Here is a 65,852-nt window from a genome sequence, read left to right as displayed (position 1 = left end):
GCAGAGTATGCCAAACATTTCCTTTGCAATGATTCAGGGGTAACCTTCGACCCCTAGACCCCAAGGATTCAATGTATCTAGGCCATTAACACCGGGATTCTCGATGCCGATGTGGGATCTTCCATATGGCATGCCAACATCTTTTATGGCATATTTACACAATATTACATCTACATATACGAATCCTTTGGCAACAATGTTATCTCCATTACAAGGGTCGGGTTCTCGTATTAACCAGTCGAATCAAAACTTTCGACCACCTGTGTTCGCTAATCACTTGCCTTCGTTCACCACAAATACATCAGCAGTTTTAAAGCAACATATGAACGAGAGTAACCACGAAATGGTGTGAGTGCTTGCCCAACAAATGAATGCAATATTCAACCCATTGATCTAAAATGCAACTTAGACAAACTTATAGAATTTCTAGTTGAATCAACAAATGGCTGCACAAATTGGACAAATAGCAGATTTCTTTGGAGCCCCTATAGAAACCATTCAATCACCCAATCAAGATTGGGTAAGAGATAATATGGGTAGAACATTCGAAGAAGATCAAACAATAAGTCAGACCCAACCAATCCCACAAAACATTGGTGAAAACAATCAAGGAGTAAGGGTTAAACCACTATGAAATCAACAGGCTATACCTCGAGAAGAAGGACCTAGGAGAGTAGTAGTAGTTGATCGAAACCAAAATGCTAACGAAATAGCCCAGCATTTTTTATAGAACGAAATGTTAGGAGAGAGCAACCTGGCCACCATGATCGAAAGAATCATGGTGCGAAATGGGGTAAATGTTGGTTTTCAAAGACCAAACTACACTTCCCCCATGTCATACCCTAATTTTTGACCCCCCTGAGATGTCATATCTTCAGGCTTTTCATCAGATCAAAACAAATACCCAAGAGCAGTCACTTCTTCATTTGGCATTTAATCGAGGATGGTCAGAAGTAAAAGAACTCAGGCAAAGGATCAATCAATAGAAGAATTAGTCTCTAACACAATCATAGGACTCAAAAGCTTCATTCTATCCACCTATGATTGATTAGATACCCATCACCTGGACTAAGGATTGTTTACCTCACCAGTCTAGGGTTTTGAGCCCATCAGGGACTAAAATCAGGGGTCACATTTGGGGAACCCTAGAAAGCTCAAAGGTATCTATCAAAGACTTCAATCATCTTCAAATGATCCATATAACAAGATCCATTGGGCATTACACTCCAATTCAAGATCCACAGTCATCAATTTCATCTGGTCGACAATTAGGGTTTTTGACCTAATTCACCTGGACGGTTGGCTTTTAATCAGGGCATGGATCCAAAACTCAATACATGGTTCAAGTACTTCTACTACCTCAATATAATCCATTTACATCACTCATTTGAGGAGAAGATCTTGATTCCACACAAAAGTCCAAAATCTCACTTTATATGGAAAAAGTCAACTATATAAGATCACCTTTGACTTTTAAGATTTTTGGTCAAACCATGACTTTTAAAGATCAATATCATCAATATATGGTTATTAAAGTCATTTGACCAAAGAAATTCAAGGAAATTCATCAAGGAGCAAAAATTCGGGAATTAGGGTTTTTGAGGGCATTGTGGGAACTCAAAATTTCACCTACACAACTCAAAAAACTTCCAACATGAAAGTTGTAGATCTTGCAAAATAAAACAACATCTTACAATGCAATTTTTTTCAAGAAATCAATCATTTAAGAGATTTGGAATTTTCAAGCTTTAGGTTATAAAAACTTAGAAATTTTTCTAAGTGTTTTTAACCTAGTTTTCATCCAACTTTGGGCTCATTTTTCACAATTTTCCCAAATGATTCTGAAGGCACCCTAAACTAATGATTTGAAGTAGATGTTTAGGGCTTTCCAAATTGTGCTCAACCTTTTCCAAATTCATTTTGAGCTAGGAGTTATACTTGTTCAAAGTTGGCCTCATGAAGTGAAATTATAGGTCATGTACAATTTGAAACTTTGCAATTTTGTGCAAATAGCTTCACTAAGTGATGCTATACGACCTCTAATACATCTGCAAGCATGTCATACATCAATTTCCATCATTGCATAAGGATTGGAGAATATTCCCAAAAACAAAGACATGTGATTATGTAATGATTACATTTGAGAATTTATGGCAAATTGATGAATCACCAAAGGAATCTCTTCCCAACCAATTGGAGCTCACTTCTGCATCATAATTGTCCCCTAAGATCAAGCAAAACCGATGGCTAGGGAGTGGTATCAAAGAGCTCATCATTGCACTTGGAATATTCTTTGAATTCCTTCATGCTTAAGAAACCAAACTTCCTTCACTAAGCAAGCTCACGATGTACAATTGCTCTGCATTCATTTGCCTATAAATACACATGCATTCCTCAGTATTAGACACACCAAAGCAACATAATTCTTGCTTTCTCTCTTATTTCTTCATACTTAAGTTTTTCAAAGGTTCTTTGGCAAGAAGACTCGGATTCTTCGAACCAAAGCTCTTGCTTTTGAATTAAGTATTCAAACACCTTAGGGGAGTCATTTAGAGGTGATCCAAACCTATGAAACACTTTTATACGTGGAGAATCATCATCTTCACCTCTCACTTGGATCTGTTGCAGTTGGGGTCGAGCAAGAGGTTCTGGGCACTTTCAATCCAAGTTAAGCATCTCAACACCTTCCAGGAGGATCACTGAAGCTATCTGGATCGTTGCAAAAACTCTGCAACACACTTTGATCAGGGCCAGATCTTCATTTTTCAGGTAAGTTTCAAAAGCTTCAAACTCTATGATTCACGCATGATAAATCTAAAATGAAGTTACCAGTTGGTTTCTGCACCTTCATAGATCATTAACCCTCAATCATTTGCATCAAATCATGCATATATAGTATTTCATGTTTAATTTCAGTTTTAGGGTTCTTAGTGTTCATGCTTGCGAATTTTATGTTACGCTTAGAATTAATGAAATTAAAGGACACCATCATGATCCTCGTCCAAAAACGAGCAAAATCCATTTTTACATCTTTGAATTTAGTTGAGAATTGAGGGAGATAGGATTTCCAGAAATTGAAATCGCGAGATTGAAGATGAAGTTGCTTTGCGCGCGTTTTTTTGAATTTTCAGAAGCAAGTTTAAAATATAATCAATTGGAAGTGTGTTTTGAACGACTAAAACATTCAGCTCACTTGGTTACAAGCGCCTCTCACATTCTCATGCCTTAGGTCTGGGGTTCGATCCCCCCTCAGACCTTTTGTTTTCTTTTTTATTTTAAACGCGCGTGTTTCACATATAATCAACTAGGATCCCTCTTTAGTCACACTGAGCGTGTAGCTCAGTTGGCTTTGTTTTGTGTGGTGACCATGGGAGCGTGCGTTCAAGCCTTGGTGGAGACAAATCCTTAATTTTTATCACATTTCTCATTTATTTTCTTCACAACTTTACATGATTATTTCACCTATCAAATTAAATTATTTTCACTTCATTTTTTACACACTTATCATTTAATATATCTAATTTATGAATAATAAAAAAAATCACAAAAAATATTATTTATTTCATGAATTTTTATTAGGTTTAAAATGATGTTTTTTTAAGTATTTCTAAAATACTTTTAAATACATTTTCATTTGTTTTTTTAACCTAATCATTTTGTGAATGATTTTATGTAAAAACCCTAATCATTTAGGTCTTAATTAGGTATAGATTTTGTCTTTGCCTTAATTAGGTTGACTTTTGTCAAATCTCAAACATATTTCAATCTTTTTTAAACAACTTTTTTTATAAACGGTAAATAAATCTTTGGGCCTCTATTAGAGTGTAAGACCCAACACCTTTTTCTTTTCATAGTTTGTTTTCAAAAACTGTATTTACAAAATCTTCTTTCTATTTTCAAAACATTCTTCTGGTATTTGAAGGGCATTATTCCCGGTGAAACTCTTCAGATACCTATGGACCTTTGTCCATCTTCACTTCTTCTGTTTTCAAAACCTTTTACTGTTTTTAATAAATATTCAACTGTTATCAATAAAACAACAAAGATTACTGGTAAGGCTTTGTACATACTTCTTCAAAGGCCTCCACTCCATCCAGGTTAGGCTTTACAAGCTTTTAATTTACAGTCTTTATTTAAATTACTGTCAAATATAGAACTATTTATATATTGTTTAGAACTACGTTTGAGTGTAAACCCTAGGACAGTTAAACTATATATATATTATAGGAATATGGCCTAGGATTGAGAATGTCTTCTCGGTGAAGGCTCTTTCCTAATTAGAGATCTGTAGTTCAAAGCCCCAAGATGAATTATTCCCGGTGAAACATCTTGGCAAAAGCCTTAGAACCCAAAATAGGACACATCCACCCAAAGAGGAATTATTCTCGGTGAAACCTCTTACCCATTTTCTTAAAGCCAAAATAAGTTCAAAACCACATAGCTTTCTCTTGTGCTATAACAAGGACCCTCGATGACCCTCGATTAGCCTCCTATTGGGCTTTGTACAAGAACCCACAGGCTTCTTAAAAGCATTTCCACCTTCCTCTTGAGCTTGTATACAAGGACCTATCAGGTTTTTTATAAACATAGGAACAAGTCTTTAGTTACCTTTTAGCCTATCCTGGTGAGTTTCTCCCATTCTTTAAACCAGACTTTAAACAAGCTAAGATTGTCTCAATCTCATATTGAGTACACTTTTTGGAATGAGAGACATGGACAGTCTCTGTCACCCTTATCTTCTGCAATCTTCCTTAGCAGAGTCTAGGATCTATGTTTGTTTATTCTCAGTCAGAGTCGGCCTTAATCTTGGGCTTTAAAACAAGAAGTCTCCACTAGATAATCTTTCTGCCATTCATTTTAACAAAAATCCCTGGAAAGGGTTAGCCTCCACACATTCCTTCATTTTAACAAAAATCCCTGGAAAGGGCCAGCCTCCAAATCATTCTATCCTTTTAACAAAGATTCATTCCTTTAAAAGATAAATTCACCAAAAGAGTCAAAACCCCTGGAAAGGGTTAGCCTCCAAAAATCCAGTCTTTTAATAGACAATTTCTCCAGCTGAGTCAAAATCCCTGGAAAGGGTTAGCTTCCAAAAAACAACCTAAAAAATAAATTAGTTTGTTAAAACCTCTAGCAGAATAAAACTCCCCCAGTGAGTCCTTCATTTTTAGTAGCCACAACCTTGGGCTTTGTACAAGGCAGATAAACCATATTTCCCTGTGTCAAAGATTCCTAATCTCAAGGATCTTTTCCCCATAGAGTCTTCCATAATCAGTTTCTTTAAGATTCTGCCACAACCTTGGGCTTTGTACAAGGCAGAAAATAATCTTTCCCCTAGCTAGAGTAGCCACAACCTTGGGCTTCATACAAGGCACAAATTAAATAACTTCCACAGTTAAGAGTCAGCCACAACCTTGGGCTTTATACAAGGCACACAAAATAGAGTCATCCATAGTCTTAAAAAACTCAGTTATCCTCAGCAGTCATCCACAACCTTGGGCTTTGAACAAGGCACACAAATAAAGTCTCCCTAAGTAGAGTCAGCCACAATTCTGGGCTTTGTACAGAACACCAAATAAAATCCATCAAATAAACACTCTCCAACTAAAGTCAACCTCAATTCCGGGATTTGTACAGAACACAAATTCCCTGTAAGTTAACCCCCAGTAGAGTTATCTCCCAGAGTCAATAAAAACAATCAAAAAGCCTCAAGCTTGGGCCTCATGCAAGCCAGCTAAAGTCAAATCTTTTATACAGTAGATAGACATAGCTTATCTCTATAGAGAGATATTTTTACTACTCTACCACATTCATACAAACAAACATTACATTTGATTTTAATTTTAATCAAGTCTCCCATTTAGGATTTTGAAAGGCATGAGCTGGCAATAAAACCCAGACATGTGATTAACTTTCCCTAATTTGGATGAGCATCTTTCTTTCATTCAAGACACAATTGACCGGTATACTTGCACATACACAAGTAAGGTCCCCCTCTTGAATGAAATGAATTCAGTTATTCTGTCACTCTTTTAATGTTTGTGGTGGAATACTTCTCTATAAAGATGACTTCATGTCTCTTTACTGTAAACAAAGATTTAATTCAAAGCTTCAACCTTGAGCTTCAAGCAAGGCACCAAAAATAATTAATTTCCCTAGTTAGTTCCCCAAACTACATTAAGCTCTGACTTCCACTAGGGATATGTAGGCATGAGGTTCACAAGGAATCTCAGCGAGCTAATAAAATACCAAAAACAGTCAGTTTGTCTGTCTGTCTGTATTTTTTTAAATCAATTCAATTCTCTCTCCTAACACAAAGGAGAAACTTTCCCAATCATTAGCAATAAACACAATCACAATGACACAGAGAAGGTTCCGGTAGAGTACTACGGATATGTAGGGTGCTTATACTCTTCCCTATGTATAACTGACCCCCCGAACTCCAGAATTTCTAGTCTAGGTGAAATCCCCACACTTAGCAAACTCCTAGGGTTAATTTGAGATCTTTTTCCCCTCTCCTACTCGTTAGGACAATTAAAAAGTTCGTGTGATATCGTAGGAAGAACTGAAACAAAATTCATCCCACCCCGGGCGCATTCTCCTTCCAAATTTCGCGTGAAGGGTCTAGCGCGCCGTCCTCCCAAGTGAAACGGGGAGGTAAAAAAAAACGACACCACAGAAAAATGGCGACTCTGCTGGGGATATAAGTGTTAAAAACCTTGGTTTTTCATCCAAACCAATGGTTGACCTGTTGCTGGTCCAGCCCCAATGAGGAATTAGAGATGCCAAATTCCCCCTCAAACAAGAGAGGTCCTGCCTAACCTTTGTGTCATTTCATGTGATTGTTGCATATTATATTTGTTTATCTTATTTATTCTGTATCGGGAAAGGGCTTGATTCCCCCTTGTGGTGAGAAATCCTATACCTAGATTTGAGTGCAACATAAGATAGGATGGAGGATGTCTTCCCGGTGAAGACCCTCTAATCTTGGTTTCCAAATCTACTCTTGGGATTTTCCTGGCTGGTTATGATTAACTGCGCCAATGCATTTCGAGACTGATTTGTACCAAGAGGACCTAGAAACACATTAACCCCACTTAAAGCCTTTCTTAGGACGTAGAGCGGTGATTACGGAAGTAATTGTCACACAGATACTACACTCAGAAAAAACTCTCTTATAGATACCAATCAACGTATCTTTAAGGTTGAGGAAAAACTCTGAGACCCCTAGAACCCGTTCTACAGGTACAAAAATCCTTATCCTTAGTTTACCATTGGGGCGAGGTTTGCGTTGTGACTTCATGACCACTATACCCTTCTACGCCATGTTTGTTTAAAAACTCTTGTGTGTGCATTCATGCATTCATGCATTCATGCATTCATGCATCATTCATCATAATAATTAAAACCAAAAAAAGAGAGTCTTTTTCGAGTCGTTTTTTCAAGGAAACTAAATAACGAACGTTTTGAACTTCATAGAAAGAGAGAAACGGAGAAAGGACTTAAGGATCTACGCCATGGATTACGGAAGAAAGAGAGCTAGGAAGTACACCTTCAAAATTACTAAGGTAGAGGAATTGGAAAAGCTCGGAAAACTGGTGGTCAACCCCCAGGCTTTCAAGGAGAAGTATGGAAAACTTCTGCCTCTTCTCAGCACTAACATTGTGGATGGGATCCTTCCCACATTGGTGCAGTTTTACGATCCAACGTATCACTGCTTTACCTTTCCAGATTATCAACTCATGCCTATGTTGGAGGAGTACTCTCGTCGTATTGGAATACCCGTGTACGCGCAAGATCCGTACTCCGGTTTGGAAAAGAATCCTGACGACATTAGCATTGCTGCAACTACTCCTTTGAACATAGTCGACACCAGAACTTATATGCTGAGTAGGGGAGGAATTCAAGGATTACCTTCCAAGTTCTTGTTAGATCAAGCTCGGTATTTTGTCAGCATCTAAGATATAAGCGCATTTGAGGAAATCTTGGCTTTGCTTATCTACGGGTTGTTTTTGTTTCCTAACATTAACGATTTCGTCGACATCAACGCAATTAAGATCTTCTTAATTGGAAATCCAGTTCCAACCTTGCTTGCGGATGCTTATCACTCTGTGCATTCAATAAACCTGCAGCGAGGAGGATTAATCACATGCTGCACACCGTTGCTATACGAATGATTCATATCGCACCTGCCAAAGTCTAGCACTTTCTGGAACATGAGGGATGGCCTTTACTGGTCACAAAAAATCATGTCTCTCACTCATACAGACATTGATTGGTGTAGTCCTGAAAACGACGAAACCAATATCATCTTCAGTTGTGGAAGTTATCCCAACGTACCCCTTATTGGAAATGCGTATGCTCACACCGCTCAGTCTGCTGAAGTAGAAGAAGACCGTCTGAGTGTTGCAAAGACAGTGGTTGGTAAATCAAGACCTACCACAGGCCAGCTTAAGCCTAAGGTGCCAGATTACTTAGTGCACAATGGGGTTCGCCACTATTGGACAGCTGTTGAAGTTTCAACTGTTGTTCGCACTCCTAAGTAGGAACTTTCACCGTTATTTTGTCCTCTCACCATAGCCCAGGGTGAAGAGATGTTTCATAGGGCTTTGCATTTTACTATTTCTTAGGAAAATGTCCCTCTTTGCTTCGCCCAAAGCAATAGAATTTTGTTTTATAGGGTCTTTGTTTCAAGAAATGACTGTCAATAAATAAAAATGTCATTTTGTTCCTTCGTTAGTTTTTCCTTTTCTTTTTTCGGAAATTGGTAATCCTAAAAAACACCCTTAAAAACATCAAAAATTCCATACACCGAGTCTTCCCTCGTTGTCTAAATAAAACTTATCACACATATGCAGATTAATCATAAAATACCCCATTGAAACGTACGACCGTATGACTTCTCCAAGCTTTGGGTTTCCTGTGTTCGAGGCAGAGGAAGAAGAAGAAGAAGAAGAAGGAATATCAAAGGAAATTTCACGGTTACTTCAACAAAAGGAAGATGCCATTCAGCCATACAATGAGCCTCTAGAGATCATTAACCTTGGTTCCGATGGAAACAGAAAAGAGGTTAAGATTGGAGCTTCGCTCAGTTCAGAGATCAGAGAAAGTTTGATACAGCTGCTCAAAGAATTTTCAGATGTCTTCTCTTGGTCTTATCAGGATATGCCAGGGTTGGATACCAGTATAGTGGAGCATCACTTACCATTAAAAGCAGAATGCCCTCCAGTCAAGCAAAAATTGAGAAGAACTCATCTGGAGATGGCTATGAAAATCAAAGAGGAAGTTCAAAAGCAGATCAACGCTGGTTTCCTCGTCACTTCAGAATACCCTCAGTGGTTAGCTAACACTGTTCCCGTTCCTAAGAAAGACGGAAAAGTCCGCATGTGCGTCGATTACAGAGATTTGAACAAAGCTAGCCCTAAGGATGATTTTCTGTTACCATATATTGACATGTTGGTTGACAATACAGCAAAATCCAAAGTTTTCTCATTCATGGATGGATTTTCGGGATACAACCAAATCAAGATGGCACCCGAAGACATGGAGAAAACAGCTTTCATCACCCCCTGGGGCACGTTCTGCTATCGCATTATGCCTTTTGGACTAAAGAACGCAAGGGCGACTTATCAAAGAGCCACGGCTACACTTTTCCACGACATGATGCATAAGGAAGTGGAAGTCTATGTGGACGACATGATTGCCAAGTCAGAGAATGAGGAAGATCACATACAAAATATGACAAAGTTATTTCAGTGCTTACGGAAGTTTCAGCTTCGCCTGAATCCCAACAATTGTACCTTTGGTGTCTACTCAGGAAAACTCCTTGGATTCATCGTCAGCTAACGAGGAATTGAAGTGGATCCAATCAAAGTCAAGGAAATTCAAGAAATGCCTTCACCCAGAACCGAGAAACAAGTTAGAGGATTTCTTGGACGTCTGAACTACATCTCGAGATTCATATATCTCATGACTTCAACTTGTGATCCAATTTTCAAACTTCTACGGAAAAATCAAAGTTGCGTCTGGACAGACGATTGTCAGAAAGCGTTCGACAGCATTAAGGAATATCTGCTCGAACCACCCATCCTGTCTCCTCCAGTGGAAGGAAGACCTTTGATAATGTACTTAACCGTCTTAGAAGATTCCATGGGCTGTGTCCTTGGACAGCAAGACGAGAAGAAAAGAAAAGAGCATGCCATCTACTACCTGAGCAAGAAATTCACTGACTGTGAATCCCGCTACTCCATGCTCGAAAAGACGTGTTGTGTTTTGGCCTGGGCTGCCAAGCGTCTCCGCCAGTACATGATTCGACATACTACTTGTTTGATCTCTCATATGGATTTGATCAAGTACATCTTTGAGAAGCCTGCCTTAACCGGGAGAATTGCCCGTTGGCAGATGTTGTTATCAGAATATGACATTGAGTATCACGCACAGAAAGCCGTGAAAGGAAGCATCCTAGCCGAGCACCTGGCTCACCATCCACTCAATGGTCATGAATCAACCAGTTTTGACTTTCCAAACGAGGACGTCATGTACCTCAAGATGAAATACCACGACGAGCCACTACCAGACGAAGGACCTGAGATAGGATCCCAGTGGGGCTTGATCTTTGACGGAGCTGTCAATGCTTATGGACGAGGAATTGGGGCAATCATTGTTACACCTCAGGGCACCCATATTCCATTTACCGCCAGATTAACTTTCAAATGCACAAACAATGAGGCCGAGTATGAAGCTTGCATCATGGGTCTCGAAGAAGCCGTGGATCTAAGAATCAAACACTTGGATGTATACGGAGACTCTGCTTTGGTCATCAATCAAATCAAAGGAGAATGGGAAACACGCCAACCAGGGCTAATCCCTTACAAAGACTACGCGAGAAGATTATTACCATTCTTCGACAGGGTAGATTTTCATCACATTCCTCGTGAAGAAAATAACTTGGCTGATGCATTAGCCACACTCTCTTCCATGATTAGGATAAATCATTGGAATGACATTCCTCAGATCGATGTTATGCGCCTGGATAGGCCCGCTCATGTTTTCACAGTAGAAGCAACCATCGACGACAAACCGTGGTATCATGACATCAAGAACTTTCTTCAAAGGCAAGAGTACCCTCTTGGGGCATCAAAGAAAGATAGAAAGACTTTGAGAATGTTAGCTGGAAGATTCTTCCTGAATGAAGATGTTCTGTACAAGAGAAATTTCGACATGGTTCTGCTAAGATGCATTGACAAGAAAGAAGCAGAAATACTCATGAGAGAAATACATGAAGGTTCCTTTGGTACTCACACCAATGGACATACCATGACAAGGAAAATACTGAGAGCAGGGTATTATTGGCTGACGATGGAGTCAGATTGCTACTAGTATGCAAAGAGTTGTCACAAATGTTAGATCTACGCCGATAGAATTCATGTGCCACCATCTCTTCTCAACATACTCTCTTCCCCTTGGCCTTTCTCCATGTGGGGAATCGACATGATTGGAATGATCGAGCCGAAAGCGTCCAACGGACATCGCTTCATTTTGGTAGCCATAGACTATTTCACCAAGTGGGTCAAATCAGCTTCGTATGCAAACGTCACAAGACAAGTTGTTGTTAGGTTTATCAAGAATCACATCATATGTCGCTACGACATTCCTAGTAGGATAATCACTGACAATGGGTCAAATTTGAATAACAAAATGATGAAGGAGCTTTGTGAATAATTCAAGATTGAACATCACAACTCATCTCCTTACGGACCGAAGATGAATGGAGCTGTAGAAGCAGCTAACAAAAATATCAAGAAAATCATTCAGAAGATGGTCATCGCTTACAAAGGTTGGCATGAAATGCTCCCGTTTGCTCTTCATGGTTACCATACATCTGTACGTACTTCGACTGGAGCAACTCGTTTCTCCCTTGTATATGGCATGGAGGCAGTCCTACCTATAGAGGTTGAGATTCCATCAATGAGAGTCTTGATGGAAGCAAAATCAACAGAAGCTGAGTGGTGTCAAAGCAGATTCGATGAATTGAACTTAATCGAAGAAAAGCGCATGACAACTTTATGCCATGGACAGCTATATCTACAAAGAATGAAGAAAGCTTTCGACAAAAAGGTTCGACCTTGCACAATCAAAGAAGGCGACCTTGTACTCAAAAAGATTCAATCTTTTCTCACAGATTCGAGAGGGAAATGGACTCCCAATTATGACAGCCCATACGTGGTCAAGAGAGCTTTCTCAGGAGGAGCCTTAATACTCACGACTATGGAAGGAGAAGAATTCACCCGTCTTGTGAACGTCGACGTAGTCAAGAAATACTTCGCCTAAATAAAAAAGAAAAGAACAACTCGCTAAGTTGAAAACTCGCAAAGAGCGGCTTAGGCAAAACAGCGTCTCGGTGAATCGAAAACCCGAAAGGGTGATTCAGGCAAAAGTTAGATACATAAAAAAATATATATAATAATCAATCCCGGTAGACTTAAAACCCGAAAGGGGTAGTTTACGCAAAAGTTAGGGATATATGGCAAGTAACTGTGTTCAGGACAAACTTGATCATTCGAAATCCATAGCGGAGTATTCACCATCAGTAGGTCATCTTCTACGAAGCACGCATGCAGCACAATTCAGAGTGGAAGGGAAAGATAACGATCGTCACATTTCATCGTAGCCCTCTTCCCGAAAATTACCAATTTCCAACTTTGTAAACACTCCATGGAATCAAGCATTTGGCTGGTTACCATTCCATAAATAATAATTTGAGCCTTGTGCCTTTGTTTGCAATCGAGTCTTTTTCAGTTTCTTAAAATGCATTTTTAATTTAAACAGTCATTTTTTTGAAACGAAACGTTTTCATAAAATAAAATGAATTTACTTGCAAAAAAAAAATAAAGGTGAAATTTCTTTCTATGAATTACAAACAATAGGAAGAATGCCAACAGTTGCTCCGAGAACGGTTGAGACTCCGGGAACCTAGATTTCCCCATGAGGTCGCTTTGCGAACATCTCCCGTTGACAGATCTTCAATTCAAGTCATTTCACTTACTTTAAAGAGAGGGCAACTGATAATCAGATATCCCCAACGGAGTGCATCTCTCAAGAAGAAGACATCTTCTGATCAACAAGATTCAAGTCGTATCCTAGGATTTCACATCCGCGACAATTCTATTCACATTCACTTTACATTTTATAATTTTCATGCATACATCACATCATAATTACATAGTTAGCATAGTTAGTGCCCAAGTCACTGAGACATGTACCCAAGTTTCCCCTGCGAGTTGTGAAAGAACTTTCTTCTTCAAGAAGACGGTTCATACACAAGGATCTCCCCGAGCAAGTCAATAAACGACAATCTCCTTTAAAGAAATAGTTTGTTCACTTTTGGAGTTCTCCAGCCGAGATTCTCCCGCAGAGCGACACTCGGCAATCTTCTTCAGATAAGATAGTTTGTTTCGCATTTTGGAATTCCCCACAGGGTCGATGAGCGGTTTTATTCTCCAAGTAGTTCAGATTCCCCGACATAATTGACAAGTGGTAGTTTTTCCTCCTGGAAAACAGTTTGGTATTTCCCCAGTAGGGTCAATAGATACCACTTTTTCGTCAAAGAAAATAATTTGGAATCTCCCCAGCGGATCGACAAATGATCCCCAACGAAGTCAATGAATGGCAGTCTTCGGCAAGAAGATAGTTCAGGTTCCTCAACATAAGTCGACAAATGATGGTTTTCATCCCGAAAACAGTTCGTCCGCTTTCAAACAAAGTCATTAGCCCCTCAAAAGATCACGAGGCCATATGAAATTCTTTCAAAGACGTCAAGTCGGAAGGAAAGATGGTGAAGTTTCTTATTTACCATCAAATGGCGTCTCATCTCCAAGTGCTGATGAGAAGTTATATGAGGAAACAAACCTTTGAAGTTTCTTATTTACCATCAAATGGCGTCTCATCTCCAAGTGCTGATGAGAAGTTTGATGAGGAAACAAACCTTTGAAGTTTCTTTATTACCATCAAATGGCGTCTCATCTCCAAGTGCTGATGAGAAGTTTGATGTGGAAACAAACCTTTGATGTTTCTTTATTACCATCAAATGGCGTCTCATCTCCAAGTGCTGATGAGAAGTTTGATGAGGAAACAAACCTTTGGAGTTTCTTATTTACCATCAAATGGCGTCTCATCTCCAAGTGGTGATGAGAAGTTTGATGAGGAAACAAACCTTTGAAGTTTATTTATTACCATCAAATGGCGTATCATCTCCAAGTGCTGATGAGAAGTTTGATGAGGAAACAAACCTTTGAAGTTTCTTTATTGCCATCAAATGGCGTCTCATCTCCAAGTGCTGATGAGAAGTTTGACGAGGAAACAAACCTTTGGAGTTTCTTATTTACCATCAAATGGCGTCTCATCTCCAAGTGCTGATGAGAAGTTTGATGAGGAAACAAACCTTTGAAGTTTCTTTATTACCATCAAATGGCGTCTTATCTCCAAGTGCTGATGAGAAGTTTGATGAGGAAACAAACCTTTGAAGTTTCTTTATTACCATAAAATGGCGTCTCATCTCCAAGTGCTGATGAGAAGTTTGATGAGGAAACAAACCTTTGGAGTTTCTTATTTACCATCAAATGGCGTCTCATCTCCAAGTGCTGATGAGAAGTTTGATGAGGAAACAAACCTTTGAAGTTTCGTTATTACCATCAAATGGCGTCTTATCTCCAAGTGCTGGTGAGAAGTTTGATGAGGAAACAAATCTTTGGAGAATTTCTCTTTATCTGAGATATTGTCCAAAATCACAACTTAGACCAGTTTCGAGATGTGGACATTCGAAACAAGGGGAGGTTGTTTACCTTTTTCTAAGTATCGACACTTAGTTAAAGAAGATGGATTGCGCGTCCTACATTGCCATCCATTCACTAGAATCCACATCACGTATTCCTACAAGAGTTTGTCTCCTCATCCCCGCCAAGCGCGACGACGGGATTAATCCATGCCTAGATTTTATCACTACAACATCTCAGGAGCGCCCAAAATTCGGGCATTCTTTAGTATTTAAGTCTCTTTCGCGCAGGAGAGATTGAGATATCAATCTCTCTCCATCCAGATAAAAGAAACTTAAATAGGGGCATCTGTCATACCCTAATTTTTGACCCCCCTGAGATGTCATATCTTCAGGCTTTTCATCAGATCAAAACAAATACCCAAGAGCAGTCACTTCTTCATTTGGCATTTAATCGAGGATGGTCAGAAGTAAAAGAACTCAGGCAAAGGATCAATCAATAGACGAATTAGTCTCTAACACAATCATAGGACTCAAAAGCTTCATTCTATCCACCTATGATTGATTAGATACCCATCACCTGGACTAAGGATTGTTTACCTCACCAGTCTAGGGTTTTGAGCCCATCAGGGACTAAAATCAAGGGTCACATTTGGGGAACTCTAGAAAGCTCAAAGGTATCTATCAAAGACTTCAATCATCTTCAAATGATCCATATAACAAGATCCATTGGGCATTACACTCCAATTCAAGATCCACAGTCATCAATTTCATCTGGTCGACAATTAGGGTTTTTGACCTAATTCACCTGGATGGTTGACTTTTAATCAGGGCATGGATCCAAAACTCAAGACATGGTTCAAGGACTTCTACTACCTCAATATAATCCATTTACATCACTCATTTGAGGAGAAGATCTTGATTCCACACAAAAGTCCAAAATCTCACTTTATTTGGAAAAAGTCAACTATATAAGATCACCTTTGACTTTTAAGATTTTTGGTCAAACCATGACTTTTAAAGATCAATATCATCAATATATGGTTATTAAAGTCATTTGACCAAAAAAATTCAAGGAAATTCATCAAGGAGCAAAAATTCGGGAATTAGGGTTTTTGAGGGCATTGTGGGAACTCAAAATTTCACCTACACAACTCAAAAAACTTCCAACATGAAAGTTGTAGATCTTGAAAAATAAAACAACATCTTACAATGCAACTTTTTTCAAGAAATCAATCATTTAAGAGATTTGGAATTTTAAAGCTTTAGGTTATAAAAACTTAGAAATTTTTCTAAGTGTTTTTAACCTAGTTTTCATCCAACTTTGGGCTCATTTTTCACAATTTTCCCAAATGATTCTGAAGAAACCCCAAACTAATGATTTGAAGTAGATGTTTAGGACTTTCCAAATTGTTCTCAACCTTTTCCAAATTCATTTTGATCTAGGAGTTATGCTTGTTGAAAGTTGGCCTCATGAAGTGAAATTATAGGTCATGTACAATTTGAAACTTTGCAATTTTGTGCAAATAGCTTCACTAAGTGATGCTATACGACCTCTAATACATCTGCAAGCATGTCATACATCAATTTCCATCATTGCATAAGGATTGGAGAATATTCCCAAAAACAAAGACATGTGATTATGTAATGATTACATTTGAGAATTTATGGCAAATTGATGAATCACCAAAGGAATCTCTTCCCAACCAATTGGAGCTCACTTCTGCATCATAATTGTCCCCTAAGATCAAGCAAGACCGATGTCTAGGGAGTGGTATCAAAGAGCTCATCATTGCACTTGGAATATTCTTTGAATTCCTTCATGCTTAAGAAACCAAACTTCCTTCACTAAGCAAGCTCACGATGTACAATTGCTCTGCATTCATTTGCCTATAAATACACATGCATTCCTCAGTATTAGACACACCAAAGCAACATAATTCTTGCTTTCTCTCTTCTTTCTTCATACTTACGTTTTCAAAGGTTCTTTGGCAAGAAGACTCGGATTCTTCAAACCAAAGCTCTTCCTTTGAAGTTAAGTATTCAAACACCTTAGGGGAGTCATTTAGAGGTGATCCAAACCTCTGAAACACTTCTGTACGTGGAGAATCATCATCTTCACCTCTCACTTGGAGCTGTTGCAGTTGGGGTCGAGCAAGAGGTTCTGGGCACTTTCAATCCAAGTTAAGCATCTCAACACCTTCTAGGAGGATCATTGAAGCTATCTGGATCGTTGCAACAACTCTGCAACACACTTTGATTAGGGCCAGATCTTCATTTTTCAGGTAAGTTTCAAAAGCTTCAAACTCTATGATTCACGCATGATAAATCTAAAATGAAGTTACCAGTTGGTTTCTGCACCATCATAGATCATTAACCCTCAATCAATTGCATCAAATCATGCATATATAGTATTTCATGTTTAATTTCAGTTTTAGGGTTCTTAGTGTTCATGCTTGCGAATTTTATGTTACGCTTAGAATTAATGAAATGAAAGGACACCATCATGATCCCCGTCCAAAAACGAGCAAAATCCATCTTTACATCTTTGAATTTAGTTGAGAATTGAGGGAGATAGGATTTCCAGAAATTGAAATTGTGAGGTTGAAGATGAAGTTGATTTGCGCGCGTTTTTTTGAATTTTCAGAAGCAAGTTTAAAATATAATCAATTGGAAGTGTGTTTTGAACGACTAAAACGTTCAGCTCACTTGGTTACAAGCGCCTCTCACATTCTCATGCCTTAGGTCTGGGGTTCGATCCCCCCTCAGACCTTTTGTTTTCTTTTTTATTTTAAACGCGCGTGTTTCACATATAATCAACTGGGATCCCTCTTTAGTCACACTGAGCGTGTAGCTCAGTTGACTTTGTTTTGTGTGGTGACCATGGGAGCGTGGATTCAAGCCTGGGTGGAGAGAAATCCTTAATTTTTATCACTTTTCTCATTTATTTTCTTCACAACTACACATGATTATTTCACCTATCAAATTAAATCATTTTCACTTCATATTTTACACACTTATCATTTAATATATCTATTTTATGAATAATCAAAAAAATCACAAAAAAATATTATTTATTTCATGAATTTTTATTAGGTTTAAAATGATGTTTTTTTAAGTATTTCTAAAATAGTTTTAAATACATTTTCATTTGTTTTTTTAACCTAATCATTTTGTGAATGATTTTATGTTAAAACCCTAATCATTTAGGTCTTAATTAGGTATAGATTTTGTCTTTGCCTTAATTAGGTTGACTTTTGTCAAATCTCAAACATATTTCAATCTTTTTTAAACAATTTTTTTTATAAACGGTAAATAAATCTTTGGGCCTCTATTAGAGTGTAAGACCCAGCACCTTTTTCTTTTCATAGTTTGTTTTAAAAAACTGTATTTACAAAATCTTCTTTCTATTTTCAAAACATTCTTTTGGTATTTGAAGGGCATTATTCCCGGTGAAACTCTTCAAATACCTATGGACCTTTGTCCATCTTCACTTCTTCTGTTTTCAAAACCTTTAACTGTTTATAATAAATATTCAACTGTTATCAAAAAAACAACAAAAATTACTGGTAAGGCTTTGTACATACTTCTTCAAAGGCCTCCACTCCATCCAGGTTAGGCTTTACAAGCTTTCAATTTACAGTCTTTATTTAAATTACTGTAAAATATAGAACTGTTTATATATTGTTTAGAACTACGTTTGAGTGTAAACCCTAGGACAGTTAAACTATATATATATATTATAGGAATATGGCCTAAGATTGAGAATGTCTTCCCGGTGAAGGCTCTTTCCTAATTAGAGATCTGTAGTTCAAACCCCCAAGATGAATTATTCCCGGTGAAACATCTTGGCAAAAGCCTTAGAAACCAAAATAGGACACATCCACCCAAAGAGGAATTATTCCCGGTGAAACCTCTTACCCATTTGCTTAACGCCAAAATAAGTTCAAAACCACATAGCTTTCTCTTGTGCTACAACAAGGACCCTCGATGACCCTCGATTAGCCTCCTCTTGGGCTTTGTACAAGGACCCACAAGCTTCTTAAAAAGCATTTCCATCTTCCTCTTGAGCTTGTATACAAGGACCCATCAGGTTTCTTATAAACATAGGAACAGGTCTTTAGTTACCTTTTAGCCTATCCTGGTGAGTTTCTCCCATTCTTTAAACCAGACTTTAAACAAGCTAAGATTGTCTCAATCTCATATTGAGTACACTTTTGGGAATGAGAGACATGGACAGTCTCTGTCACCCTTATCTTCGTCAATCTTCCTTAGCAGAGTCTAGGATCTATGTTTGTTTCTTCTCAGTCAGAGTCAGCCTTAATCTTGGGCTTTAAAACAAGAAGTCTCCACTAGATAATCTTTCTGCCATTCATTTTAACCAAAATCCCTGGAAAGGGTTAGCCTCCACACATTCCTTCATTTTAACAAAAATCCCTGGAAAGGGTCAGCCTCCAAATCATTCTATCCTTTTAACAAAGATTCATTCCTTTAAAAGATAAATTCACCAAAAGAGTCAAAACCCCTGGAAAGGGTTAGCCTCCAAAAATCCAGTCTTTTAATATACAATTTCTCAAGCTGAGTCAAAATCCATGGAAAGGGTTAGCTTCCAAAAAAAAACATAAAGAATAAATTAGTTTGTTAAAACCTCTAGCAGAATAAAACTCCCCCAACGAGTCCTTCATTTTTAGTAGCCACAACCTTGGGCTTTGTACAAGGCAGATAAACCATATTTCCCTGTGTCAAAGATTCCTAATCTCAAGGATCTTTTCCCCATAGAGTCTTCCATAATCAGTTTCTTTAAGAGTCTGCCACAACCTTGGGCTTTGTACAAGGCAGAAAATAATCTTTCCCCTGGCTAAAGTAGCCACAACCTTGGGCTTCATACAAGGCACAAATTAAATAACTTCCACAGTTAAGAGTCAGCCACAACCTTGGGCTTTGTACAAGGCACACAAAATAGAGTCATCCATAGTCTTAAAAAATCAGTTATCCTCAGCAGTCAGCCATAACCTTGGGCTTTGAACAAGGCACACAAATAGAGTCTCCCTAAGTAGAGTCAGCCACAATTTGGGCTTTGTACAGAACACCAAATAAAATCCATAAAATAAACACTCTCCAACTAGAGTCAGCCTCAATTCTGGGCTTTGTACAGAACACAAATTCCCTGTAAATTAACCCCCAGTAGAGTTATCTCCCAGAGTCAATAAAAACAATAAAAAAGCCTCAAGCTTGGGCCTCATGCAAGCCAGCTAAAGTCAAATATTTTATACAGTAGATAAACATAGCTTATCTCTATAGAGAGATATTTTTACTACTCTACCACATTCATACAAACAAACATTACATTTCGTTTTAATTTTAATCAAGTCTCCCATTTAGGATTTTGAAAGGCATGAGCTGACAGTAAAACCCAGACATGTGATTAACTTTCCCTAATTTGGATGAGCATCTTTCTTTCATTCAAGACACAATTGACCGGTATACTTGCACATACACAAGTAAGGTCCCCCTCTTGAATGAAATGAATTCAGTTATTCTGTCAATCTTTTAATGTTTGTGGTGGAATAGTAGAAATACTTCTCTATAAAGATGACTTCATGTCTCTTTACTGTAAACAAAGATTTAATTCAAAGCTTCAACCTTGAGCTTCAAGCAAGGCACAAAAAATAATTAATTTCCCTAGTTAGTTCCCCGAACTACATTAAGCTCTGACTTCCACTAGGGATATGTAGGCATGAGGTTCACAAGGAATCTCAGCGAGCTAATAAAATACCAAAAATAGTCAGTTTGTTTGTCTGTATGTCTGTATTTTTTTAAATCGATTCAATTCTCTCTCCTAACACAAAGGAGAAACTTTCCCAATCATTAGCAATAAACACAATCACAATGACACAGAGAAGGTTCCCGTAGAGTACTACGGATATGTAGGGTGCCTAAACTCTTCCCTATGTATAACCGACCCCCCGAACTCCAGAATTTCTAGTCTAGGTGAAATCCCCACACTTAGCAAACTCCTAGGGTTAATTTGAGATCTTTTTCCCCTCTCCTACTCGTTAGGACAATTAAAAAGTTCGTGTGAAATCGTAGGAAGAACTGAAACAAAATTCATCCCACCCCGGGCGCATTCTCCTTCCAAATTTCACGTGAAGGGTCTAGCGTGCCGTCCTCCCAAGTGAAACGGGGAGGTAAAAAAAATGACACCACACCCCATATCAGAATATATTTTACAAACTGAATTACCTAGGGGGCTGGAAAGTCCCAAAGTCGATAAATTTTTTCGGTGTTACTAGTGAATCTACTTTCGAACATATAGCCCGTTATCTTACCGAGGCTGGAGATATAGCAAATAATGAGAACCTTCAAATAAAATACTTCCCCAGTTCGCTGACCAAAAACACGTTCACATGGTTTACCACCCATTCATCAAACTGAATTCAAGAATGGCCTCGATTGGAGAGACTTTTCCATTAACAATTATATAGGCCAGTCAAAAATAAATCTAAGTGAGTTAGCCAATGTGAAGGGCAAATTTAGTGAACCTATAAATGAATACCTCAACAGGTTCCGTTTATTAAAGGCAAGGTGCTTTACCCAAGTGCCAAAACACGAATGAGTTGAGATGGCTGCAAGGGGATTAGATTTCTCGATAAGAAAGAAATTAGATCCAAATTATTTGAGAGATATGGCTCAGTTAGAGGATAGGGTTTGACAAGTGGAGCGTTTAAAGGTTGAAAAGGCCGAGGCAAATAGAAACCACAAGAAAGAAAGAGTGGCGTATGTTGAAGTTGATGAAGGAGAACAAGAAATCTATGAGGATTCTTTGGCCTTCGAAGAGCTTGAAATAGACTTGGTTGAGTTAAAACAAGGGCCATTTTATCCTTGTAAAATGTTAACACCTTCGAATGGGAAAAATTCCATCGAACCTGAGAAGAGCGATAAATTTCCTAAGAAAACATACACCTTTGACGTGACGAAGTGTGATGAAATATTTGATCATTTAGTAAAAGATGGTCAAATGATAGTGCCACCTGGTGCTAAAATCCCTCTATTAGACCAACATAAGAAGAGAGGTTTTTGTAAGTATCATAATTTTTTAGGACATAAAATCTCACAATATTTTCTTTTCAGGGATCTAATTCAAAATTCAATTAAGGATGTGTGCTTCAAGTTGGGCAACAAGAGCAAGACTCAGATGAAGGTAGACGCTGATCCCATGCCCATCGATGACACGAACTACGCTAAACTAGTGGACATCAACATGGTAGAAATAGTCAAATATAAATTTGATGAGGACTTTGTGATTGTCGATGCAAAGGAGGCTACTAAAGGCCCCAACAACAATGTTGAAACCACTAACAATGATGTTGTAGGTCCAGAGATGGTGAAGGCTACTGAGGACCTTCGAGTCAAGTTTTATGAATGTAAGATTGACAAAAGTCCTAACCTTGAGGTTTAACATGGTCGATATGAACCCAAATGTTGAGAAAAGGCCTAACCCCAGAGCAGGATAAAGTCTCCTTGAGTTCCTTGTTTGCTTCCACAAGAAGAATTCTGAAGCCCTTATATGCCCTCGATGCAGCGCCGTTCATGATTGCAGGTCCTCAGAAGATTTTTAGAGGGTCAAATTCGCTCGAAGCAAGGGTCATTGGAGAGATACAAGGAGCACCTTTGTGTTCGACAAAAGAGGAGTTCCTCGAAGGCCTGACAGGCCCTATCCAAAGGAGAATTGAAGGGTAACCTTCAAACCTCCATCTAACGCCCCAACTAATAGATGGACAATGCTAAACGAAATTTGATGTCGAGGGTAAGAGAAGTGGAGAAGTTTTAAAGTTGGGAGAGGATCTTCCATAGCTTATAGGAAGGAGTTCTAGGTGTCGAAGCATCAAGCTTACAGATTGGACAATTACAAGGGCAAAAACCCCATGACTAGGTCTCAATGGAGGAGGCATCAAAGGATCAAGAAAGCCCAACGAGAGATGTTGGGAAAGGAGATTGGAGACTAAAGTAGCAATCTGAATCCTCCACCTACTAAGAGGGATGAGAAATTACCAGTAGGGAGAAAGATTTTTTCTCCAAAGAAGGACAAAATAAATGAAAAGATGGAGAAAGAATTTGACGATGAAGACATGTTAACCGATGATTTCGAATCTGAAGGTGAGTCTTCCCTTAATATAAATTGCAATGTTGTGTCTGTCCTGCCATATGAATACGACCAGGTGACGGAGGTTGAAGAAAATGAGGAGATAGACAAAATAGAAATGACAAAGCACAATCCTGTGTGCTATTATGTGAGGAACAATGGGGCTGTTGAGGAACAAAATGCATTCTTCAAACGCCCTGATCTGGAAACGAAAACCCACTTGAAGCCCTTATACATAAAGGGAAAAGTGGAGAATATAGGGGTCAACAAAATCATGGTTAACAGAGGAGTAGCGGTAAACTGATAACACGAAAACGTATCGTATATTTAGCTTAATTTACATGCATTATTATCCTATTTTATTTCGATTTTATTATTTTATTTTGTATTATGCCGGTATTTCTATTTGCTTTCAGGAATTTATTTAATCGTAGCTCGCAAAAGAAATAATCAGAAAAGGAGCTAAAATGAAGAGGAATTGCTTAAAATGACATTTAAATGAGGAGGTGCAAATAGAAGAAGCAAAGGCCCACCATGCAAGAAGCCCAACGCATAAGATTAAGTGGGCACGTGACGGAGGGCACATTGAAGTGCCTTCTGGTCGGCACCTCCCCCTCTCTTCCGTTCGGCACCCCCCTTGAATACTAGTGTGTGACGTTAGTCACACACCCAGGCCCAGAAGACTCTGTTTTCACGCTCCGCCATTTTCTCCTCCGAAAGAACTGCAACAGAGACCAAGAATCTGAAGCAGCTGTATATAAACCCATCAAGATTAATTGAGAGGGTTATGAACTTTAACCTACTGCCGTCACTTTAATTTCTTCTGCTATTTTCAAGTTCTGCTACCTGTTTCCTACCAACTTCCGGCAATAGATTTCCACACCGGAAATACTATTGCGATTAAGTTTTCTTTGTTAGCTTAAGATTTAGTTTTAGTTTTAGCATCAGATTTATTTTCAGAATTTAATTCCAGTACCGGATTCAAGAACCAGTGCTGCTCTATTTCAATATTCAGTTTGCAATTTAAATTCAAGTTCATTTATCAGCTTTAATTATTATTCTCTGTTTATGTTAGTTTATCTAATTATGCCCGAAATATTATTTATTTGCCATGCTTATTCTGTTCCGTGTATTAAAATAATGTCCGGCTAAATACTTTTTATCGGTATGTAAGGTCACATAATCGAGGGAATCGAGTAATACTTTCGACGTATTTTATTAATGAAAATTATTTCTCTGGTATTAATTTCTAATGCTTAATTCAACTATTTTGTAATGAGAGTTAAAAACAATAGAAGTTAGGATCAATAAAAACGAGAGTTTGAGATTTTAACTGGACAGTAGGAATTAAACATTACCCTTAAATACAACGAGAGCGCTTTAAGGTTAATTAGACTTCATCGGTTTTCAAAAATCATTTTAAACTTTATTTGATACAGCGAGAGCCCTCACTTAGGTTTAATAATGAGATTGTAATCAATAAACACGAGAGTGTGAGAGGAAGGTTTTTAAACAAGTGATTTCTACGGAAAGAGTATTTTAAATTACGATTCACGTTGATAGTTTACTAGATCCCCGACTTCCGACCATTATATACCGATAATATTCCCGCTTATTTAATTCAATTATATTCCTTTTACTTCCCCGTCTTATCATAATCAATCAAATATTAGCCTTAGATTTACGTAGTAGCGATTAACTACATTAGGTCAATTCTTAGTCCCTGTTGGTTCGATATCTTTTAAAACTACGCGATAGACTGTGCACTTGCAGTCATAATCACAGACATATCCTATTTTGTGCGCAATCAAGTTTTTGGCGCCGTTGCCAGGGACTAATTTAATCGATAATCGTAATTAACTGTTACGTTGTAGAGACTAAGGCAACTTAATTATTCTAATCCCCTTTGCGTATGCCAAGTACTCGCTCTCAAAGTGAAGACTTAGTACTGCCAATTCCCGAACCGGAGCGTTCTATCACTGTATCACGTCAATTACGATGTACTCGCACTCTTGTTCCTAATCCTACTTCTGAACCAGTTGAAGAATCAAACATGGGAGAATAGCCGCGTCCTCTCAAGTCGTATGCTATTCCTTTGCAAGCTGAACCACACAATAGCATTACTGCTCCTACTATTGAGGCGAACAATTTCGAGCTAAAACCGTCCTTGTTGTCAGCTGTACAACAAAACCAATTTTCTGAAAATTCAATGGAAGACCCTAACCTTCATTTGTCAGTGTTCCTGCAATACGCAGACACTGTAAAAGAAAATGGTGTCAGTTCAGAAGCTATCCGATTGCGCCCTTTTTCTTTTTCACTGAGGGATAGAGCTAGAGCTTGGCTCCAGTCTTTACCCGCAAGTTCTGTCACGACCTGAAATGAACTTAAGAAAGTCTTCCTGGCACGTTATTTTCCACCTAGTAAGACCGCCATGCTAAGAGCCCAGATCAATGGATTTAGACAAAAAGATAACGAGTCTTTATTCGAAGCGTGGGAGAGATACAAGGACATGTTTAGACTTTGTCCATATCACGGTTTAGAACAATGGCTAATTATCCATACCTTCTACAACGGTCTCCTTTACAACACGAGACTTACAATTGACGCCGCCGCAGGTGGCACACTGATGGACAAAGAGTATGCCGATGCCTACGCACTTATCAAAAGTATGGCTCAAAACCATTATCAACGGGGAAGCGAGAGAGCTCAGTCAGAGAAAACTTCTGGAGAGAAAACTTCAACGAAGAGTGGTATGTACGAGATAAGTAGCCTCGACCGCATTAATGCCAAAGTCGATTCCCTAACTCAGAAGATCGAAAACCTCACTGTAGCACATGTAGCCGCCGTGGCTGCTGTTTCCCCAAATTGCGAAATATGCGGGATGTCTTGACATGTTGCCCCCGAGTGCCATCTTTTGGCAGGAGAGCGAGACGAAGGAAAAAGAAGCGCCATACATACCTCCGCCACCTTATAAACTACCTATGCCGTACCCTCAAAGACTCGAGAAATCTAAAAACATAGGGTAGTTTAAGAAATTTGTCGAACTTCTTAAACAGTTGAACATTACAATTCCTTTTACTGAAGCTATTACCCAAATGCCCTCATATGCTAAGTTCCTAAAAGAAATCCTATCGAATAAGAAGACATTATAAGACAATGAGACCGTAACACTCACTGCCGAATGTAGTACTATAATTCAAAATAAAATGCCACCTAAGCTGAAAGACCCAGGAAATTTCTCCATACCTTGCAATATAGGAAAATTTGTCATAGAAAAAGGTCTTTGTGACTTAGGAGCTAGTATTAGCCTAATGCCTTCGTCCATTTGCGAGAAACTTAACATGGGAGACCTAAGACCAACAAAGTGAAGGATAGAAAAACACTTATAAAGGGGGGGGGGGTTTGAATAAGTGTAGCTTTAAAAACTTGTAAGATAAAAACTATTTGCACAATGATTTTTATCCTGGTTCGTTGTTAACTAAACTACTCCAATCCACCCCCTTGGAGTGATTTACCTCACCTGAGGATTTAATCCACTAATCACACATGATTACAATGGTTTTCCACTTAGACAACTGCTAAGTCTTATAGAGTATCCTGATCACAACCTGATCACTCTAGGAACAAACTGCTTAGACAACTTCTAAGACTTGCTAGAGTATACTGATCAACAACCTGATCGCTCTAGTTCTTACAACTTAATGTAAACAAATTCTTTTAAGAGTTACAATGCTTCTTATAAAGCTATTATCACAACTGTGATTTTCTCTTAAGTTTAAGCTTAAATCTCACTAAGATATTACAACAGCAATGTAGTGAGCTTGATGATGAAGTTTGAGAGCTTTTGAATTGAACAGCGTTTGTGCAAGTTTGGTTCAGACTTCGTAACGTAGCTTCTCATCAAAACTTCATATTTATAGGCACTTGAGAAGATGACCGTTGGGAGCATTTAATGCTTTGCGTAATCCGTACAACATTGCATTTAATGTTTCACTCTTTTGTCAACTACCTCGAGCCGTGTTTCCGCCGTGTCTACTGACGTTGCCGTTAATAGCTTCTAACGTTCCTTTTGTCAGTCAGCGTAGCCTGCCAGTCTAGTACTTGCTTCTTTTCTGCTGTTTGTGTAAACAACGTTTGAATGTCATCCGAGTCAAACAGCTTGGTGCAGATCATCTTCTTGTCTTCTAACCTTGAAGTGCTTCTGAGCATGTTACCATGAGAACTTCAGTGCTTCTGCTTCTGATCTCAAATTCTTCTGATGCTTCCATAGACCCATGTTCTGATTCTGCTTGACCATCTTCTGATGTCTTGCCAGACCATGTTCTGATGTTGCATGCTGAACCTTCCGAGTCAGTGCTTCTTACGCTGATTTTGTGCATACTCTTTATATAATTCCTGAAATGGAAATTGCATAGTATTAGAGTACCACATTATCTCATACAAAATTCATATACTTGTTATCATCAAAACTAAGAATATTGATCAGAACAAATCTTGTTATAACAATCTCCCCCTTTTTGATGATGACAAAAACATACATAAATGATATGAATTTGCAATCAGAATATCAGACGGCTAAAGACAATTACACAGCTATAGCATAAGCATATAGATATTGTGTGTGAATATGTCTCCCCCTGAGATTAACAATCCCCCCCTGAGATAAATAATCTCCCCTGAAATAAATACTGGAAGAAATTTATAAATAAAGGACTTCCCTGAGTATTTTCCATTTCAGTTGAGACGATCACATATGCTTAGATCTTCAAAACATTCATAGCTTCTGATTCTTGCTTCCATAGGACAGCTTCAGAACTTGAATTTCTTAGATCTTCAGACTATTCATAGCTTCTGACTCTTGCTTCCTTTGGACAACTCAGAGCTTGAATTTCTTCTTGAGTCATTGCATGCTAGATTGTATCAGAACATTGTTGAATGTACCAGAGCATCATCAGAGCATCTCTACATCCTGAAATGTTACAGAACAAACTAAACGACAAAAGTCAGCATGAATGATTCAGAACATAGAATATGTTTCAGAACATATAATATGTATCAGATCAAACAATCATAATGTTTCAGAGCATATTTTGTAACTAAAAACATGAATCAGAATATCAGAACATTCTTCCTTCTTGCTTCTGATCTTGAAGCTTTATAGCACTCAACTTGCTTCAATTTCCATGAGCTTGATTCTTTATAGAATTGCTTTTCCCCATTTCTTTGCTTCTCATGTTGAGTCTTTAAAGAGGATCTTCAATTCCTACAAAACAACACTTAAAGACATAGAACTTTGTAAGTTCTGTTAGAAATGTGGAGCCTTTCTCCCAGCAACTGATAAAATAAATCAGATCATTTATCACATTATGTATCAGATCAAACAATCATAATGTTTTAGAGCATATTTTGTAACTAAAAACATGCATCAGAATATCAGAACATTCTTCCTTCTTACTTCTGATCTTGAAGCTTTATAGCACTCAGCTTGCTTCAATTTCCATGAGCTTGATTCTTTATAGAATTGCTTTTCCCCATTTCTTTGCTTCTCATGTTGAGTCTTTAAAGAGGATCTTCAATTTCTGCAAAACAACACTTAAAGACATAGAACTTTGTAAGTTCTATTAGAAATGTGGAGCCTTTCTCCCAGCAACTGATAAAATAAATCAGATCATTTATCACATTTTTCTCCCCCTTTTTGTCATAACATCAAAAACATAAAAGATTCAGATGAAAAACAAGACAAACACTAGAAGAAAAAGGATAATTTCATTGATAGCACAGGAAAAAGATTGTCAGAAGTACAAGAGGGAGGGCAAGGGAAGATGCATAGAAAAACAGATGCAGCAAAACAAAAGAAAACAATCTAAGACTCAATGACTAAGATGACCCTAGCTTTGACATGATCTTGACCAGCATATCATGAATCCCATTGTTGCTCTCATTCTGCCTCTCCATGAAAGCACGAAACTCAGTGTTGATCGATCTCTGCTCATCCTGGTTCTTCTGAATGATTTCCAAAGTCCTTGCAAGACGGGAAGGTTCATCAGAAGAAGCTTCACAACTTCTTTCCAGAGGGATAACATTCTGATCCGCAGCTTCCATAGTCCGATCATTTGCAGGATTTTCCTCAACAAGAATAGTTTCAGCAACACGATCTTCAGCATCTGCTTCTTCCATAGAAGCATCTCCATACTCCACGACAGGAACCTCAGAATCTCCATTCTCAAGAGCTTGAAGAATGGCAGCAGATTCCGTGGAGCAGAAGGACCTTCAACTTCTGGCGGGTCAACAACTTCTGGAATGACCAAGCTTGGGTCTTCCTCAGAAGGATTTTCCCTCAAAAATTCAAAGAGTGTCCTGAAGTCTCCAAGCAGAACAGGATATTGAGGTCTCCAGACCATAATCTCCCTGCAAGGGTTAGCTTCCATTGCAGCAACATTTCTTGCTTCTTCCAGCCAATCCACAAATCTCTTCTCTTCAAAGATATATCTCCCTCCGAGACGACCAAACCAGAAGTCTTCATAACTTCTCAGAATTCCACAAGGCCGTGGAGCAGCTTCTACACAAACTTCCTGAAGTTCTTCAAAACAAGCATCTGCTTTCCTTTGGAAGATTCTCCAGAACTTTTGCATAGCAACATCATTCAGGCCAGCACTTTCAACGATTCTGAGAGTATCAAAGACTCTTCTGAGATTCCTCTTTACCAATTCAATAATTACACCAATAGGGTATACTCGGCGGGATTTTATTTTGGTTATTGGAGAGACAGGGTTAGGGACAGAATATGGTTGAGGCTCTCTGTCCAACCGATAAAAAGATACTGCTTCATTGTCAGAATCTAACACTACCATTTCAGCTTCAGGACGAGGCTTGGGAGTGTAGTTGCAATCACGGAGCAATTGCTCATGTGATGCAGAATCTGGAAGATCAGAAACACATGGGTTGTTTTGAGAGGTGGAAGGAATAGGTTCATAGTTTGCATGGGGAGATGGTTGAGAAGTTGATATATTTGTGTGAGGTGGAAAGAGAGTTTGTAGGGGTTGTATATCAAGAACAGGATTATCAAGGGCCTGGTCAGAAGCGAGGTTGGTTGCGGGTGGAGGAGAAGGGATGGGAACATCTGGAATGGGTGAAAGAGGAGGAGTAAGGATTTTGGTTACAGGAGAAGTGGGAGGTGTAAGAACATGGACTTTTAAGGGTGATTCTGATGGGGCTTTATCTGGTTGATTTACTGGTTCAGGGGTTTGGACAACAACTATTGGTGCAACTTCTGAACGTAAAGCAGGAACAGAACCAGGTTCAGAGAGATGTATACCTTTAGATACTTTCTGAACAGCTTCAAACACCGCTTCAAGCTTCTTCTGCTTCTTACTCTCCAGCTCTACCACAATCTTTGCCTTTCCTCGAGAAATTTCTCTTCTTCTGGCAGATTCCAGAGCTTCCTTCTCATTTTCATCAACTTTCTGACCGTTAACTGCTTGAGTTGTTGGTCCTTGCGAGATTTCTACCTGCTGATTCACAGCTTCTGCTTGCTGATTCACAACTTCTTGAATATCCTCATCTTCATCTGAGGTATTCATTATTAATTTTCTTTTTCTTGTTTTCTTCTTCTCAACAGCTTTAAAATTTTCAATATTTTTATTCGACTTCTTCTTCTTCTTCTTTTCAGCAGCCTCCTTCTTATTCTTTTCAAATTCAATTGAAACAGCCTGAACAACTTCAGCAATAACTTCTTCTGGAACAACCTCTTTAACAGTAGCAGCAGCTACATTCTGAACTACCTTCACCTGATTATCAGAAGGATGATCAAATTTTCTTTTGGTCCTTCTTTTCAGCAGCTTCAGGAGCAGCTTTTGAAACATCTTCCGAGGCAGCAGCCCTAGAAGTAGAAGTTTTCTTGCGGCCTTCTTTAGCAGGAGCACCTTTTTCTTGATCTTTTACTCCTTCATCTTCCTTGAGTGACTTCAGATATCTAGTTTTGACTTCTGGTACCTCACTTCTGAAGAAGGATTCAAAGTCAGCAAGAATAGGATCTCTTCTGCTTCTTGCTCCAGGAAGAGGTTGAGGGGTTTTGATAACAGCATCAATGACACTCATCTTTCTCAAGGTGAAAGCATTCAAGCAACTTCCAGTGGTAACGACAAGATCACTGATTGTACCTTCAGCTTCCAGGTTCTGAACAATCTTGGAGTGAACCAGAAGGTTTGTAATGATCCTTCCAAAAGGAATGATAGTGCACTTCTTCACTCTGAAAGCATTTCTAGAATCCCTCACAGCATTCCACAGGTGATTGAAGATAATGAAGATAACATCAACCTTCTTCTGAGTAGCAATGCAATACAGGATGTATTTCTGCTCATTGTTGACGAAATCTGCAGCATGTGTTCCTTTCCTGTGATAGAAACAACCTAGAAGAATCTTGGTCCAGATTTTATAAAGATCCCTCATGTCCTTGACACGCTTTGTTTCCTTTACGTCTGTGTAGAGAGTAGACAACACAACATCCCAATCAGCCCTTTGATCAATTTCAAAAGCAACCTCAGGGTTTCTCAGATCGAACATCATTCTCAGGATGTTCTCAGTAACGACCACGAACTTCCCATGGACGAAGGAGAAAATGGATTTAGGAGCAACAACTGCATGCACCCAAAATTCCTTTACAAGATCTGGGTAAACTGGTCCACATAACTCAGAAAATAATGAGGCTCATCCTTGAAAAATGATGTCTTCCTTAAGACGAAAGTTATGTTCTTCTAGACTATCAAAGTCTACCATTAGTGCACAGATAACTTCCAGATCCTTCTTGGGAATAGAATAGGCAACAACCAGAGTGATTTGCTGATCTTCTTCTTGAAGATGGAGAGGGACAGATGAGTCAACATTGTGAGATGATGAAGCGGCCATTGAAACAAAACTTAAGTTTGAAGAACAAAATCTGGGTTTGCGCTTAGGGTTTGAGAAGAGACTGAAAAGGTTGCAAAAATGCATGAAAGAAGAAAGAGAGAATGGGAGCGAAAAATATAAATGTTATGATTTGAAAAGTATTTATAGAGACGGATTTGAAAAAGAATGCAATAAAATTTTGAGAATGAACAGTTACAGAATCAAAAGAAATCAATTGCATTAAATGATGAGTGACGTTAGGTGAGAGAACATGGTAAAAGAAATAATTTAACACAGTTACCTAGGACAGCGTCCCATCAGATTCCTCACGCTTTTTACTAACCGTACAGACACGTGTTCACCATCAGAAACTACTTGATGACAGCTGTGTTGTTCTGAAGGAACATTACACCTTCTGATTCTGATCACTGCTTCTGATTGTTATTCTTTAGAAATGATCTTATTCTGATAGGATCGTCTTTCTTCCCAAGGATCACATCTTCTGAATGAGCTAAGGAGAGTCTAGAAGATCTTCTGACTGTTGGCTCTTCAGAGATTCTGAGATTCTCTAAAGATGCAGCAACTTGATCTTCTGATCCATTGCTTCTGAGACTTTCAGCTTCTGGAGCTTTGCTTCTTGGTTCTACAGCTTCTGATATATCAATATCTATATCTGCAAAATTCTCAAACTGCTTTGGCTTTTTAAGACCAAGCTTATCATCAAACCTGATATTGATTGATTCTTCTACAACCAATATTTCAGTATTGTATACTCTGTAGCCTTTAGAGCGTTCAAAATATCCAAGAAGAAAACATTTTTGTGCCTTAGAATCAAACTTACCAAGATGATCTTTAGTATCACTACTAAAAATATTACATTTGGTTACAAGATTTTACATCAAGTATAAAGATAACTGATGTGAAAAATATATGTCAAAGATTTTACATCAGGTTTTATAACAAATTGATGTGAAAAAAAAATGATTTAGGAATTTTACATCAGATATTTAATGGAGCTGATGGGAAAAATAACTCAAAAATTAAAAATCCAATACACGGTGGCATTACTGTAAATAAAACTAATTTTTTTATAAAGGCTTTTACATCAGGCCATATAATATCCGATGGAAAAAGTATACCAGAAAAGGGTTTCCCATCGTCTAATACAATACCCGATGGGAAAAGTCTACACGGTGACATTACTGTAAATAAGACAATTTTTTTTATAAAGGCTTTTCCATCGGCCCATACATTACCCGATGGGAAAAGTCCACCAAAAAGGCCTGTTACATCGGCCCATATATTACCCGATGGAAAAAGTCTCCCAATAGTTCCAACTTAACCCTAGCCTCATTCACTCACAAAATAAAATTTCTTTTCTTTCCTTTCTCTCCGCGACCACGACAGCTTCGCCGTAGATCTCCCTCCACGACACATCGAGCCACCACGACACAGCAAGCCACCTGATCACCGTGAAACCACGACGCAGCGACAACGACACAGCCACCCACCTTTCGGCGGCGAAACCCTGTTCGACGTTGCGCGCGACCCACCTTCCGGCGGCGAAACCCAGTCCGACGGTGACCCACCTCCGGTTCAGCCTGCCTGTGCGACTGCATAGCCTCCTTTCCAACACAAAAATTATTTTGTTTATCTTCTTTCTTTTGCCGAAACCTCTTCTTTCTATTTAATAGCAAATGAAACTGAAACCCTAGTTGGCATTGTGTTCGTTCTTCACTCTCTCAGCCGCGAAAGCATTTGCGATTATGATAATCAGCATTAGTCATGGCTTCTTCAATAACTGTGAAGGAATTTCTCCTCACGAATTCGTCAAGGCTTACTCCGCTCATCTCAAACGGCAAGGTATGATTTCTTTTGGATCTTTTTATGTTTGAAATTTTGGAGAAGATTTGACGTCTGTTTGAAATTCATTGATTTTTATTAGTGAGTTACACTAGCAAATAATTAAGTTGATTAATTAATCAATTAGTGTTTGATATGAATTGTTTTGTGATTTTGGGAATCAGATTTTTTTTCATTCATTGAATTGGGAAATAGGTGGTTTTTGTCATTTTTGTTTTCATGACTGGTGGTATTGTTTCTAATTGCTATTTTTTAGTTGAAATTTATTTGTTTATCTTCTAAATAGATGGAGCTGCCTGAATAGACTGATATTGTGAAAATTGCAAAGTTCAGAGAATTGGCTCCCTATGATCCCGATTGGTATTACATTAGGGCTGGTGAGATATATTCTCTCACAACTTTACTTCGTGAATGTGATTAAACACTATACTTGGATTTGATTCCCATTTTTAGGCGCTTGTGACAACTTTTGATTTCAAACTCAGTTTTGATTTTTTGACCACATGCATTTTTGGTCCTTTGCTGAGTTTAGAATTATTATTAGAAAAGTTTAGCATTTCATTTTACATAGCATTTTATATTATGAATTGGTGGTTTGGTTTCCTCTTTGATATTGTTTTTGACTCATGAGTTGTATCTATTGATAGTCTTGGATCAAGTTTTTAAACGTTTAATGATGTTGTTTATGTTATTTAGGTGAAAACTGTCGTCCATGATTGCATTTGTGGTTGGTTTGATCCACTTTTTGTGATAAATATTAGACAAATTAATTATTTATAAATTTCTTAATTTAAAATAATCATTTTGGTTTCTTTACAGTATTATTTTCCTACACTGTGCCTTATATGAAGTGAGTGTAAATGATAATGGTTATAATGATTATGATGGTAAGATTTAAGAAGTCATGCTAAACTTTATTTATTTTTGAATTGAAGGTTCCAAAGGGTTGTGTTTTGTTACTGTATAGGAAGGCTGGGTCAATATCTTTGAATTAGAAAGATTGATTTTAACTACATATAAGTTGATAAGTTAAAGTGGATGATAAATGGTATCTAAAGTTATTCTAAAGTTGTAGTTGTAGGAAATATTCTAAAGGTGTGGCAGAGACTTTGATTCTTTGATAAATCTATGTAATGTAGCTGTAGGAAATATTTAAGGCTAGTTTTAGAAATCAATTGTATCCAACTTTAGTTGGTCTAACTATTTGTTAGCAATCCATGGTTTTGGTACTGGAGCATATATAGTAGCCAATTTTTTATGGTTGTTGAAGTGATATTAACCTTATTTTAATTGGTGATTGTTTCATCTTAAGAATATCATGTGCTTGGGTAGTGTTTTTTTATTCTTATTATTTGGAATGTTTTTATTCAATGCAACAACGGATGATTTGAATTTTGTGACGGATCTTGTTGTTGATATCACTTTAGGATGGATGTTTTTTGTAAACCATAATCCACACATTTGTAGTCCAATTATGATTTGTGCTTTGCCATGACAAGGACTGGGTATTGCTCTTAGCTTCTCATGGATGATGACTTAGAATATACAAACTTCAAAAACTGCCGGGACATGAAGTTAGATTACTTGGGAAATAGAATTTTTTTGTAGTGGATCTGTTTACTAGAACTTATTTGATTTTGATCTCAATCAATTTGTTACACTTTTGGTTGATTATATAATAGAATGAATGTTCTCTTTGCAGTCTATCCCGGATGTGCCATTATATGGAAGAATTGTTACGCTTGAACTTTTTCGCCCTCATGTGAGAATAATACATCTTTATTTCTTGGATGCTATATAATATTTAGTTTATTTCGCATATACTAAAGTGTTCATGGATTAAATAGGGTGAAGCACATGATTTTTTGTTTATTGCTACTGAAAGATACAAATTCCGTGTTCTTCAATGGGATACCGAGGCTTCTGAACTTGTTATACGGTATGCATAAGAAGACACATTCTTTTGTTTAGAGCAGTTTTATGTTTTATGATTTATTTTATACGGATCGATATTATAATTTCTTTTCATAAAATGTTCAGCAACTGTTGATGTAGTTTAGTAGGGCTGAATCAGAAATAAATTGTGGATATATATATATATATATATATATATATATATATATATATATATATATATATATATATATATATATATATATATATATATATATATATATATGTGTGTGTGTGTGTGTGTGTGTGTGTGTGTGTGTGTGTGTGTGTGTGTGTGTGAGATTTTAGTTTATTGATTTTGGTGTTGTCTGTTGATGTTAATTGGTGTTATTTTTTATTGTCAGCAAATATGTGATTTTGGTGTTGTCTACCGAAGCTACAAATGCTCTTATTGTGGATTGCATGTTGGTATTTCAAGGACGGGAAAAGATTTATAAATGGTTGGATTTTGTATGGTTTCACTTGTTTTGTTATTGTAGTAATCCACCATAACTTTCTTATAATTTTGTAAAATTGTGTGTAACCTAGATTGATAATTGTAAATCATTTACTTGTAAATCATTTGTTCATTTTGGAAGAATATATATATAATCTCCTAAAAATTTCGTGCAATGAAATTATGCTTCACTAGTTGTTAGAAAAATATGAAATAGTGATCTAAGTGTGGGTTGTGTGATATTGGCAAAATATGAAAAATTAGGTAAAAAAACTTACAGGAGATGAAACCGGCCTTTTCATGAAAAAAATTACATCAGGCCAACTACAAAGCCGATGTAAAAACATACTTTTTACATTGGTCTATACGGGAAACCGATTTAAAATATTGCACATAATTTTTTTTTTTTAAAATATTTATTTTGTTTTACATCAGACATAATTTAAATCGATGCGGTATCATGATTTTTCACTTTGGTTTGTGGACCGATGTAAAATGTACTGGATTTATTACATCGCTTGGATTTACATCGGTTTCAGACCCGATGTAAAATGTACTTTTGCCCGATGTAAAAAGTATTTTCTGCACTAGTGTATTCAGAATAAAACACACACATCCAAAAGGATGAAAATATGAAATGTTAGGCTTTCTGTTCTTCCACAATTCATAAGGAGTCTTATTTAGAATAGGTCTTATAGAGATTCTATTCTGAATATAACATGCGGTGTTTATTGCTTCTGCCCAGAAGTGCTTAGCCATATTGGTCTCATTGATCATGGTTCTGGCCATTTCTTGCAGAGTCCTATTCTTTCGCTCTACAACTCCATTTTGCTGTGGAGTTCTAGGGCAAGAGAAATCATGGGCAATACCATTTTCTTTGAAGAACTCCTCAAAGAATCTGTTCTCAAATTCGCCACCATGATCACTTCTGACCTTTATGATTTTGCACTCCTTCTCAGATTGGATCTGAGTGCAAAATTCAAAGAACACTGAATGAGACTCATCCTTGTGTTTTAAGAACTTTACCCATGTCCAGCGGCTATAATCATCTACGATGACTAATCCATATTTATTCCCTCTGATAGATGCTGTTTTGACTGGTCCAAACAGATCAATATGCAGAAGTTCTAACGGCCTTGAGGAAGAGACAACATTCTTAGATTTGAATGCAGGTTTGGAGAACTTGCCCTTCTGGCATGCTTCACAAAGAGCATCTGATTTATATTTCAGATTTGGGAGTCCTCTAACCAGATTTAGTTTGTTAATCTGAGAAATCTTTCTCAAACTAGCATGTCCTAATCTTCTATGCCAGACCCATTGCTCTTCAGAAACAAACATAAGGCAAGTCATATTCTGCTTCTCAAGATCTGAAAGATCAATCTTATAAATGTTGTTCTTTCTCTTGCCTGTAAATAGGATTGAGCCATCCTTCTAACTTACAGCCTTGCAAGACTTTTGATTGAAGATTATATCATAACCATTGTCACTTAATTGACTTATGGACAATAAGTTATGCGTTAATCCTTCTACAAGAAGTACATTAGTTATGGAAGGAGAGTTACCAATATTTATGGTTCCAGAGCCAATAATCTTGCCCTTCTGATCTCCTCCAAACTTAACTTCTCCACCAGGTTTAAGCACCAGGTCTTGGAACATAGACCTTCTTCCCGTCATGTGTCGCGAGCACCCGGAGTCCAGGTACCATGACATTTTGTGCTTTAACTTCTTTGCAGCTAAGGATATCTGCAACAGAAATTATCTTCTCCTTAGGTACCCACAATTTCTTGGGTCCTTTCTTGTTAGTCTTCCTCAAGTTCTGATTGAACTTGGGTTTAGCATAATAATTAACAGGAGGAACAACATGATTTTCTTTAGGTTTGTCAGCATGATATTTCTTAGGTTGTGTCACATGCTTCTTGGTGTGTACAGTGTTAAAACTCTGTGCATGTGAGGTGAGCCTAATATCATGTGCGTGGCCATATTTGAACTGATCATACAATGGCTTGTATGTGATTTTCAAATCATCAACAGGTTCAAATTTATGTGAGGTATCACCCTCATAGCCAAAACCAAACCTTTTGTTTCTAGAAACACCATATATCATAGAAGAAAGATGACTTCTGCCAATACTTCTAGATAGGAACTTTCTGAAGCTCGAGTCATATTCTTTCAGAATATGATTGAGACTAGGAATGGATTTTTCTGATTCAGAAGGAGATCCACTATCTTTGGATAATTTTAAAACTTTTTCCTTCAGTTCAGAATTTTCTAATTCCAGCTTCTTAGTTTCAAATTCAAATTGCTTTTTCAGCTTTTTGTATTTGATACTAATAGGGGTGGAAATAGGCTAGGCTAGGCTAGGCTTTAGAAGGCCTGAGCCTGGCCTACGATAAACTTAAAAGGCCTAAGCCTGGCCTAAGGCCTATCATAGGCTCAGTTTTTAGGCCTGGCCTGGCCTTTTTAAAAGCCTGGCCTGGCCTGAAAGCCTATTTAAAAAGCCTTTATTTCATTAAAGTTTTTAATTTATCCATATTACTTAAGAAGCCTTATAGGTCGGCCTATATATGCATATATAAGTAGACCTATTTAGCCTTTGTTTTATATATATATATATGGTAGTCTATTTAGCCTTTTTTTCTAATATATATGTCTACATGGACCAACTTATTTAGCATATTTCTAATATATATGAAAATATAGGCCGGCCTATAAGGCTTCATAGGCTTTATTAATAGCCTAAGCCTGGCCTATTTAATAAAATAGGCTTTTAAAAAAGCCTAAGCCTTGCCTTTTTATTAAATAGGCCTGGCCTGGCCTAGGCCTATGTAGGCTGGGCCGTAGGCCCCTGTAGGCCGGCCTGGCCTATTCCCACCCCTAGATACTAAGATGAGCCTTGAGTTCCAGAAGTTCAGTCAAAATGGAAACTAGCTCATCTCTAGATAGTTCAGAAAATACCTCTTCAGAATCTGATTCTGATGTAGATTCTGATCCATCATCCACTGTGGCAATCAGTGCAAAATTGGCTTGCTCTCCTTCAGAGTCTGATTCTGATTCTGATTCAGAATCATCCCATGTTGCCGTAAGACCTTTCTTCTTATGAAACTTCTTCTTGGGATTCTCCTTCTGAAGTTTTGGACATTCATTCTTGAAGTGTCCAGGCTCATTGCACTCATAGCAGACGACCTTCTTCTTGTCAGATCTTCTGCCACCAGAAGATTCTCCTCGTTCAAATTTCTTTGAACTTCTGAAGCTCTTGAACTTCCTTTGCTTGCTCTTCCAGAGTTGGTTTACCCTTCTGGAGATCATGGACAGTTCATCTTCTTCTTCTGATTCTGATTCTTCAGAATCTACTTCTTCAGCCTGAAAAGCGTTAGTGCATTTTTTAAAATTAGATTTTAATGCAATAGACTTACCTTTCTTCTGAGGCTCGTTTGCATCCAGCTCTATCTCATGGCTTCTCAAGGCACTGATTAGCTCTTCCAAAGAAACCTCATTCAGATTCTTTGCAATCTTGAATGCAGTCACCACTGGGCCCCATCTTCTGGGCAATCTCTGATGATCTTCTTTACATGATCAGCCTTGGTGTAGCCTTTGTCCAGAACTCTCAATCCAGCAGTTAGCGTTTGAAATCTTGAGAACATCTTCTCAATATCTTCATCATCCTCCATCTTGAAGGCTTCATATTTCTGGATTAGAGCAAGAGCTTTAGTCTCCTTGACTTGAGCAATTCCCTCATGGGTCATTTTCAATGACTCATATATATCGTAGGCAGTTTCCCTGTTAGATATCTTCTCATACTCAGCATGAGAGGTAGCATTCAGCAAAACAGTCCTACATTTATGATGATTCTTGAAAAGCTTCTTTTGATCATCATCCATTTCTTGTTTGGTAAGCCTTACGCCTGTAGCTTTTACTGGATGTTTGTAACCATCCATCAGAAGATCCCATAATTCACCATCTAGGCCAAGGAAATAACTTTCCAGTTTATCTTTCCAGTATTCGAAGTTTTCACCATCAAATACTGGTGGTCTAGTATAACCATTATTACCATTTCCATTGTATTGCTCAGCAGAGCCAGATGTAGATGTAGATGTGTTTGTTGGAATTTCACCAGCCATCTTTTACTGAAGCGTTTTTCACTTCCTAAATCTTTTCTAAACACGGTTAAGTGCTTGCACCTTAAAACCAGCGCTCTGATGCGAATTAAAGGATAGAAAAACACTTAGAAAGGGGGGGTTTGAATAAGTGTAGCTTTAAAAACTTGTAAGATAAAAACTATTTGCACAATGATTTTTATCCTGGTTCGTTGTTAACTAAACTACTCCAGTCCACCCCCTTGGAGTGATTTACCTCACCTGAGGATTTAATCCAAAAATCACACTTGATTACAATGGTTTTCCACTTAGACAACTGCTAAGTCTTATAGAGTATCCTTATCACAACCTGATCACTCTAGGAACAAACTTCTTAGAAAACTTCTAAGACTTGCTAGAGTATACTGATCAACAACCTGATCACTCTAGTTCTTACAACTTAATTTAAACAAATTCTTTTAAGAGTTACAATGCTTCTTATAAAGCTACTATCACAACTGTGATTTTCTCTTAAGTTTAAGCTTAAATCTCACTAAGAGATTACAACAGCAATGTAGTGAGCTTGATGATGAAGTTTGAGAGCTTTTGAATTGAACAGCGTTTGTGCAAGTTTGGTTCAGACTTCGTAACGTAGCTTCTCATCAGAACTTCATATTTATAGGCACTTGAGAAGATGACCGTTGGGAGCATTTAATGCTTTGCGTAATCCATACAACATTGCATTTAATGTTTCACTCTTTTGTCAACTACCTCGAGCCTTGTTTCCGCTGTGTCTACTGACGTTGCCGTTAATAGCTTCTAACGTTCCTTTTGTCAGTCAGCGTAGCTTGCCAGTCTAGTACTTTCTTCTGATATGATGTTTGTGTAAACAACGTTTGAATGTCATCCGAGTCAAACAGCTTGGTGCAGAGCATCTTCTTGTGTTCTAACCTTGAAGTGCTTTTGAGCGTGATACCATGAGAACTTCAGTGCTTCTGCTTCTGATCTCAAGTTCTTCTGATGCTTCCATAGACCCATGTTCTGATTCTGCTTGACCATCTTCTGATGTCTTGCCAGACCATGTTCTGATGTTGCATGCTGAACCTTCTGAGTCAGTGCTTCTTGCGCTGATTTTGTGCATACTCTTTATATAATTCCTGAAACGGAAATTGCATAGTATTAGAGTACCACATTATCTCATAAAAAATTCATATACTTGTTATCATCAAAACTAAGAATATTGATCAGAACAAATCTTGTTCTAACACAAAGATGTCAGTACAACTTGCAGACCGATCTGTCAAGTATCGCGTAGGTGTTCTTGAAAACATACCCGTCCGTATCGGACAATTCTACATCCCTACGGATTTCATAATTATGGACATAAAGGAAGACTTCAATACTCCCATAATCTTAGGAAAACCTTTTCTAGCTACCGCTGGAGCTATTATAGACGTAAAGAAAGGCAAGTTGACATTCGAAGTAGGTGAGGAGAAGGTCGAGTTTATTTTAACACGATTCCTTCAAGCCCCAGCTATTGAAGATACATGTTACCTAGTGGATGTTATTGATGGATGTGTAAGAGAGATAGGATTATCGGAAGAATCTTACTCTGAAGTTATAAAGATTCCGATGCCCTTGATTTTCGAAGATGACAATTGGCGTCCGCAATATCGAGACGATAGTTTAAGAGAATGCTTAGCTTTAACACCCAACCCTATTCCTTGACCAAAGAAACCAGCCTTGGACCTTAAACCATTACCCAAGACTCTTAGTTATGAATACCTAGACGATGAGCTCAAAAGACCAGTAATAGTCAACACAGAGCTAGGAGCCACATAGACCGATAAGCTATTACAAGTATTAAGGAAATATCCATCTGCGTTAGGATATAACATTGCTGATCTAAAAGGAATAAGTCTTTCCATATGTATGCATCGCATCATGTTGGAAGAAGACTACAAAACCTCTAGGGAACATCAAATGAGGATTAACCCTATCCTGAGCACATTAGTTAAAGATGAAGTTACCAAACTTCTGAATGCAGGAATTATATATCCAATCTTTGATAGCCAATGGGTAAGTCCGGTCCAGTGTGTACCAAACAAGGGAGGCATAACAGTTACCGTAAACAAGTCAGGCGAATCCATCGCCGAAAGAAAGGTGACTGGAGCGAGGATGTGTATTGACTATCGCAAATTGAATAAAGCCACAAGGAAATACCATTTCCCTATTCCCTTTATTGACCAAATGCTCGAACACTTAGCAAAACATTCCTATTACTCCTACCTGGATGGTTACTCAGGATTCTTTCAAATCTCAATTCACCCTGATGACCAAGAGAAAACAACCTTCACATGCCCTTATGGAACATTCACTTATAGACGAATACCATTCAGATTATGCAACGCCCCTGCGACATTTCAGAGATGCATGATGTCAATTTTCGCTTATTACATAGACAAGATCATGGAAGTCTTTATGAACGACTTCTCTGTATGTGGGGAGGATTTCGAAGGATGTCTCTCAAATCTAGAAAAAGTATTGGATAAATGTGTACAAGTTAATAACCATACTTGGTGTGTGGCAATTCGAACGATTGCCACTCTTGAAGAGTTACACCCCGTCTTTTGGCCTAAGGGATTAATGTAATTCTTATGCTTCGCAAGCATCGATATATCCGTAATTTCCAGTGGTTACTGTCATCTTCTTGCCGAGTCTAGTCACTACTAGTCTTGTTGTGGTTATTTCCCGTGTGCTGCGTGCAGATTAGAGTGTGAATGAGGATGGGCGTTCAACCCATCTCATTTTTTTTCAATCGTTTGAATAACCATACATGGTGTGTGGCAATTTGAATAATTGCCGCTCTTGGAGAGTTACACCCCGCCTTTGGCCTGAGGGATCATTGTAATTCTTATGCTTCGCAAGCATTAATATCTTTGTGATTCTGCAGTGTTTACCGATGTCTTTTAATCGAGTCTAGTCGTCACTAGTCTCTGTGGTCCCTTTCCCTCATGCGGATAAAATTTTCAGGTCCAACCCCCGTGTTGTGAATTCTTTGCCTTCCCAACCTGGAAAACCCTTTCAAAGCCCAGTTCCCAACCTTGCAAACCCTTTCAAAGCCCAGTTTCCGTCTTGGCAAACCATTTCAAAACCAATTCCCAATCCCCAGCCTTAGTGTTGTTGATAATCTTCTCCTTCTCCAGCCACATTGTTGATGTTTATCCCTTTTCAATTCTTATGGGTCGTAGGTCCATTGATCTTACCCTGGTTTTGTAACCAACTTCAAACCGCCTAATTGATTCCAGTTATTACCCTGTAACTTCCCATAGCCCTCCAAACAGATCTCAAACTAATTTCCCCAATTTGGTAACTATCCCAAAATATCCCTAACTAACTTTCAACCTATAACTAACTTCACAAAAACTAGTAACTAACTTCATATAACCAACCTACCAACAGATCCATAACAGAAAACTGAATGTAACTAACTCTCCCTCTCATAACAGAAAAAAACCGTTTTGAAACAGAAGTAACAAACTTTCTAACCTCTCAATCTCACCCTTAACCTCATAACAAACTCTCTCTAACTGATTTCACTCCCTCTCAATCTCTATATAAATCAATCTCCCTCCACAATTCAAAGTCTTCACACACATCTTCACCATACACACACTTCGTTCATCTTCATTATTCTCTCCACTTTTTCTCACCTTCATCCTCTTCACTCCACGCCCATTCACCATAACACACACTTCATCCATCATTTTTCTTCTACGTTCATCAACCTTCACTCTCAACTCTGACCAATCAACACCCTCACTCGTCATCATCTTCATCTCTTCTCTAGCCACCATTTCTTCATCTCTCACCTCTCAAACTCTATCTCTGAACCTTCTCCATCATTCAGTTTCTCTCCCCCATCTTCCTCACACAAAAGCTCACAATCAAGGTTGCTCAGAGCTCGCCTTGAGCCCTGAACCAAACTGAGCCTAGCCACTCCCTGACTACAAAAACCATCATCACCCTCAGCACTCTCTCAAATGCACCAAGAACTCATCACACACAAGACTCAGAGAAGAAGGAGAAGAAGGACCTAGAAGGAAAATAGAGGAGAAAGAGACGATTACCTGGATTTGCCTATGGTATTTTCTTTTCCATTTGAGCATCTTCAAGAAACTCCGGTACCGGTAAGTCTCCTTCTCCTTCATGCTCGCGCGTTATTGTTCAGCCTTTGATGCTATGATGTGCATTTCGCCATGCTGAATGAAAATCCTAAGGTCGCAAGATTGAATACAGATGAAAAGCAAGAGGTTCAGAATCGAGGCTTTAGCTACAAACTGTGACATGAGCGCAATCGAGATGGGATGTTGGTTCAGGTAACCTCAAATCCTTGCTTGTATCTTCATCCTGATTCTTCTTCGATTTCTCCTTTTCTTGATTTCTCGGGTTTGAATGGATTGAGTTGTTGTCGTTGGTTTTGCAGATTATTGAAAATGATGAGGATTGATGAAGATGATGGAGAGGAGAGTTGTTGAAGATGATGATGGAGGCTTCGTTTGGAGGTTGTTTGAAGGTTGAATGGATTGAAGAAGATAAAAGTGATTGAAAGAAGGTTTTGGTCATGAAGTAGATGAATGTTGAAGGAGATGAAATGGTGGATAAGAATGAAGAGAAATGGTGGAGAAGAATGAAGAGAAATGGTGGAGAGAAGAGATGAAGGTGGAAGAAGATCGTGTGAAGGTGAAGCAGAAAATAAATCCCCCCAAGAAGAAGCATCCAAGACTTGAAGATTATATAGAGGTGAAGGTTAGTTCAATCTCTCCTATTTTCTGTTTTGATTCTCTTAATCAGTTATGTATTTCTGTTAGATGTTTAGGAATTCAGTTAGGAATTTGTTACAATTGGTTTGGAAGTTAGAAGTTAGTTAGGTATGTGCTGTGTTGCAAGTCAGTTTGCTATGTGAAGCAGGATCTATTTGAGTGATTCAGTTATGCACAGGGCTGGTAGTTAGTGATGTAACAGTAGGTTGCATCTTGGTTTTTTCTTTGATTTGCAAGTATAGTTTGATGGCTAAAACAATTAGGATGAGGTTTAGAAATAGGTTAACTCTGTTAGAAAGGTTGGTAAAAAAGAAAAGGTTAGTGACTGGGTGTTAGTTTTAGACTAAATATATGCTGAGCTTGACATTAGCTTGAATGGTTCTCTTGTATGCTGTGTGTACTGCTACTGTCAATGAATGTGAACTGTTATGTATGATATGGGGCTGATTTTCTTTGGTTTAAAATAGGGACTGATAGTGGATTGATTCTGAAGGAAAGGTGTGCCGATGATGTGATGAACAACTCAAGGGAACTCATGGAGATCTTTTCCAAGTAAAGCAAAAGGTGAAATCAGGATGGAGCTGAATGAAGTTATAGTAATCTTAATAGATCTCTTTCTTTTTGTGATTTGCTTTGTTATGATTGAGACTTGTGATGACTTCTTTTTGCATTGTTTCATGGACCATTGTGTAATGGTTTTCTTTGTTCTTGTAATGGAAACTGTAATTTGAGACTTGGATAAATAAGAATGACTGTAATTGTAAACATGTAAATTTGAACCTTTTATAATGATCCTTCATAGTGAAATTGGACTTTAATCTTGTAAATTTGTTGTGGAAAACCCTGAATGAAGCTTGTAATGAGTCATGATGCTCACTTGAATGAACTTTGCAAATGATTTCTTCTTAAATATTGAATATATTCAGAAACCTGAATTCTGAATGAATTATTCTTGAATCATTGCTTAGATCCAAATGACAAGTTCCAAATACTCAAATTAATCCTCTTTTTCCAATTGAATCTTTTACTTTCACTCTCCTTTTGATTAATGTCTTGCATAGAATTCCATGACCATGGTGTGAGTCCTTTTAACATCTTTGTCCAGGCAATTCAATCTCGATAACGTCCCAATACATATCATCTTGCTATATATTCGTCCAGTTTTGTAACATAACTCATAATCCAAGCATTTCACAGATCCTCTTGATCCATTGCCATTGATTTAATCAATCAGATTATCCTTAATGAATCAATGCATGATATGTTGATGACCTAAAATGCAAAAGATGTTAAAGAAAGAAGCCAGTTAAAAGTAAAATTAGATGGGAAAATTTTGGGGTGCAACAGCTGCCCCTATTTAATTGTCTTAAACCTGAAGGTGTGATTGGCGCTAGCCTTTCGATCATTCAAGGTTGAAGAAGATTAAATACCAAGAGAACCTGAAAATTTGCCTGTTGAGAGATAAGATCCACTGGGGAAGAAATGGTGTAAACTCCAATAAGGAAAAGTGTATCAATTCTGGATTGAACAAATTAACTCTGGGTTAGAAATGAAGTAGAACTCAACTCTGGGTTGAAGAAGAAAAGTGGGTCGACTCTGGGTCGAAGAATAAAGGGAAATCAACTCTGGGTTGAGAAAGAAAGAAAGAAGATCAACTCTGGGTTGAGAGAAAGTAATTGGATAATGACTATTGTAACGCCCGTAAATGTGTTTTTCTGATTAATTGTGTTGTTTGCTACATTTCCCTAATTTTACCGTTTTTGAGTCGAGTCAGTCGGTAAATATTAATTATGTTAATATTTTACTTATTACTTTCCATGTGTGTAATTATTATGTTTTGGGTGTTAAATTGGTTAGAATTAATGTTTAGTAACATTTGGGCCAAAATTAGAATTTATGAGAGTTGAGTGGGTGAAAATGAGAAGTAGAGAAATAGAAGGAGATATAGAGAGAAAAAGAGATATTTTGAGATATTTTGGAAAGAAAGAAAGAAAGAAAACTTGTGAAGAGAAGAGAAAAAAGAGAAAAACAAAGAGAAGAAGAGAATTGTAGAAATCCAAACCAAGCTAGAGCCAAGAATTTAACCAAGGTAAGGGGGTGAATCTAGTTTATCTTGATTGTATGACTCTTATAGTTTTGTGTGTTTTGTTCTTGTTCTTGCTCTTTTCTAAGCTTGACCAACAATGGTGGATTAGGTGTTTTGTGAGTTTTGAAGTTATAAACTTGATTTTGTGGTGTGTATGTGTACTATGATGATAGATATCCCCATGGATCATGTTTGTTTTTCATTTCTCCATGTTTTCTTGCTCATGAAGAAATTATTATGTTATTGACATTTAGTGAGTGAACCATGGATCATTGATTGTTAGAATGAATATATGGTATGTATGGATTGTGTAGAATGTGTAGGGAAGCTTATTTGAGGTTTTGAGATGATTGGGTGGGGTTGTGCAGGTCTGTTGCAGAACTGATTTTTCTAGGTTTACGCAGGTCCGCTGAACGGAGGGGGGGGGGGGGGGGGGTCCGCTGAGCGGAGGTCCTTTTGCAGAAAAATATCTGTGAAGGTCCGCTGAGCGGAGGTTCTGTATTTTTGTCTGATAATTTTCTGTCTGGGTTTTTGTCTGATAATTTTCTGTCTGGGTCCGCTGAGCGGAGCTCAAGCGGACTGCGCGAAATTTTGTTTTTCCAAACTTCGTTTTGTTGTATCTTTTGAACCGTAGGTCATTTCTACGCGCCGTTTGAAGTATTATGGGAACCCTTGAGTATGATTTATGATAAAGAGGAGTGTGTTGGTGGTTGAGTGATTTTTCATAAATGTATTTTTGTGAAATTATATTTGCTAATCAAGTATGTTTTGACAATATATGTCTGCTGTGTGAATATGAACGCCTGAGTGGCAATTTTGATGATGTATCCGTGTGGATTAATATAACCGGTGTGATGTGGATATGTGACCGAGTTATATTGTTGTTGTTGTTGTTATCTAATTGAGTCGTTTGTATGCACAGCATGACATTTCATTACGTTAATGGCGGAATGCTATTAACAGGTGGCCTGAATTGGAAATTATTACCAGTGGGAGCCTAATGCTCGGTAAAAAGGTGTATTTTCCCGAGTTGCAAGAGGTCATCAGTGGGGGCTAGATGCTCGATGACGTTTAGTCGTAGCTTACTGCTCGACAAAGGTGTATTTTCCCGAGGGAAAGAAGTCCCAGCATAATGCTCGGCAAGGTGTATTTGTCATAATGACAAGGAGGAGTTTTACTCCGGATTTGGTACCACATGCATATGCATAGTCGAGTCTCATTCATCATCGTCAGCCTTTATAATTTATGTTATCATTCATGTGTCGCATTACTTATATATTGACTGTGGTTGACTTAGTGGATTATCTTGTTATATGATTCTTGATGATACTTGTGGGCATTACTATATTTATCATGCTTTCATTATAAATTATATTCTCACCCTTCTGCCTTAATGTTACCTACTTGTGTTATTTTTTTTTGGGCTTACTTCTCTTGGTGTTATTGTGAAGTTTAGAGATGGCTGGACATAATGACGCTGCGATTGCTGCTGCATTGCAAGCTATGGCTGAAGCTATGCATACCGGTGAGAATGCAAGGTCTCGGAGTTTAGCGACGTTCCAGAGGGAGAATCCTCCTGTGTTTAAGAGAACGCATGACCCCGAGGGAGCCTTGACTTGGATGAAGGAGATGGAGAGAATCTTTCGTGTGATGGATTGCACGGAAGAGTAGAAAGTCAGGTATGGCACTCATCAGTTAGCTGTGGAGGCTGATGATTGGTGGCTGGAGACTTTGGCAAGGTTAGAAGCAACCAGTGAAGAGATTTCCTGGACGGTGTTCAAGAGGGAGTTTTTGAGGAAGTATTACCCGGAGGATGTCCGTGGAAAGAAAGAGACTGAGTTTCTGGCGCTGGTTCAAGGCAGCATGTCTGTGTCTGAATATGCGGCAAAGTTTAATGAACTTGTGAAATTCTACCCGCACTTTGTTGGTGAGGGAGCAGAATTTTCTAAGTGCATTAAGTTCCAGAATGGGTTACGTTCTGATATCAAGAAGGCGGTAGGGTATCAGAAGATTCGGGTGTTTCCAGATTTGGTGGAGAGCTGCAGGATTTATGATGAGGATAATAATGCTCATCATAAGGTGATTAATGAAAAGAGGAACAAAGGTCCGCAGAATCGTGGGAAGCCGTATGATGGAGGGAAGGGTAAGCAAAAGATGAATTACGGACCAAGGTTTAGTGGGGGAGATGCTCCTGCTAAGATTGTATGTTTTAAGTGTGGTAAACCTGGCCACAAAAGTAATGTCTGCAATGGTGACGCAAAGAAATGTTTCAAGTGTGGAAGGGTAGGACATATCATCCGACTGTGCGTCCAAGGGAGTTGTGTGTTTTAATTGTGGTGAAGAGGGACACATGAGCGGTCAATGTCAGAAGAAGAAAGTTCAAGCTGGTGGGAAGGTGTTTGCTTTGGCTGGAACTCAGACGGATAAGGGTGATTGACTAATCAGAGGTACTTGTTTTATTAATGGCATTTCTTTAATTGCTATTATTGATACGGGTGCTTCCCATTGTTTTATAGCCGATGATTGTGTTAAAAGATTAGGTCTTGTTCTATCTGATTTGGGTGGTGAGATGATTATCGATTTACCAGCAATGGGGTCGGTGACTACTTCCTTAGTTTGTAAGAATTGTCCGGTATCAATCTTCGGTAAGGACTTTACTGTTGACTTGATTTGTTTGTCGATGAACGAGTTAGACGTGGTTCTGGGAATGGATTGGTTGATGAATAATCGTGTCCATATCGATTGTTATCATAAGTTGGTGAGGTTTCCATTTCTTGAGAAGGATGCGGAATTTTGGTGTCTTATCTACCAAGGAGTTGAATCGACTGTTAGAAGACGGGGCACAATTGTTTGGTGTGTTTGCATCATTGACTGTGGAGAGTCGAGCTGCAGTTGGGGATTTTCCAGTAGTGCGAGAATTTCCCGAAGTGTTTCCTGAAGACTTTTCTGATGTGCCGCCAAAGAGAGAGGTGGAGTTTTCCATAGATCTAGTTCCTAGTACGAGGCCTGTGTCTATGGCGCCATATAGAATGTCGGCATCAGAGTTAGTGGAATTGAAGAAACAATTGGAAGAGTTGCTAGCAAAACATTTTGTGAGGCCTAGTGTTTCACCACGGGGGGCTCCAGTTTTGTTGGTAAAGAAGAAGGATGGAAGCATGAGGTTGTGTATTGATTATCGCCAGTTGAACAAGGTGACAATTAAGAATAAGTATCCGCTTCCTAGGATTGACGACTTGATGGATCAATTGGTGGGAGCCACTGTGTTTAGCAAGATTGATTTAAGATCTGGTTACCATCAGATTCGGGTGAAGGAAGAAGATATTCAGAAGATTGCGTTTAGGACTCGGTACGGGCATTATGAGTTTTTGGTGATGCCGTTCGGGGTTTCTAATGCACCTGGTGTGTTTATGGAGTATATGAATCGCATATTCCATGATCAGTTAGATAAGTTTGTTGTGGTCTTCATAGAAGACATCCTGATTTATTCTAAGTCTCCGACAGAGCATGAGGAGCATTTGCGTGTGGTGCTACAGGTTTTGAAGGAGAAGCAGTTGTATGCTAAGTTATCCAAGTGCGAGTTCTGGTTATCAGAGGTGAGTTTTCTTGGTCATGTGATATCAGGTAACGGGATTGCAGTGGATCCATCCAAGGTAGATGCAGTGCTACAGTGGGAGGTTCCGAGATCGGTTACTGAGATCAGAAGCTTCTTAGGTTTGGCGGGTTATTACCGAAGATTCATAGAAGGCTTTTCAAAGTTGGAACTTCCGTTAACTCAGCTTACTTGCAAGGGTAAGGCGTTTATTTGGGACATAGTTTGTGAAAGGAATTTTGAAGAGTTGAAGAGAAGGTTGACTTCAGCTCCGGTTTTGGTTTTACCTGATCTTGAGGAATCGTTTGTAGTGTATTGTGATGCATCGCATATGGGGTTAGGTGGTGTTTTGATGCAAGAAGGTAAGGTGGTGGCTTACGCTTCGAGGCAGTTAAGGATTCGTGAGAAGAATTATCCCACTCATGATTTGGAGTTAGCTGCGGTTGTTTTTGCATTAAAGATTTGGAGGCATTATCTCTACGGTGCAAGGTTCGAGGTCTTTAGTGATCATAAGAGTTTGAAATACTTATTTGATCAGAAAGAGTTGAACATGAGACAACGTAGGTGGTTGGAATTCTTGAAAGACTATGACTTTAGCTTGAATTACCATCCTGGTAAAGCTAATGTGGTTGCCGATGCTTTGAGTCGGAAATCTTTGCATATGTCCGCTATGATGGCGGAGGAGTGGGAACTTTTGGAGCAGTTTCGTGATCTTAGTTTAGTATGTGAATTGACGCCAGGTAGTGTGAAGATGGGTATGTTGAAAGTGACGAATGATTTCCTTTCGACAGTTAGCGAGAGACAGAAGATGGATGTGAAACTTGTTGATTTGTTTATGGTGGCAAATCAAAGTGATGATGGCGACTTTAGAGTGGATGATCAGGGTGTTTTGAGATTCCATGGTCGAATTTGTGTACCTGATGATTCCGAGCTGAAGAAGATGATTTTAGAGGAAGGTCACAGAAGCAGTTTGAGTATTCATCCGGGAGCCAATAAGATGTATCAGGATTTGAAGAAGATATTTTGGTGGTCTGGTTTGAAAAGGGATGTGGCTCAGTTTGTATATGCTTGTTTGGTATGTCACAAGTCGAAAGTGGAGCATCAGCGTCCTGCAGGGTTGTTGCAACCGTTGGATATTCCAGAGTGGAAATGGGATAGTATTTCTATGGACTTTGTGACGAGTTTACCAAATACTGTGAGAGGTTTCGATGTGGTTTGGGTGATTGTTGATAGGTTGACAAATTCTGCTCACTTTATTCCTATTAACATCACTTTTCCAGTTGCGAAGTTGGCTGAGATTTATATCAAGGTGATTGTGAAACTACATGGTATACCGTTGAGTATTGTGTCGGATAGAGATCAACGGTTCACATCAGATTTTTGTAAAGGATTGCAAGAGGCTCTAGGTTCTAAGTTGAGGTTGAGTTCGGCTTATCATCCTTAGACAGACGGTCAGACCGAAAGGACTATTCAATCGTTAGAAAACTTGTTGAGGGCATGTGTTCTAGAGAAGGGAGGTTCGTGGGATACTTATCTTCCGTTGATAGAATTCACTTACAACAATAGTTTTCATTCTAGTATCGGAATGGCACCTTTTGAAGCGCTATATGGTCGTAAGTGTAGAACTCCATTGTGTTGGTTTGAATCGGGCGAGAGTGTGGTACTCGGACCTGAATTGGTGAGAGAGACTACAGAAAAGGTGAAATTTATTCGTGAGAAGATGAGAAGTTCACAGAGTAGGCAAAAGAGTTATCATGACAAGCGAAGGAAAGATTTGGAATTCCAAGCTGGTGATCATGTATTCTTAAGAGTTACGCCTATGACTGGTGTTGGACGAGCGTTGAAATCAAGGAAGCTTACTCCGCGTTTTATTGGTCCTTATCAGATATCGGAGCGAGTTGGCAAAGTTGCGTATCCGGTGGCGTTACCGCCAAGTCTTGCGAATCTGCACAATGTATTCCATGTGTCTCAATTGAGGAGATACATTGCGGATCCATCCCATGTGATTCAGATGGATGATGTGCAAGTGCGTGAAAACCTGACGGTTGAGACGATGCCAGTGCGTATTGAGGATCGTGAGACTAAGACTCTGCGAGGCAAGGAGATCGCCTTGGTGAAAGTCGTATGGTTAAGTGCGGCAGGTGAGAGTTTGACCTGGGAGTTGGAGAGTAAGATGCGAAACTCCTATCCTGAGTTGTTTGTAGCAGGTAAATCTTTATTTTAGAGGACGAAAATATTTTAAGTGGGGGAGGGTTGTAACGCCCGTAAATGTGTTTTTCTGATTAATTGTGTTGTTTGCTACATTTCCCTAATTTTACCGTTTTTGAATCGAGTCAGTCGGTAAATATTAATTATGTTAATATTTTACTTATTACTTTCCATGTGTGTAATTATTATGTTTTGGGTGTTAAATTGGTTAGAATTAATGTTTAGTAACATTTGGGCCAAAATTAGAATTTATGAGAGTTTAGTGGGTGAAAATGAGAAGTAGAGAAATAGAAAGAGATATAGAGAGAAAAAGAGATATTTTGAGATATTTTGGAAAGAGAAAGAAAACTTGTGAAGAGAAGAGAAAGAAGAGAAAAACAAAGAGAAGAAGAGAATTGTTGAAATCCAAACCAAGCTAGAGCCAAGAATCTAACCAAGGTAAGGGGGTGAATCTAGTTTATCTTGATTGTATGACTCTTATAGTTTTGTATGTTTTGTTCTTGTTCTTGCTCTTTTCTAAGCTTGACAAACAATGGTGGATTGGGTGTTTTGTGAGTTTTGAAGTTATAAACTTGATTTTGTGGTGTGTATGTGTACTATGATGATAGATATCCCCATGGATCATGTTTGTTTTTCATTTCTCCATGTTTTCTTGCTCATGAAGAAATTATTAGGTTATTGACATTTAGTGAGTGAACCATGGATCATTGATTGTTAGAATGAATATATGGTATGTATGGATTGTGTAGAATGTGTAGGGAAGCTTATTTGAGGTTTTGAGATGATTGGGTGAGGTTGTGCAGGTCTGTTGCAGAACTAATTTTTATAGGTTTACGCAGGTCCGCTGAGCGGAGGGGGGGGGGGGGGGGGGGGGGGGTCTGCTGAGCGGAGGTCCTTTTGCAGAAAAATCTCTGTGAAGGTCCGCTGAGCGTAGGTTTTGTATTTTTGTCTGATAATTTTCTGTCTGGGTCCGCTGAGCGGAGCTCAAGCGGACTGTGCGAAATTTTGTTTTTCCAAACTTCGTTTTGTTGTATCTTTTGAACCGTAGGTCGTTTCTACGCGCCGTTTGAAGTATTATGGGAACCCTTGAGTATGCTTTATGATAAAGAGGAGTGTGTTGGTGGTTGAATGATTTTTCATAAATGTATTTTTGTGAAATGATATTTGCTAATCAAGTATGTTTTGACGGTATATGTGTGCTGTGTGAATATGAACGCCTGAGTGGCAATTTTGATGATGTATCCGTGTGGATTAATATAACCGGTGTGATGTGGATATGTGACCGAGTTATATTGTTGTTGTTGTTGTTATGTAATTGAGTCGTTTGTATGCACAGCATGACATTTCATTACGTTAATGGCGGAATGCTATTAATAGGTGGCCTGAATTGGCAATTATTACCAGTGGGAGCTTAATGCTCGGTAAAAAGGTGTATTTGCCCGAGTGGCAAGAGGTCATCAGTGTGGGCTAGATGCTCGATGACGGTTAGTCGTAGCTTACTGCTCGACAAAGGTGTATTTTCCTGAGGGAAAGAAGTCCCAGCATAATGCTCGGCAAGGTGTATTTGTCATAATGACAAGGAGGAGTTTTACTCCGGATTTGGTACCACATGCATATGCATAGTCGAGTCTCATTCATCATCGTCAGTATTTATAATTTATGTTATCATTCATGTGTCCCATTACTTATATATTGACTGTGGTTGACTTAGTGGATTATCTTGTTATATGATTCTTGATGATACTTGTGGGCATTACTATATTTATCATGCTTTCATTATAAATTTTATTCTCACCCTTCTGCCTTAATGTTACCTACTCGTGGGTAATGTGCAGGTAATCCGCAAGTGTAGGTGCTCTCTTTGTAGTCGTCCGTTTTGGTGTCGTCCGCTCGTGATACGTAACACCTAGGGGGGGGATCGAACACTTATTTTGTAGATAATGATTATAGGATCCTTTTGATGTATATTTGATCCTTTGGATGTATTCATATTACGTATTTTGGATACCTTCTCATACGGTGCATTTTGGAGGAATGTTGGGGATATTTTATTTACCGATGTATATATATAAGTATGAATACATTCAGGTGTTTATGAGAATCTTTCCTCTTTGATTATTTGTGTTACGCATCTTTTGCGAGTATGTTATGTTTGGTTATGTGGTTACTTAAGTGTAACGCCCTAATTGTTTTTATGAATTTAATTTTTATACTCTGATATTTGTACCTATATGCCTGGGTAGAATTGGGGTGTTACAACTATGGGTTGAAAGTGGAAAAATGAACGATTAGAAATGACCGTCAACTCTGGGTTGAGTGGGAAGAATAAAAGGTAACCGTCAACTCTGGGTTGAGTAAGAAAAGAGAAATCAATAAGAAATATCCATGAACTCTGGGTTGAGTGGGAAAAGGATAGGATCAACTATGGGTTGAATAAAAGGCCAACGTCAACTCTGGGTTGAGTGGGAAGAGACAAAGGATAACCGTCAACTCTGGGTTGAGTGGGAAAGGAGAAACGATAACCGTCAACTTTGGGTTGAGAGGGAAGGAGGGATCAATTCTGGATTGAACAAGAGACAACCGTAACCTCTGGGTTGAGTGGAAAAAAGGATAAAGGATAACCGTCAACTCTGGGTTGAGAAAAGATAACCGTCAACCCTGGGTTGAGTTGAAAAGGAATCAATTCTGGATTGAACAAATGATAACCGTCAACTCTGGGTTGAAAAAGAGGTGAATATCAATTCTGGATTGAGAAAATGGAAAGGGGAAATCAGTATTAATAGGACAAGATATAGACATCGACTCTTGGTTGAGAGAAAGTAATTCAACTCTGGGTTGAAAGGGGAAGGATGAACAATTAGAAATAACCGTCAATTCTGGTTTGAGTGGGAAAGAGAAATCAATTCTGGATTGAACAAGGGACAACCGTCAACTCTGGGTTGAGTAGGAAGCGATAATTAAATCGAGGTTAAAATATGAAAGGAAAGTCGACTCTGGGTCGAACACAAAAGCATCAACTCTGGGTTGAAAAAAGGGATAACCGTCAACTCTGGGTTGAGTGGGAAAGAAAGACAGGGGTCAACTCTGGGTTGAATAAAAGATAACCGTCAACTCTGGGTTGAGTGGGAAAGACAAATCAATTCTGGATTGAATAAGAAGTAACCGTCAACTCTGGGTTGAGTGGGAAAGAGAAATCAATTCTGGATTGAACAAGGGACAACCGTCAACTCTGGGTTGAGTAGGAAGCGATAATTAACTCAGGGTTAAAAGATGAAAGGAAAGTCGACTCTGGGTTGAACACAAAAGCATCAACTCTGGGTTGAAAAAAGGGATAACCGTCAACTCTGGGTTGAGTCGGAAAGAAAGACAGGGGTCAACTCTGGGTTGAATAAAAGATAACCGTCAACTCTGGGTTGAGTGGGAAAGACAAATCCATTCTGGATTGAATAAGAAGTAACCGTCAACTCTGGGTTGAGTGGGAAAGGACAAAAAATAAGAAATATCCGTCAACTCTGGGTGAGAGGGAAAAGATAATTAACTCGGGGTTAAAAGATGGAAGGAGAAATCAACTCTGAGTTGAACACAAAATATCAACTCTGGGTTGAAAGAGAGATGAACATGATTGACTTTGGGAGATGACACCACAATGGTAACTCTGAGTGATCCAATGGATTATTAATTGATGATTTGTAGGGACCTCATCTGATGAATAACTTCTTGGCTTATGCTTCGCATGCAATGCTTGATTTGTTTTATGCACTTCTGGAGATGCAATGCTATGGATTCTATATGCAGTGTACTGATTGATTAGGGTTTCTGCTTTGATGTGGAATAGATTAGGTGGAGTTCTGAAACTCTGTTTGAGAATCAAGGTGGGGTGGATGCCCCTTATTTGTTGATGATTGGATCATGCGGGAGAAGTTCCAATGAGGATGCAATGATTTGTATGATTAATGTATGACTATGAATGGAATGATTTGTTTCCAAGATATAGATAATGGATAATAGGTGCCCTTGCGGGAAGGTCATTGCTTCAAGGATAGAATTTGTGAAGGTGTTTGGCTTGATTCCTCGGCACCTATCTTGATATCTGAAACTTGATTGAAGATGAAGAAATGAATTTCCACTAGCTTGCCCCAGCTTGTATGATCTTTTGAGATAGAACTTTGATAATGCTTGAATCATGGAGATTTGTAATGGTCTGCCCCAGTGTTGATCATGGAACGAATGCCCCAGATTGAAAGGAACTATTCCACCAGATGGATGCTTCAGGTATTTTCTCAATGGATGACCAACCTTTGCCCTTGTAAGACTACTCGATGGAATTTCAATGTTGAACTTTCCTTGGTATCAAGTACTTACTTTCAGGTTAGAGACAATTCTGTTTTTGAAAAAGATAATGAGAATGCAATGCACATGTTAATCTCAAAAGAAAAGTTTTATTTGTCAAAATGTTGTATTGATACTAACACAAGTGACACAACAACACTAGGAGTCAGTTTGACATGATTTCACAGTTTGTATGCTTTCAGAACGAACCCTGCTTCAATTAGGACTTTTGAGGGTTGTAACGTGGTCGAGTTCACGGTTTAAGAAACATAGGATAAAGGCTCAAGTTCTACTTAACCCACCCCTTCTTCGTGATGTTCTCCAATCCTACGTTAAGCTAGTTTGGCACGAGTGTTCGCCTTTCAGGAAGGATTGTGATGGATGAGGATCCTTTATGGCTTTGATGGAGGTGGCAACCACCCTTTGATGTTTATGTTGATGACTACGACAACTTGTCCCTTGGAGAATTCTTCTTTTGCTTTGCCTTTTGCTTTTCCCTAATTTTTGCCTGGACAACAAATTTCTTTTGATTGTCTTTTTCGTTGTCCAGCGGGATATGCCCTAATTTTTGCCTAAATCATTTGCTTCCAAGATTTTTTCTTTTTGACTTAGCGGGCTATTGTTTCTTTCTTTTTTTTATCATGATTCAATACTTTCTTTTCACTCTTTTTTTTGCCTCGTTCAAGAATAAGTTGTACGATTTTTTGTGATTGACTTGATGAAAAGGTTGTGACTGCCTTTGTTCTTAGTGAATGAGAGACATCCGTTGTGGATTGTGCTTTTCTTCTTTGTTGTGAGATATGAGATATGATTTATCCTCTGATGGAATATCTGAAAGTTGAGCCCTCGGTCGCACTAGCTGAAGACTACCCTGCCCCTAGTTAAGATGAAGGGTTTCATTGTATTTTTTTTAAAAGAAACTACTACTCCTTAGGCTCAAAGGGGTTTACGAAGGTTTCACTCCCTCATAACTCCGGTGTTTAGGAATTGAAACAATGCCTGTACATCGTCAGCAGGATCTTTATTCCAAAAGCATACATTTAGTAGTTCATGTGTTTTTGATTTTCATCATTCTCTTTTTTTAGTTGCTTAAGACAAATGATTTGAATATCAATGAACATAATGACAAAGATGAAATGATTTGAGAAAAACATGTATATTACATTATTTTTATTTATTCAAACAGAATGAATTTCTTACAATGAGAAGTACTTGATAACAACAAAAGTAATACAATTGAAAATACTTTGAAGTAATCTAAACAATGACAAGATTGGCCTTATTATGATGTAATTGAAATGTTCTCTGACAAACACAACGTCTTTAGGCTCCATTGGTGGAAGGTTCCCCATGAGGAGGCATGAGGTGCTTTGATAGTAGCTTGATCTTGTTTATAATTCCCCATGATTCTTTGTCTGTTGTCTTGTCAGATATCGGTGTGGAGGAATTGTCTTGACTGATCTGATGGAGAGGAAGAAGGTAAGAGTCTTGGTAACCATGGATGTATATGCATGAATGCAAAAATGTTAATGATGATGCAAATGTATCATAAATCAGGATCAAGGATCAAGGCTCCTTAGATATCATCTTCTCATGGTCAATAAGATATGGTCGAATCCTCCAGATTCAGAGGTTCGACATTGCTTTCTGGATAAATAGCTCGTGCATAAGTCAAAGATGGTCGAACCCTCTAGATTTAGAGGTTCGACGTTGATTCTGATAGATAACCTTTGCATAAGTCACATAAGGTCAAACCTCCAGATTCAGAGGTTCGACGTTGATTATGATAGATAGTCTGAATGGTTTAGGGTAGGATGGAGGCATGTTTTCCTGCAAAACAAAATTTCCCAACCCCTCTCACAGGTAGGATCTAGTATATGGTAGGTCAAAAAGCCAACAGAGGATTGAAAGTAGGCGCAATCATACGATATTGCCTCTTTCAACCAAGCTCTGCCCGTGGATACATGATCGGAGAAATTAGACATACGTCTTCTGTCCGTCATGGCCACTCTATTCCTAGTTCCTAAGGTATCACTCATGGCCTGGGTATTGGGCCTTTTATCTCATAGAACATCCCACCCAACCTGCAAACAGAGAAAATATGTGGTCCCCACGGGGACCCATAATATAGTCCAGATGCATGCAGAAAGTAAATATGATATGCAAACAGAAATAAACATGATATGAAAACATATATACACAAGATGTAAGCATATAAACAAAGAAAAACACCCAAAGAAAAGAAACAAACAAAGGCTAGGATCGACTAAGCTAGCTCCCCAGTAGAGTCGCCAGCTGTCGCACGCTCGCGAAAATGAACAAAGTCGCCACCAATATATTTATCCCAAAGAGGGAAAGGAATATCAGAAAACCTGGAACAAAGAAAGGATAAGAAAAGGTCTTGCGACCAGAGATCGGGTAAGAAGTCGGTTACGCGAGGGGAAGGTATTAGCACCCCTCACGTCTGTGGTACTCCACATGATCCACTTATGTTTGTTCTGTTCTAAGGGTGTATAAATCTAAAGCCTAATGCTAAGGGAATGCATGCAAATGAAAGAAGAAACACGGGGAAAATAAGGTTTTTAAATAATTGTGCTCGCTTAGGCCCCGCGACCTAATGCCTACGTATCCTTTTCAGGAATCAGAGCGCCGTAGTTCGGCTCTTTAGTTTTTGTTTGTTTTTGTGTTTTTTAGTGGACGAAGTTACATTCGCACTCCGCTGCTCGACCTCTGGAGTCTTAAGCTGGGAATGGAGCGGAAATAACGTGTCCGATTAGGAGAAAGAATGCCCTGAAGGCAAGAGAAAGAATGCCTCGGAGGCAAGAGAGAGAAGAGAGCAAATTGGTTTGTGTTTTTTTAGGTGTGATTCCATGATGGACGAAAACTCACTACAAGGCTTCGCATCACTTCCTTACTTTGTTTAGGTCTGAGCCTTTATTAGATATTTTGAAATGTTTTTGGTTAGGTGTCTTTTAAGGGAAAATAACTTGTGACTTGAATCATGCCATAAAAAGAGTTTTTTTGAATATTTAGAGAATGCACATCAAGGCCTACGCCACAATCGTCTCTCTAAATGAAATACAGTTTTTGAATATTTAGAGAATGCACCTCGAGGCCTACGCCACAATCGTTTCTCTAAATGAAATACATTTTTTTTTGAATATTTAGAGAATGCACATCGAGGCCTACGCCACAATCGTTTCTCTAAATGAAATACAGTTTTTGAATATTTAGAGAATGCACATCGAGGCCTACGCCACAATCGTTTCTCTAAATAACGGTTAAGAAATACACCGAGGCCTACGCCTCAATCATTTCTCTTCCGCAAAGTGGGAAAGAACATACATCGGGGCCTACGCCCCAATCATTTCTTCCACACTAAAAAAAAGCATTAGCATGATTCGCGCCGTCATTTATTAATGTTTTAAAGTTGAAAAGGAAAAGGAGAAGAAAACTAGCCTAAAATGAATAACTAGCTTAATGTTATGATTATGGGTCCTAAATCTATGGGAATATACAAGTGAAGTCACAAAATTATAAGTCAAAAGAATCAATGTAAACAAATGATACAAAATAGTACAAAATGATTTAAAGATGACTTGAAATATAGTACAAAGCATGGAAGCAAAAGATGCGAAATATAGTACACAAATCGAATTAAAATACTATTATTTCTATTGATTTTTATGAAGGAAATTGAATTACAAGTCAAGTAAAAGAAATAAAATAAAAGCCTCAACTAATATTTTGTGTGATCATTATTTTTCTAAAATCATGTGTTAAAAGTCTAAAAAGAAATAGAGGAAAATTAGTGTTTTATTACCTAAAAGAAATTGACAAAAGAAACTAATAAAATCTAATGTAAACAGGGGGTGCCAAATTGAAATTCGTGGGTGTGAAGAGTAAGGGCGCAGGCCCAATGGAATACTGGCCCAAAATTGTTTTTTGTATGATTCTAACAGCCAAAAAAAAAGGATGGCACGGGTCTCAGGGGGGTATGTGGTAGCAAATTCGCTTGGCCCAAGAGTTTGGTTTTTTTTGTTCAGATTTTGCTTAGTGTCAAAAACGATGCACTGGGCCACAGGGGATGGTGTTTACGGCAATTCAGGGGAAAGCCCAACGCAATCAGATTATTACTCCATTTGATATTTTGATCCATTAGATTGTTATGTTATTACTCAATTCAAACTTTAGTAATCAAATAACAATTAACTCAAAATATTCACAATAAACTCACATTAAGCCTAATTAATAATCACTAATCAGACTTTAGTGCCATTAATCAGATTTATGTCATATTCAATCCAAAATTAATTCAATTAATTAAAATCAGAATTAAATAGAAAGAGGATTTAGGGTTCCTACTTGTGAATATCGAGCTTTTGAAGGACTTCTTCCCTCTTTCTCATGGATACTCGCGGTGGCGCGTTATCTCATTCTCCGGTCGAACACGCCATGAACAACAATCACGCCGCTATCTCATTCTCCTCTCACAGATTCTCATACAAAACGCTCGAAAACATGCCTCAAATCGAAAGAGATTCACAACCCTGATGTGCAGAAACAGATGAAAAGCAAGAGGTTCAGAATCGAGGCTTTAGCTACGAACTGTGACATGAGCGCAATCAAGATGGGATGTTGGTTCAGGTAACCTCAAATCCTTGCTTGTATCTTCATCCTGATTCTTCTTCGATTTCTCCTTTTCTTGATTTCTCGGGTTTGAATGGATTGAGTTGTTGTCGTTGGTTTTGCAGATTATTGAAAATGATGAGGATTGATGAAGATGATGGAGAGGAGAGTTGTTGAAGATGATGATAGAGGCTTCGTTTGGAGGTTGTTTGAAGGTTGAATGGATTGAAGAAGATAAAAGTGATTGAAAGAAGGTTTTGGTGATGAAGTAGATGAAGGTTGAAGGAGATGAAATGGTGGAGAAGAATGAAGAGAAATGGTGGAGAAGAATGAAGAGAAATGGTGGAGAGAAGAGATGAAGGTGGAAGAAGATCGTGTGAAGGTGAAGCAGAAAATGAATCCCCCCAAGAAGAAGCATCCAAGACTTGAAGATTATATAGAGGTGAAGATTAGTTCAATCTCTCCTATTTTCTGTTTTGATTCTCTTAATCAGTTATGTATTTCTGTTAGATGTTTAGGAATTCAGTTAGGAATTTGTTACAATTGGTTTGGAAGTTAGAAGTTAGTTAGGTATGTGTTGTGTTGCAAGTCAGTTTGCTATGTGAAGCAGGATCTATTTGAGTGATTCAGTTATGCACAGGGCTGGTAGTTAGTGATGTAACAGTAGGTTGCATCTTGGTTTTTTCTTTGATTTGCAAGTATATTTTGATGGTTAAAACAATTAGGATGAGGTTTAGAAATAGGTTAACCCTGTTAGAAAGGTAAGTAAAAAAAGAAAAGGTTAGTGACTGGGTGTTAGTTTTAGACTAAATATATGCTGAGCTTGACATTAGCTTGAATGGTTCTCTTGTATGCTGTGTGTACTGCTACTGTCAATGAATGTGAACTGTTATGTATGATATGGGGCTGATTTTCCTTGGTTTAAAACAGGGACTGATAGTTGTCGCATGCTCGTAAAAAATGAACAGAGTCGCCACCAATATATTTATCTCATAAGGGAAAGGAATATCAGAAAACCTAACAAAGGAAGGAACAGGGTCTTACGACCAGAGAATCAAGGTACGGGAGTCGGTTACGCAAGGGGAATGTATTAGCACCCCTCACGCCCATCGTACTCGATGGTATCCACCTATGTTTGTTTCTATCTAAAGGGTGTGTACTATGTCTATGTCTATATGTGAATGCATGAAAAAAGAAATACGGGAAAAAGAAGGAATATTTACAAATGTGCTCGTTCAAGCCCCGCGACTTGATGCCTACGTATCCTTTTCAGGAATCAGAGCGCCGTAGTTCGGCTCAAGATTTTCTGTTTGTTTTTGTGTTTTTTAGTTGGGCGGAGTTAACGCTCACGCTCTTGCACAAGGGGACAACCTAGGATGCCCTAGAGCGGAGATAACAATGCCCTTAAGAAAGGAGAGAAAGAGAGAGAGTTTGAGTGTTTCGAGGAAATCCCTAAAGCAAGGGAAACTCGAGTTACTCTTTGGTTTGTGTCTTTTAGAATTTGGGAACTTACGCCCGAATGGAACCCTAAAGCAAGGGAGATCCAAGCACTCGAATGATTCCCTAAAGCAAGGGAGATCCAAGCTTCCATTCCCTTTTTAATGATTTTCACTTTGATTATTAATGTTTTTTAAGTGTTTTCTTTGTATTTTTTAAAGGAATTTTATTTGAATATTTTTAGATGTTTTAATGTTGTAAAAGAAAAAGAAACTAACCTAAGTATGAAGGGAATTTCTACCTAATGTTACCATGGTTTCTACCTAAGGTTAGGAATAAAAGACACATGGAAAATAAAGCAAAAAGTGGAGTATATGAAAATAGCATAAGAGCATGAAAAAGAACAAGTAGAAAATATAGTAAAAGTGGACTAAAAAATACTACTATTTTTTATTGATTTTTATGGGAGAAATTGAATTACAAATCAAGTAAAAAGACTAAAAAACAAATAGCCTAAAAACTAATATTTTTTATGTCAAAATTAGTATTAAAGTCTAAAAAGATAGTAGAAAAATTAGTATTTTTATTATTAAAAGAAGTGACAAAAAACTAATTAAAATCTAAATGGTTGATTAAACAAAATTGAAACAGGGGGTGTAATTCTGAATTACAAGGTGTGATTAGAAACTAGGCACAGGCCCAAAAGACAGGCCCAGGGGCGTTTTTCTTTACAAATTTTTATGCCCAAAAGAGAGGTGTTGGGCCCAGGGGGTGTGTGATTAGCAATTCGGCCCAGATCATGGTTTTTCGTTTGAGTTTTCAGGTTACCAAAAAAGATGTTATGGGCTCAGAGATGAAAATTATACCCTGTACCCCTACGTTTATCCCAATACCCCGAGAATTTTTTAAAAATTCCAATTTTATCCTTTTTTTACTTTTAATTTTTAAATTTTTTTTATTTTTTCATTGTTACTGTTTGTACGGACGGTAAAGAGTGAAAGGAAGATTGTTACGTCGTCTGAACCGGATAACCAGACATGCAGTTTTCCGGTTCGTTTTTTTAAAACTTTCATCAACCGGATATCCCAGGGATGGGTATTCCGGTTTGTTGTATTTCAGCTTTAACCAACCGGATATCCCATGTATGGGTATTCCGGTTTGTTAAATTTCAAGTTTTCCCAACCGGATATCCCCTTTGTGGGTATTCCGGTTCTTGTTTTTTTTAATTTTTTCCTTTTTTTTTTTTAAATTACTTTAATTTTAACTTTTTATTTTTTTTTAATTATATATGAAACTAAATTAATTATATATATATATATATATATTTAGGTGTGGATCCTCCTTTGAAGAAATGCGATGTTACTCAAACATGTGTGGATACAACTGATGTTTTTGAAACTGGTCAAAAATTTGCTACAAGAGAAGAGGCGATAAGTTGGATTAAGGACGTTGGAATCAGGAATAAAGTAACAGTTATAATAGCTCGTTCAGATATCAAAACAGGCAAGCGAGGAAGAAGTGATAAATTAATATTTGGTTGTGATAGAGGTGGAAAATACAAAAAAACAGATAGCGAAACCCAAAGTGCTAGTAAGAGATGTGGTTGTCCTTTCAAAATTAGGTCAACACCGTCGAAAGATGGTTCTGGATGGAAGATCGATGTAAAATGCGGAGTACACAACCACGGGTTACCTGATAGATTTGAAGGTCATGCTTTCGTAAGTCGACTAAATACAGATGATAAACAACATATTGTTGATTTGACAAAACGCCATGTTCCACCAAGACACATATTATTGTCATTGCAAGAGCGTGACCCGGAGAATGTCACTCGGATCACGCAAATATACAAACATAAGAGTAAGATACAAAAAGACATAAGGGGTCCTAGAACAGAAATGCAACAATTGCTCAAGTTGGTTGAAGAATCAGGTTATGTTTACTGGAGTAGGAAAAAGGATGAGTCAGAAGTTGTGAGAGATATTTTTTGGGCACATCCAGAATCAGTGAAGTTGTTGAGTATGTTTCCTATTGTATTGATTAAAAAAACATATTAAGAAAATATTTACATACCTCGCCCAACCATAAATGATATGGAACGTGCCTCTGATATCTAACCAATAATGATGTATCCGTAGGTCCTCCGGGAAATGCCGGATGCTGCGGATCAACCTCAGGAGCAGCTCCCTCGCCATCAGCCTCTCGACGTTGTCTTCCTCTTTGACGCATTCCGTCGATCGCACCTCCTCTTCTTCGAACCACTAAAAAACAAAAAAAAAATAGTTAACAATTAAATAAAATGATATTAAAAAAAAACAAAAAAAAAAACAAAAAAAAAATAGGAACCGGATACCCAAAGACTGGGTTATCCGGCTAAGGACCAGAAGAACCGGAAATCCCCTTGTTGGGTTATCCGGCTGAGACGTAAGTGAACCGGAAACCCCATCAATGGGTTATCCGGCTATGTAAAAGGAAAAAAATGAACCGGAAACCCCATAGCTGGGTTATCTGGCTGAGATATTTTTTTAAAAAACTTACTTTCTCCAAGTCTGCTAAACCGGAACTCTGATTGCTGGGTTATCCGGTTTTGGGCAAGAAAATTCCAAAACGTGAAAATGAGTGAAAAGTGA

The 65,852-nt window shown here is 38.2% G+C and overlaps 3 protein-coding genes and 1 non-coding gene across 5 annotated transcripts; 3 read left to right on the top strand and 1 right to left on the bottom strand.

Annotated features, from left to right (window-relative positions):
• Positions 1–25,344: 25,344 nt before the first annotated feature.
• Positions 25,345–25,451, bottom strand: LOC131593786 (small nucleolar RNA R71). Its single transcript, XR_009281167.1, has one exon. It is a non-coding gene; the product is annotated as a small nucleolar RNA R71 (small nucleolar RNA).
• Positions 25,452–33,110: 7,659 nt separating this feature from the next.
• LOC131656630 (uncharacterized) lies at positions 33,111–36,768 on the top strand. 2 transcript variants are annotated; one of them, XM_058926296.1, is made up of 5 exons: positions 33,111–33,659; positions 33,946–34,036; positions 35,362–35,421; positions 35,507–35,598; positions 35,957–36,768. In XM_058926296.1, exons 2-5 carry the CDS (start codon positions 34,007–34,009, stop codon positions 36,102–36,104), a joined length of 330 nt encoding a protein of 109 aa, XP_058782279.1. In that variant the 5' UTR covers positions 33,111–33,659; positions 33,946–34,006; the 3' UTR covers positions 36,105–36,768. The 2 variants fall into 2 exon arrangements, with proteins under 2 accessions (XP_058782279.1, XP_058782278.1); XM_058926295.1 differs by lacking the exon at positions 33,946–34,036 and having other exon boundaries at positions 33,115–33,659.
• Positions 36,769–41,393: 4,625 nt separating this feature from the next.
• Positions 41,394–41,849, top strand: LOC131658927 (uncharacterized). Its single transcript, XM_058928175.1, has one exon. The coding sequence runs from the start codon at positions 41,394–41,396 to the stop codon at positions 41,847–41,849; it is 456 nt and encodes a 151-aa protein (XP_058784158.1).
• Positions 41,850–64,313: 22,464 nt separating this feature from the next.
• On the top strand, positions 64,314–65,279 carry LOC131658926 (uncharacterized). The gene is made up of 2 exons (XM_058928173.1): positions 64,314–64,431; positions 64,552–65,279. Exons 1-2 carry the CDS (start codon positions 64,314–64,316, stop codon positions 65,277–65,279), a joined length of 846 nt encoding a protein of 281 aa, XP_058784156.1.
• The last annotated feature ends 573 nt before the right edge of the window (positions 65,280–65,852 follow it).

Source organism: Vicia villosa, linkage group LG3, assembly GCF_029867415.1.
Source record: "Vicia villosa cultivar HV-30 ecotype Madison, WI linkage group LG3, Vvil1.0, whole genome shotgun sequence".
Lineage (NCBI taxonomy): Eukaryota > Viridiplantae > Streptophyta > Magnoliopsida > Fabales > Fabaceae > Vicia > Vicia villosa.
The sequence above is the reverse complement of the archived record's forward strand: the minus strand, read 5'-3'. Positions and strand labels throughout refer to the sequence as shown.

What these genes read in the sequence shown, in the direction of transcription:
- LOC131656630 (XM_058926295.1), top strand. Translation starts at nt 33,582, where the DNA reads ATGGCTTCTTCAATAACTGTGAAGGAATTTCTCCTCACGAATTCGTCA. An exon ending in CGCTCATCTCAAACGGCAAG is followed by an intron (nt 33,660 to 35,361) that starts GTATGATTTCTT and finishes TTCTCTTTGCAG; the next exon opens with TCTATCCCGGATGTGCCATT. An exon ending in GCTTCTGAACTTGTTATACG is followed by an intron (nt 35,599 to 35,956) that starts GTATGCATAAGA and finishes TTTTATTGTCAG; the next exon opens with CAAATATGTGATTTTGGTGT.
- LOC131658926 (XM_058928173.1), top strand. Translation starts at nt 64,314, where the DNA reads ATGGGTATTCCGGTTTGTTGTATTTCAGCTTTAACCAACCGGATATCC. An exon ending in TCCCCTTTGTGGGTATTCCG is followed by an intron (nt 64,432 to 64,551) that starts GTTCTTGTTTTT and finishes ATATATATTTAG; the next exon opens with GTGTGGATCCTCCTTTGAAG.
- LOC131658927 (XM_058928175.1), top strand. Translation starts at nt 41,394, where the DNA reads ATGTCAGTACAACTTGCAGACCGATCTGTCAAGTATCGCGTAGGTGTT.